Source organism: Helianthus annuus, chromosome 11 (genome assembly GCF_002127325.2).
Source record: "Helianthus annuus cultivar XRQ/B chromosome 11, HanXRQr2.0-SUNRISE, whole genome shotgun sequence".
NCBI lineage: Eukaryota > Viridiplantae > Streptophyta > Magnoliopsida > Asterales > Asteraceae > Helianthus > Helianthus annuus.
In genome coordinates this window covers 169,686,357-169,758,445 of record NC_035443.2, presented here as the reverse complement: position 1 = coordinate 169,758,445, position 72,089 = coordinate 169,686,357, and the positions used below count along the sequence as shown (strand labels likewise).

The window sequence follows — 72,089 nt, the reverse complement described above, 5'->3', positions numbered from 1 at the left end:
TCTTTGGTTCTCTACATCTTCTCACTACTAGAAAACTGGGTATTTTTGTAACAAGTAGTCGCAAAATGGTGGTGGTGGCGGCTGAGAGGTGATGGCGGCTGTGGAGGTGGAGGTGGAGGTGATGGTGGTTGTGGTGATGGTTTTCCAAAGGAGGGAGAGAGTAGAGAGAGATATGTGGCTGATATTATATACCATACTAAATTAATTCATTTTGTTGTAGTTAAGGGCATTATAGTCATTTTACACCAACTTAACTGATAAAACTAACCTCCATCCACGCTAGAGACTATCCGGGAACGAAAATTGAAAAGTTGGGAACTATAGAGGTAATTTTAGAAAGTTATGGACTAAGGCGAAAGGCCAAACCACATGGACTATCCGAGTCCATGATCTTCCTCCTCAACCTTCACATCTCTTCTTTTTTTCTACTTGTATAAATTAAAATGATAAGAAAAGGAAATGGGAAGCAAATGAAATGAAATTCGTAAAAAGAAACAAAAGAAAATGGAAACAGCCCATGATGATCAGGACGGAGACTAAGATCTCCTAAAAAAACCCAAAACCTGTTACCAAAACCCCAATGGATAGCCTTATAATTGAGTTTAATATGATGATGTAATATTCTAACTTCGGTTTCAGTTGCTTGTTGACCCGGTTTTCTAATTTTAATAGAAGTTTCACCGTTCGAAAAAATGTAGGCGGATTGTGACTTTCAGTGCGAATTTCTTAGGGTGTAAGGAGTGGTTAAACACTTTGAAATGGCAAACCAAAAAACCGACCAATCAGAGCGCGTCATGTCAATCAGTCAAAAGTATTTAAACTTTTGTGAAAAATGTTGGCAATGGTTTAAACACTTGGTGATGTGGTAAACTATTTTTTTTAAAAAAAAAGGAAAAAATTGTGATTGGTTGAGATGGGAATGGACCCCACCCACAATATCCCCTCTCTCTCTCACTACCCTCACTCTCTCATGTTCCCGATCGGCAATATGTCACCGAGCGACAAACAAACCGACGCGGCAAAGGAGTTGGCGGCGGTGTTGCCGCGCGGCAAACCACTTTGCCACTTCCCTTTGCCGCACCACACCGTATACCTTAGTGGATCTCATGATCAAAATTCTTGTTCAACACTGAAAATGACATATTGATTTTAGTAATATTTTGTTTGGATCTCATGATCAAAATTCTTGTTCAACACTGAAAATGACAGATTGACATATTCTATTGTCAACTTTTTGACTAAGAATTTTGGAAAAATAAAATATAACAGATCACAATTTCATTAAAATCTTCCCTTAAAATAAACCCTGTTTAAGGGAAAAAGGGGATTCAAGATTAGTACCTTTATTCCAACATATCAAAGCTCGTCATGTCCAAAAATTTAAAAAGTACCATTAGTCATAAAACACTTATGGCGTCTTACCATTGCCATAAACTATTTATTTCTTTTTTTTAATTTATAAAGTTAAATATTAGGTAAAAATTAAACTTCATTAAAATAAAAATATATAAGTCAAACTAAAAGAAATACCGAAATAAAAAAATATCACTTTTTTTAAAAATAGAAAAAATTACAAATCCGGTAAATAGCTCGTTGGCCAACCATATTTTCCCACAATTTCTTGTTTGAGGGCTACAAAGATTTTTTGCACTTCCGCGGTCATTACCATGACTAATGCTTACTTAACTAAAGGGCTTCCGAGTTCAAAACCAATCAACTTATCCGCACATAATAGATGATTCGACGGCGACGGTGACCTGAAACATTCACAAAGATGAATTTGTGATTTGAGTACCGAAATGGATTTCATCCCCAACTATTATACCCCGTAACCAAGCATGAATTTCCCCCGATTTAAATAAACATTTAAATAAAGTAAAAGGGGTCGTAAAGACTCACAAATTGCATTCCATGCAAATGCTAGAAATGACCAAAGTGTCCGAAAATAAATCTCCGACCTACACGTGTACTAAATTTGGTAAGACACTAGGCCTAAACATGTGTCTACTCTACAAGTCGTTCACCAAACTTGTTTAGACAAACAAAGATGTTAACCTTTTATTAAAAGCGTTAAACGTTATGACACATTGGTGGGTGGCTATCCACAAGGCGTTCCAATATATATATATATATATATATATATAGGGAGAGGATCATGAGAAAACTAGATATAAATGAGAAAACTAGAAAACTAACTAAAATCCACTAAAAGGGAGAGGGAGGGAGACTTTTAATGAAGGAGGGGGGACTTTTAATGAAGGAGGGGTAAAATTGGAACAAAAAATATATAAATTTTCAAACATTTCCCATTTCTCCATACGTTATCATTTTAAAACAAAAATGGCACCATAAGATCACAAATTTTCTTATCTTTCATTCAAGTATATTCGAGCATATTTTTTATGACATAAAAAAAGATTTATGGTGTCGTCTTGTTTTCTCCACTATTATTATAGTAGTGCACATGTGCAATGTAACATGTACTACAATTGCATTACATGCTTAAAATTAGCTTTTTGAGTCTAGTTTAGCTTTTAGGGTTAGTTTTTTTGGAGGTTTAGGATTAGGATTAGGTTTTTGGGTGTGGGGGGAGGGGGGTTTAGGTTTTTTTTTGGGGGTGGGGGGGGGTGGGGGGTTTAGGTTTTTTTCGGGTTTATGTTTAGTGTTTAGTTTTAGGTTTTTGGGGGGTGGGGGGTGGGGGGTTTAGGTTTTTGGGGGGTGGGGGTGGGGGGGTTTAGGTTTTTGGGGGGTGGGGGTGGGGGAGGGGGGTTTAGGTTTTTTTTTTGGGGGGGGGGGGGTGGGGGGTTTAGGTTTTTTTTCGGGTTTATGTTTAGGGTTTAGTTTTAGGTTTTTGGGGGGTGGGGGGTGGGGGGGTTAGGCTTTTGGTGGGAGGGTGAATTTAGGTTTTGGGGGGTGGGGGTGGGGGGGGGGGGTTTAGGTTTTTGGGGGGTGTCGGTGGGTGGTGGGTTAAGTGGTTTAGTCTTTCCGTATTAGTGCACATGTGCAGTACAACAAAAATTTTTTTTTTTTTTTTTTTTTTTTTTGAAAATTTTTTTCCATACATATAAAGTAACGATTTTTTATTAAAAAATTGTAAAAAAAAAAAAAAAATTTTTTTTGGTATTTTTTTTGGTTTTTTTTTAGGTTTTTTAGTTAGTTTTTTGGTTTTCTCATTTAAACTAGTTTTCTCATGATCCATCCCCTATATATATATATATATACATATATATATATATATAGAGTAAGGTTAACATACAAAAAGCCTTATCATACATCACGTAGGAGACAATGGTAACTGTTGGATCATGGGTATAATCACGCATGGGACCACATAATCACACATGGGACCACATAATCACGCATGGGACCACATAATCACGCATGGGACTATAATCACGCACGTTTTATGATAATAACGCACGTTATATTTTTTGTCATGTATGTTAATGTAGGTTAAGCCTTGAAGTACATTATACTTTCTCTATATATATATGGGTCAGGATTTAGAGGGAACGGTGAAAAGTGTGAGAACGGTGAGAACAATTTTGGTGGTGACATGTGGCATTGATGCTAAATTACACTAAGGGGTAATATTGTCAAAAAAAACCCACTCACATATGAACTGTGTATTCAAATAAAACGCTATAAAAACACCCAGTTCAGTAAAATGCCATGAAAATACACAGTTAAAAACGCCATAAAACACCTAGTTCAGAAAAACGCCATGAAAAAACTCAGTTTAAAACGCCATAAAACACTCAGTTCAGAAAAACGCCATGAAAATACCTAGTTAAAACGCTATAAAACACCTAGTTCAGAAAAACGCCATAAAAATACATAGTCTAAAACGCCATAAAACACGCCGTTCAAAAAAACTCCATAAAACTCAGTTAATTGTTTTCGAAAAGTATATCAATAGTATACTCGTTGGAAAGAAAAAAAAACGCTGAGTTTTATGGTGTAATTTTTTTTTCGAAAAATAATCACGTATAAACAAAGTTATTGTCGTTTAAATATGTTGGGGGAAAATGACATGTGATTAACATGTGCACCTTTGTTTGGATCTTCGCATTTTACCCTCCTGGTAGTTCCAAGACCCCTATTATTTACAAAAATGCCACCGCATCAATCTCAGCCACAAACCACTAAGATCTTGTGGCTGAGAATCGTTCTCACACTTTGAGTCGTTCTCTTGTTCCTATATATATGTATAAGGTTATTTTGGTCACTAATTTTTTTTTTATCTCTCCCGCTCTTTGTTTTTAAATCACTGTCACATTTCAACACTTTCTCTCTCATATATCCTGGATCTAGATATTAGTCAACATTTTATTTTTCACATCTTCAAGATCTAGATCTGAAGAAAAATCAAAGAGATTCTCTCATGAGACTCAAAGATAATAATAAGATTTTTATTTGTTGGCCTCAAGATTTTAATCGCCTTATTCGGAACAAATGATGAGAGACCATTTTATCATCTCCACTAAAAGGTATTTTTTTGTGGGTTTTGCTTTTTGTTTCTTTGTTCGTCATGAATCTGAATTCAATTCTCATACACGTTGATTGTTCTTGTTTGTTAAGGATATTTTACTTTTGGTTGTACTTAATATGTTACGAGGTGGTGGCGATTTGTATCAATAACGCAGGCGTCGACGCCGGTGGTGTTTCGTGATGATGGTGTTGTTTTTTTATAATAATTGTTTTTTTGTTTAACCCGTATCCACATTTGTTAAGACACCATACATTTTTTTTAATGTTTTCTTATGTGGTGTTTCTGCATAGTTTGATGTGTTGATGTTCTTTTTTACTAATGTTTTCGACTCACAATTGTTATGACATGTTTTTAAAGTTTTCACAACTCATGTTTTTAAGTTTTTCATGTTGCTGAGTGACTTTATATACTTAAAATTTTGTGTCTTATTTTTTGTTATTGTTTTCGTGATTTTTTTTTTTAGTTTTGATAATCAAAAAGCATAGACGTGTTATTTTGTGGCATAGGTTTCATGTTTGCTTCATGACTTATTTGACAATTTGTTTTTTGTTGCGAGATTTGACTTTTATTGTTATTTTTTACTAAAGTTTTTGTGTTTTTTTCATCATCCCCTCAGGTGGTGATTCTGGTGGAGTTTCAAAATGTAGACCCACATCAAACATATCTTGATTTCAGTACACCACTCAAAGAAGGTTTTTGATTCATGTCTTTTCCTATTATAACGTGTCTTCTGTGTTGGGTTCTAATTTTATTGTTTCCATCAATACGTATGTCAATGGTGCAATACAGACGATGATGACTTGCCGTTATCTCCACGTACGGATTATAAGGAAGGATAAGTACCAACAAGATATAAAGCAGGAACTCAAGTTTTGACCATGTTACACATGTTACAAACAAGTTGTAACATGTTACAAACAAGTTGCAACATGTGTAACACAATATTAATGTGTTATACATATATGTAACACATGTAACATTCGTAGCAACATGTTAATTTGACAAATATATATTTTATTTTTTTTTACAACTACATATGCAACAACCCTTTTGTTAAATAAGTAATAAATTGCTAGGTGGTATCTTTGTTTTTTGAAGTTACACACATGGCAAAAAAGAATGATGTGACCAACATTTTATAAGGTAAAATTTGCTATTATTTAGTCACTTCTTACACAAATTACTATTGTTGCGTTCGAACACTTTAAATATTTTATTCCAAAAAAAGTCACTTGTCATATGTAATGACACTTTAATAAATATGTATCACACCCCAACTGATGGCGGAAACATCAGGATGAGACGAAATAGATTGTAAGAGACATCATAACGCTATTTGTGTCAAGTATTTAATGATTTCATTTTACATTGTTTGAACTAGAAATACCACAAGTTAGAAATAAATAAAATGCGACAAGTATTAAAGTAAATAAATTTCATTTTATAATAATGGTTTATTACAAGATTGGAAACAAATTACAACAGGTTTGCAAGTATTAAAATTTAAATGCGTTTCTAGGCAATCCTACTAGATTCCTTGTATCATCACAACCTGCAATACATGTTAAAGCATAGATCGATACAAAAGTATTGGCGAGCATACAAGTTTGGGTATATGTATAAAAATGTCTTTAAACAAATTTTCCATGACAATAACTAATTATAAGCATATGAACTTAAACACGTAGGATATCAGGTATATCAAGTATGATTAAAAGTATAACACGTATGAACATATATAGAGATTATTTGTTTAAAAGTTCTAGCATGTTTGTGTATTTGATTCAAAGAACATGTATTGCATCCCAAAGATAGTAAAGCGTAAAAAGGGATCGAGTATGCTCACATTGGTTGTGTTGCGATTTCTTGTAATGACGCACAAGTAAGATTGGAATTTCCAAGAGAACGAGCAAAGAGCGATTATCCGAACCAACACGAGTCTTGGATTTCCGTCACTTTACGGGCGTCTCCGGTGGTATCCAGTTCTTCTCCGGCGACTTTCAGGTTCTCCGGTCGGTGACGGCGGCGATATCTGATGGAACCGCGGAGGTGTTAAGCGAGAGTGCAGAGAGGTGCCATGAACAAGTTGTGAGCTTGGAAACGTAAAGGGGTCTCGGCTTTATAGCCTTCATGAGTCTCGTAAGTTATGGCAATGATCTATAATTGATTCGTATAAAGGTGGAAACATGAAATCAATTACATTTCGACAAATCAGGAACCGAGAAAGGAAACCAAACCAAACCGTTACGCGTTTTGGAGTTTTGGACTATATTTGGAAACGCGGGATCATTTTATTCACCGAATAATCAGTGAGGTTCAATGCAAATCATGTTGTTCTTAAGTATGACCAGGTTTATGATTTGAAAGATATGGAAGTCCGTTAATTAAGATCAATCAATTGAAAAAGGAAGGTTGTGAAGGCTGTACGCGTAACTCGTTTTTTGGCGGCAAGCTTTAAAAAGGGAAACACTGACATAAGCGATTAAACTTAAAAAGAAATGATGTTTGAACGATGTGAAGACAATGGTGGAGTGGTTGTGTGTGCGTTATGGGAGCCAGGTGACTCGGGTTCGATTCTCACTAGGGTCACGTTTTTGTTTTGTTTTCCATTTTTAAGTTTCAAATTTTGCCAACTAACCCCTCAACTATATATAACTTAACTAACTTTGTTCCACTTTATATTACTTGAAAATCTCATTAAAACTAACTAGATTAATTTATAAAAGCAAAACTTTTAATTTTAAAGTTAATTAATTTAATTAGTTAAACAATTAAAATAAATAATTAACCATACTTATAAACGGATTAAATTAACGATAAAAACTTTCAACGATTACTTATTTCGCGAAAAATTCCCGAGTTTCAAGGATTAGGATCCAAAATTTCAAAACTGGTCGGATTTTGGGAATCCAATTTGACGGATGTTACAATATGTTAATGCCCAACTAGATGGCATTTTTGTTTTTGATGTTAGACACCTGGACAAAAGGAATGATGGGACCAACGTTTTATCGGGTAAATATTAGCTATTATTTAGTCACTTCTTACAAAACTTACACATGTTACATTCAACATCTGTTAAACATGTTAATCAAAACAAAAGTCACTTGTCATGATGGAATACATTCTACTAGGTTTAATCCAAATATGTTTACAATATTTTTGCTGCATGTATTACTCTAGTGGATAACACCTGTACCACCATGTTACCGTGTTACATATAGTTAGTTACATGAGTTACACCAGAGGCTAACACATGTATAACCAGGTTACACATGCGACCTATATGTTGTAACACGTGTAACATTACGGGTAACATATGTTGCATACAGAGTATTATATGTGTTACACCCAGTGGTTAGAGATGCATACATATTTACACACGTTACATCATGAGGATACTTGCGTTTACAATCTCTTGTCCAACACATGAGTATATACTTGTTAATGTGCTTTTAAATCCTTGCACGTCTACTTTCTAAAGATGATCAATGATGTGTGTAAAATGCAACATATAAAACACATCAATTAAGGCATAAAACTAACCCTTTTTAAGTACTAATGTTGGAAAAAGAGTGTTTTTGTCTTCCTTTTGTATTTTCAGGATGAAATGAGCTCAAAATCACAAAAGAAGCAAAAAGACCACTAATTCTACCATAAATACAAGAAAAGGAACAAAAGTAAACTGCCCGGACCCCCAACGGCACCTCCCAAGACAAAGAGAAGAGAACAGAGTCTGAACACGCCCCGTGTCCAGCGAACACGGGGGCGTGCCCAGGAAGCAGCAGAAAAGACAAACCAGTAGAAGCTTCCATTGCTCACCACGGGGCCGTGCCCAGCGGGCACGGGGGCGTGTTGAAAGTACAGCAGGCGCATTAATTGTAATTCGCAATTACAATTAATGAAGAGAGAGAATGTCAGACGGGCACGGGGCCGTGTCCAGCGGACACGGGGCCGTGTCCAGCGTTCTGTTCAGCCTATAAATAGAGGAGCTTGGTTTCATTCTCTCTCATCCCTTGGCACACCACCTCTCTCACACTTCATCCACCACCCACCACCACCATAACACCATCATCCACCACCATCATCCATTGTCCATCGTAGAGTGTGTGAGTCGTCTCGGGATCCAAGATTGATCGTAAGAGTTCTTGACAATCAAGGCCATGTTTGCCTAAGTCTCTTACATCACTTGGTGAAGACAAGTGTTTAGTATAATACTTTTTATTTTTAATCTTTTGCACTTTTTATTTGGTTTTGTATTAATGACTTTAATAACTAGTTACTTATGTTGAAGGTGATCTTTCCTTATCGTTTGTCCGTGGTGTCTTGGCGTTATTTTACTGTCTATATAAAATAAAAGATTTTCACCATTCATATCTCCACGGTCTATATGGAGGTATGTTGGCTACCTGGTCGGGGGTTAAGGGAACGGTTTGGTAAGGGTCTTGCCCTTGTTCAGCGTTTAGAGGTCCTGCTTGGGACCTGGGTCAAATTTAGTAGGATCTCCTTCAATGCCCATAGGTATTGGATGGCGGGGATCCAAACTCTTTGACCCCCTCATAAGCTAACTACTATTAATACTATAACCCGGCTATTTAGGACTGTATCCCTGCTGACTCAGACTACTTAGCCGAGGGTAACGTCACCGCCAAAAGCGGGGCCTACCATAATTTGCATTAATAACTTAATTCATTATCTTTCAATAATCCGACCCTTTAGGATTGTATCCTTGCTGACTCAAACTACTGGGTTGAGGGTAACGTCGCCTTCAAAAGAGGGGCCTACTACAATAACTAAGATAATCTCTTAAACAAGTGCAAAAGTGCGAAAATAATCAAAGGTTATACTAATACACGTGTCGGATCCAAGTGATTCATCTTGTCTATCTGTTTTTATTTTATTTTATTTTTCAGCATTTAGTTAGTTTTTATTTTTCTTAGTTTAAAACATTTTTCTAACTTTTTGATTTGGTTAGACATTGAGGATAAACCGGTATTAAAAGCTCTTGTGTCCTTGGACGACCTCGGTATCTTACCAACACTATACTACGTCCACGATGGGTGCACTTGCCCATATGTGTGTTTAGTGTTAGTAAATATCGTGTTTTATAAATTTAAAACTTGGTTAAAAGTGTAAAAAGGGCTTAATTATACATCTAAAATATATACACACTGACACGCATCAAGTTTTTGGCGCCGTTGCCGGGGACACAAGGATTTTAAGAAAGCTTAAAATCGACGGCCTAATCAGTTTTTCAAAACCTTTTCAAAACGCGCGCATTTTTCTGCATTTTAGTTTAGTTTTGCATTTACAGTAGCTTGAACACGGGGCCGTGCTCGCTGAACACGCCCCCGTGCTGCATATTTTTAGAGTAGATACCCAGATACAGAGTCTGACCACTGGGCCGTGTTCACTCAACACGCCCCCGTGCTCAACGTGACCAGTTAATTTAATTAAAACGCCCAGATACAGTCCCTGAACACGGGGCCGTGTTCACCCAACACGGGGCCGTGTCCAGCTTCTGTTTCCGTCTTATTTTTGTTTTCTGGTCCCGAGACTCAGTTGTAGTCTGTTGAGTGATTCCTATGGATCAATACTCAAGAGGTTACAACTACACCTATGATGAGGATGATTATAGAGGTAATTATTGCACTAATTGTCGTAATGCACGCTCGGTTCAATATAATACTTCATATCAACCATCCAATTCATACAACCATTATGAGGAGCCCAGGTACGAGCCATCAACTTCATACACATCCTATGAAGACCCAAGGTATGAACCTCCTCCCTCATACTCATATTTTGATGAACCAAGGTATGAGCCTTCATACTCATACTATGAAGACTCAAGATATGAGCCACCACCTTCATACTCTTATTATGAGGAACCATGGCGTGAACAACCCACCTCATATGAGTACTATGAAGAACAAAGTTTCGACCCTTATCCATCATACACTTACACTGAAGAACAATGGTGTGAACCATCTACTTCATATGAGTACTATGAGGAACCAAGGATCGAACAACCGGATTCAAACTTTGATGATCCGAATTCTTTCAATCTCACCGAAGTAACTAATCGGATAATAGAACAACTTAAAACTATCGAACGTTGCATAAAAGAATCTCGCGCACGGGAAGAGGAATCCCGCGCGAGAGAAGAGTTAAAAAGTGATAATAACGTAGAGATAGTTGAAAGTGTAAAAATGGAAGAACAAGAAAGTGAAAAACAGACACATGAGTTAAACAACGAAAATGGTGAGTCCGATAATGTTAAAATTCAAGAAGAGTCTAATTTAGAGGAAATTATTCTCTTGTCACCTACTTTCGAAAATCATTGTTTAATAACCACTCATGCCAAGTTTTTAAAAGAGTTAAACACTAATGCTAAAATCAATGACCTAGTAAGTATTAAGTTGACTAATGATCAAACCTCGCTAATAAAGGAAGATCCTTTTGAAATTAACATCACACCGGTTCCATGTTTCTTTCAAAATTCGTTTATTAGTAATATCACTATTGATAAAGATCTTTGTGTTAACATAATGCCCAACTACATTTTTGAAAAGTTAAGTATTAGTGATTTTACTCCACTTCAAATACCCATTTTTCTATCCGACCGAAAAGTAATGAAATCAATCGGTGTAGTCGAAGATATTTTGGTTCAAATAAATCAAATGGTAATCCCAACCGACTTCGTCATCTTAGATGATGCCCCCCTAGTCTTGGGAAAACCTTTTGTACAAACTCACAAAGCTTTGAAAAACCGGAAATTCAACAATCTACCTCTTCAATTAGGGGCATTCAAAAGGAGCATAGATCTTGAGCGCTCAATGAAATATCCTTTTGGCAACAATGACCCCCTAATTGAAGATGAAGCTGAACCACCCGATACAAACCACGAGGAAGACCACTTTGTCGACGAAGAGGTAGCCATAGAACAAACTTTTAAAGTTCTTGATCTAAATGAGCCACAAAATAAGGTGTCTCCTAAAGACCCACCCATCGAGCTCAAAGAACTCCCTAAGGGTTTGGAATATGCTTTTCTAGGCAAAGATGGTAGTTTACCTGTAATTATTTCGTCTAAATTAACTAGCATAGAAAAAGAAAAATTAGTTAACCTACTTAAAAAACACAAAAATGCGATCGCTTGGAAGCTTGTAGATATTAAGGGAATAAGTCCTTCCATGTGCACGCACAAAATTTTAATGAATGATGACTACAAAACGGTGATTCAACCACAACGAAGAGTGAACCCCAATGTTCAAGAAGTGGTTAAAAATGAAGTCATCAAACTACTCGACGCCGGACTAATCTACCCTATCTCCGATAGCCCGTGGGTAAGTCCCGTCCAAGTAGTCCCAAAGAAAGGAGGTATGACGGTAATAACTAACGAGAAAAATGAATTAATACCCACAAGAACCGTCACAGGATGGAGAGTCTGTATAGACTATAGGAGATTAAATGAAGCAACAAGGAAAGACCACTTTCCTTTGCCCTTCATTGATCAAATGTTAGAAAGATTATCCGGTCATAAATTTTATTGTTTCTTAGATGGTTTTTCAGGTTACTTCCAAATACCGATAGCACCAGAAGACCAAGAGAAAACAACTTTCACATGCCCCTACGGAACTTTTGCATATCGACGCATGCCATTCGGTCTATGTAATGCGCCTGCAACATTCCAACGTTGTATGGTCGCCATTTTCCATGATATGATTGAAAAAACCATGGAAGTCTTCATGGATGACTTTTCCATCTTTGGAGACTCATATGATCAATGCCTCGATAATCTTGAACGAATGCTATCCCGATGTGAGGAAACTAACCTCGCCCTTAACTGGGAAAAATGCCATTTCATGGTAACAAAGGGAATAGTACTCGGACATAAAATCTCAAGCGAAGGAATGGAAGTGGATCGAGCAAAAATTGAGACTATATCTCGATTACCTCCTCCATCCTCCGTGCGAGCAATCAGAAGTTTCCTAGGGCATGCCGGATTCTATAGAAGGTTTATCAAGGACTTTTCGAAAATTTCAAGACCTCTAACAAAATTGCTTGAAAAAGATGCACCCTTCATCTTTGACAAGGAATGCAATCAAGCATTTCTAACCCTCAAGGAAATGCTAGTCAATGCACCTATCATGGTAGCACCAGATTGGAAATTTCCTTTCGAAATCATGTGCGATGCAAGCGACTTTGCTGTTGGAGCAGTATTGGGACAAAGAAAAGAAAAACATTTCCACCCAATTTATTATGCTAGTAAAACTCTAAATGATGCACAAGAAAATTATACAACTACAGAAAAAGAGTTACTAGCGGTGGTGTTTGCTTTTGATAAATTTCGTTCTTATCTTGTTCTTTCTAAAACAATAGTTTATACAGACCATGCAGCCATCAGGTACCTCTTCAAGAAGCAAGACGCAAAACCCCGTTTGATAAGGTGGATTCTACTCCTCCAAGAATTCGACATTGAAATCAAGGACAAAAGAGGAGCAGAAAACACTGCTGCAGATCACCTCTCACGCTTAGAAGACCCAGCTTTGGAGACAACCAGGGACGAGCAAATCAACGAAAAATTTCCCACGGAGTCCCTGGAAATGATGGAAAGCAGACAAGAACCATGGTATGCCGACTACGCTAATTTCTTAGCCAGCGGTATAGTCACCAAAGGATGGCCACATCATCAAAGGAAAAAATTCTTTGCTGATGTAAAGCATTACTTTTGGGAAGACCCCTATCTTTTCAAAATGTGTGCCGATCAACTCATCCGAAGGTGTGTCCATGGTAATGAAGCACGAAGAATACTCCGTCATTGTCATGAAGGTCCATACGGAGGACATCATGGTGCCGCAAGTACCGCAAGAAAGGTATTTGATTCGGGATTCTACTGGCCAACCATTTACAAGGATGCACAAAACCTTGTAAAGACATGTGATGCCTGCCAAAGATCAGGTAATATTTCTTCCAAAAACGAAATGCCTCAAAATGGCATTCTCGTTTGTGAAATCTTTGATGTGTGGGGACTCGATTTCATGGGACCTTTCCCACCTTCAAAAGGAAACAAATATATACTTGTGGCAGTCGATTACTTGTCTAAATGGGCAGAGGCCGAGGCTCTTCCAACAAATGATGGAAGAGTAGTGGTAAAATTCCTAAAAAAGTTGTTCTCTCGTTTCGGGACACCAAAAGCATTAATAAGTGATAGAGGTACCCATTTTTGCAATCATCAACTCGAAAAAATATTAACAAGGTATGGGGTCTATCACCGGGTCTCAACAGCATATCATCCTCAAACAAATGGGCAAGCCGAAGTGACTAATCGAGGTTTAAAACGAATACTTGAGAAAACCGTAGGGATAAATAAAAAAGAATGGGCTGACAAACTAGACGACGCTTTATGGGCTTTTCGAACCGCTTATAAAACCACTATAGGCACAACCCCATATAAACTCGTCTATGGAAAAAGTTGTCACTTGCCAGTAGAAATCGCTCACAAAGCCTACTGGGCAATAAAAAACGTAAACTTAGACTTAGAAGTTGCCGGTAAGAATCGATTTTGTCAAATAAACGAATTAGAAGAACTTAGGAATTATGCATATTCTAACTCCGAAATTTATAAAGAAAGAATGAAAAATTTGCATGATAAATATATTAAATCTAATGAATTTCGGGTTGGAGACCAAGTTCTATTGTTCAATTCGCGACTTCGATTGTTTCCTGGTAAGTTAAAATCTAGGTGGTCGGGACCTTTTTCAGTCACCCATGTTTTTCCACACGGTGCAGTAGAAATTAAAACTCGAAATGGGACACCATTTAAAGTCAATGGCCAACGGCTGAAACTCTACAGAGGATCCATTGAGGATGAGGAAGAGGAAATCGCACTTCAAACGGTCAACGAATAAACTCATACCCGACATGTTACAGGTAAGTATACATTCGAAACCGGTAAAATCATCTAACCATTATTCGGAGATAAGGGGCATGCACACGAACACGTAAAAAAAAAAAAATAATAATTTTCAAAAATTTCACCCGGCACGGGGCCGTGTCCGCTGGACACGGGGCCGTGTCGAGGCAACTGTCGGGATAAAACCCTCTTTTTCTATCAGTTACACCATTCCACACGCCCCGTTTTGCCGAAAACTCTCTGGTTAGAGGCGATTTTCTGCAGATTTCGAACGTTACCACCGAACCTAACAACGTCAAGGTATGATTCTATCCTTCTTAGTAGTTAGATTAGTTACTTGCATGTAGTTAAAACATCAAAAATTGGGGGAAATCTAGGGTTCTTCATGTTCATCCGGATCGAACTCAAAATTTTTGATGAAAATTGTTAGTAGTAGTTTAGAGTAGAGTAGTAGGAAGTAAATAGACATGTATTGTTGATAGATTTGTCCGATTTCCAACTAAAAACACAAACCCTTGTTCTTGAACCGAAAAACACAAAATTGAAAGGGTAAATGGTTTGATTTTGGAAAAATGACACTTAGGGTTTCATTTTCGGGGGAAACCGCTGCTATTAGGCTAAAAATTTTCAGGTTTTCGAAACCGGGACGAAAAAATGAAAATTAGGTGTTACAGACGCCTGAACACGGGGCCGTGTCCGCTGAACACGGGGCCGTGTCCAGCCCACTGTTTGCAGTTTTCAACCTGAATTTCCATGTTTCGCACTAACTTTTGTTGTATTCTTTTCAGATGTCCAAATTTACACGGTTCAATGCCAGCGAACTTGACGCCAGGGCTCGCTACGAGGTCCTACAAACAAGGCCCGAAGAGTATCCAAGGCGGGCATGTACCGATCTTCTGACAATGGTAAACCAACTGGACCGCTTCAACAACATAGTGACGGGTCCACTGCACGTCGCATTGACTACCCGACTTCGGTCGGTCCATCAATGCACATTGGAGTTCTATAGCACGTTCATCTTCAACTCGAGACGCGAACCGTTTGATCACGAGGCGGTCGAGTTTCGATGTGGGGGTACGACCTATAGAACCTCCATGGCGCAGTTCGGATCAATCATTGGGCTGTACAAAGACGAAGAAGCGGGGAATGAAGAGAATACCGGGGGATTGCGAGACTTGGACGCAACTGAACGCCAAGCCGCATGGGCTCAAATCGGTGATGGGATCTACAACTCAAGCAGCACAAAGAGTACCAAACTGAGAGACCCGTTATATCGCTACATCCACAGGCTCCTCACGTACTCGCTGAACCAACGCCATGACAGTAGTGGCGTTGTTGGGGTTAGAGATTTGGTTGTCCTTCACTGCATCCACAACCGGAAGCCTCTCGATGTTCCTTACCTCCTACTGCGGAACATGCACTTGAACCGCCTTGCCTCTGCTCCTACACCAATCTTCTTCGGGGGATGGGTGTACCGTCTTTTCAAGCACTTCACGAACATCCCGAAGTCCTTCGAAAGGAGTCCATGGTCGGGACGGGTTGATTACCATATCTGCCGGGCCATGAACTTGCTCTATGAAGCGGAGGACGGGACGGTGAGCTTTCAGAGGACACAAGGCTACGCATGGAACCCGCAAGAGGCTCTAGTTCTTCATGCACCACCTCCACAGTACCAATACCCTCCCCAAGGCGATCCGGGTCAATCCTCCTCTCAAGGAGGCGGTTTTCCTAATTTCCAAAGTTTACATAATCTTTTGCAGGAAAACCTCATGTGCACCAGGAACACCTACAACCTCGCCAACAACACACACCTCCGGGTAGGAGCTATCGAACGCAGCGTCAACGATATACAAGATGATATCGGTAGCATCCGGGAGTACATGGCGAGGCAGGGAGGCGGAGGTGAAGACAGTGATGAAGATATGGAGTAGGAGGCTGGGAGGAGCAAGGGGCTAGCTGGTGATGAGCCCACAGGTTTGATTACCCTTCTTTTCCATCGAACAATTCATGGCCTGCGTGCCATTTGTCAAGACAATTTACTTTCCTTAACTACTTTTTATCTTTATTTTGTTTTTACTTTATGTTTGGATAATATTTGACTATGGTAAGATTAGGATGGTTTGTGCTTGGTTGGATGGTATTGAATGCTTGAACAGGTGCAATGCAAGGGTTAGAATGCTAAACATTAGCACTCGCAGCCCTAGGAGGAAGAAACCGGGAGAAAACCCTATTTTTTCTAGCTAACAGACTGTCCACACGGGGACGTGTCCAGCCGACACGCCCCCGTGTTCACCCTCTGTAAGTTTTTCGTTACTGGCAGTTCGCCACGGGGCCGTGTCCAATGGACACGGGGCCGTGTCCAGAACGCCAGTAACACGAATCTTTGTTTTCAAACACACTTTTACATATTCTAATCAACCAAAAACTTTATTTTTGGACACATTGAGGACAATGTGTAATTTAAGTGTGGGGGGGATGCTAAAACCTTGGAATTTTGTAAAATCCTAAAACAAGCCTTACACAAAACTCTATTGGAACCGCTAAACACCCCAAATTTTTTTCAAAAACTTTTTCATTTTTTTATTTTATTTTATTTACTTGTCTTAGTTTAAGTTGGGAATAACAAGTTATAAAAGGGTTATATTTTTACAAACTTACAACCGATAGCGTCGTGATAAAAAGAACTAACATAAGAAAATTATGAAACGGTATAACAAGTCTAGCTAAAATTCGATTATATATGCTTGGTCACATTAAAAACCCATTCCCACAAAAAGTGAGTTTTGAGCCTTTATTGAGCATAAAAATACACATATTTAGATTAAATGCTCATTTTTCGTTTCTTGTGTGAATAGCCGCTCGGTCTTTACAAATCTAGAACTTGCCACGACGATACATTCCCGGTCCTTACCAACTTAAACCCAAGTAAGTAAATGATGGAGGCATTAACTATTTTTCTTTCAAAACCATTATTTTTCATTTTTTTTTACCTACCCAAAATCCCCCTAGAAAACCCCTTTGAGCCTAAACCTTTCATTTCATTACCCCCAAAACAATTTTTTTTTACCCACCAAAAACCTTTTTCATTTTTTCACCTTTATTTTAGTAACAAACTCGGTTTTTCATAAACATACCCTTTACGTGACGAAAAAAAAAAAAAAAAAATGAAGTCAAAAACAAACATAAGCTACAAAAAGCTTGTTTGGAGAAATACTTCAAAAATAAATGTCACCAAAAATAAGGTATTTTACGAAAACCGACACTTGTTACGATTTTCGCCCTTTTTACTAACCACTAACCAACCACCCACCTTTAAACCCAAGCCTTCACCCCAAAAGACCTCTTGATATTTACAAAGGTAAAAAGTTAAAAAGGAGGAGGATTGATCGCTTGGCAAGCATATGGAGAATGTAAATCCGTGCCGCTCTCGAGCGATTCACTTAAATATACACCTTCGGCCGAGTGATTGAGTGATCTCCCGTGAGGTATGTGAACTTGTATATAAATGGAATTTTAATAAGGCATGCTATGCCCAAATAAGTAGTTTATCTTATGAAAAGTTCAAAATAAACCATGACGAATAAGATTGTAAATAAAATAAAAATAGAACCTATACAAACCTTGGATTCCCGACACTCTAGGACAAGTTAAAAAAAAACTTCTCTTCTACCTATTCCATTTGGGAGTGTAAGCCACATTAAAAGAGTTTTGCTTGAGGACAAGCAAAAGTTCAAGTGTGGGGGTATTTGATGTGTGTAAAATGCAACATATAAAACACATCAATTAACGCATAAAACTAACCCTTTTTAAGTACTAATGTTGGAAAAAGAGTGTTTTTGTCTTCCTTTTGTATTTTCAGGATGAAATGAGCTCAAAATCACAAAAGAAGCAAAAAGACCACTAATTCTACCATAAATACAAGAAAAGGAACAAAAGTAAACTGCCCGGACCCCCAACGGCACCTCCCAAGACAAACAGAAGAGAACAGAGTCTGAACACGCCCCGTGTCCAGCGAACACGGGGGCGTGCCCAGGAAGCAGCAGAAAAGACAAACCAGTAGAAGCTTCCATTGCTCACCACGGGGCCGTGCCCAGCGGGCACGGGGGCGTGTTGAAAGTACAGCAGGCGCATTAATTGTAATTCGCAATTACAATTAATGAAGAGAGAGAATGTCAGACGGGCACGGGGCCGTGTCCAGCGGACACGGGGCCGTGTCCAGCGTTCTGTTCAGCCTATAAATAGAGGAGCTTGGTTTCATTCTCTCTCATCCCTTGGCACACCACCTCTCTCACACTTCATCCACCACCCACCACCACCATAACACCATCATCCACCACCATCATCCATTGTCCATCGTAGAGTGTGTGAGTCGTCTCGGGATCCAAGATTGATCGTAAGAGTTCTTGACAATCAAGGCCATGTTTGCCTAAGTCTCTTACATCACTTGGTGAAGACAAGTGTTTAGTATAATACTTTTTATTTTTAATCTTTTGCACTTTTTATTTGGTTTTGTATTAATGACTTTAATAACTAGTTACTTATGTTGAAGGTGATCTTTCCTTATCGTTTGTCCGTGGTGTCTTGGCGTTATTTTACTGTCTATATAAAATAAAAGATTTTCACCATTCATATCTCCACGGTCTATATGGAGGTATGTTGGCTACCTGGTCGGGGGTTAAGGGAACGGTTTGGTAAGGGTCTTGCCCTTGTTCAGCGTTTAGAGGTCCTGCTTGGGACCTGGGTCAAATTTAGTAGGATCTCCTTCAATGCCCATAGGTATTGGATGGCGGGGATCCAAACTCTTTGACCCCCTCATAAGCTAACTACTATTAATACTATAACCCGGCTATTTAGGACTGTATCCCTGCTGACTCAGACTACTTAGCCGAGGGTAACGTCACCGCCAAAAGCGGGGCCTACCATAATTTGCATTAATAACTTAATTCATTATCTTTCAATAATCCGACCCTTTAGGATTGTATCCTTGCTGACTCAAACTACTGGGTTGAGGGTAACGTCGCCTTCAAAAGAGGGGCCTACTACAATAACTAAGATAATCTCTTAAACAAGTGCAAAAGTGCGAAAATAATCAAAGGTTATACTAATACACGTGTCAGATCCAAGTGATTCATCTTGTCTATCTGTTTTTATTTTATTTTATTTTTCAGCATTTAGTTAGTTTTTATTTTTCTTAGTTTAAAACATTTTTCTAACTTTTTGATTTGGTTAGACATTGAGGATAAACCGGTATTAAAAGCTCTTGTGTCCTTGGACGACCTCGGTATCTTACCAACACTATACTACGTCCACGATGGGTGCACTTGCCCATATGTGTGTTTAGTGTTAGTAAATATCGTGTTTTATAAATTTAAAACTTGGTTAAAAGTGTAAAAAGGGCTTAATTATACATCTAAAATATATACACACTGACACGCATCAATCAACAACACCCGCCTCGCTACTATGTTTATGAGAAGACGTAAGGCACCAAATATTGGACACCTATTGTCGACGAGCAGTTTCATCCTCTTATTGGTAAATCATACGAGATGTTATTGACATGTATAAATGGCAACCAAGCTGGGGTTCAATGTAAGATATATAAGTTAATGTAGTTTTGTTTTAGTTACATGCGCTCTGAGTTTGATGAACTTGTTGTTGTAGATGAAGATTTTTTTTGTGTCCAAGATCAAGATGCCTATCAAGAAATGAAACATAATTAGATTTTTGTTAGCTTATGCCAGTTTTGGATCATTTTTATATATTTTATTTATATAAAACACTTTGTTAGGTTTAACTTTGATTGTACTGTTGCTTTTTTATAAATTTATATAATATATTTGTCCATTTATTTTCTTAGAACACTTTTATATATTACTAGTTTATCAACTAGTGTGAGACTTTGGATGATGCAATACGATGTTACATAAGTAACTATGTATGTTTCTGCTCTAAAAAAATTGATCAGATCTTTTTTATATTAATAATCTCAACAAAAAAAAGTCAGAGAGAGAAGGTGAAAAATGTGGAGATAGAAAGTTAGACTGTGGGGTATGGTGGGTTTGGGTTGGGGCATGGGTTGGGGCATTTGTTGACACGTGGAATGGGAAAAAAATGGAAAAAAAAACTCACGCTCATGGGGTATGGTGGGGCTTGAGTTGGGAGCTTGGGTTGGGGGCATGAGTTGACACATAGCCATTGAGAGCCTGTCATGTCACCTTGCTAGCCCGCCCCACGCCCGGCTTCAAACCCACGAAAAAGGGGCCACGCCCAAACCCATGCCCACCCGTGGTGGTGGCTTGGGCTTTTTCAGCCCACCCACGCCCAAACCCCTGCCCCATACCCCGCAGTCTTAGTGAGAGAAAAAAGGTGGATAGAGAATGAGGGTGAGAGAAAAAAAGGTGAAAAGAGAATGTGAATGAAATGAAAGGTGAAGAGAGAAATTATAGATTATATCTAAAACACTCCTCAAAATATTTATCAACAAAAAAGTATTATATTTAAATTATAATCCATCTAATAATGTCAACCATTAGATCTTATTGATCAAGGGTCCTTATATAGTTTACTAAGTAACATCAGGTTTAACACTTCCCAATATCTATATGTATATACAATCCTACTTCAAATAAACTATTTCAATAAATGTAAAATGGCATTTCTTAATACCTCAAGGATTTCCCACAGGTGATGAATAATATTGATTATTACATAATCAGACTAGTGATAGTTTGATTTCTTTAGATTAGAGATCTTTGATCATTCATAAGGAATTGATCCATGGTTATACAAGTATGATCTTATTTGCAACTAAACTATCTTTAATTGATCACAGTTGATGGTTATATAAATTTTTACAGATATTTGCATTTTCGGTTTCGAGTCAGTCCTCGGGCCTAGACCTAAAAAGAACCGAAAGAAAAAACACCGCCCCGATTAAATTAATAGATATTCCAATAGTTGCATTGGAAGCGAAATACAATTAATTGGCAAAATAGACCCAAGCCCCAATACAGTGAAACACAATACCCATCTATATCTATATATAATAAAAAAGAAAGTCAATGAACAGTGAAAAAGAAAGTTGATTTATTAAGTGAAAAAGAAAGTTGATTTATTATTTATTTTTTAAATTAAAATTAGAATGGAATTAATAGTAACATCATTGATGATCAAATGGTATCGGGTATGTGTATCGGTCTCAAATTTACTAAACTGGTGTATTTTCGGTACCGGTTCTGCACAGGTATTCACCGGTCTTTACCCTCAAATGCCGGTGTCGTACCAGTACTGACCGGTACCGAACCGTACCATGCTAGGTATATTCGGTACCGGTACCCAATTTTGGGGATTTCGGTAACGGTATTTTCGGTACCGGTTGGTACCGAGCTCATCAAATCCTTTAGCAACGCAACAATGCAAGTAATTGCATCGTTTAGATTACTTTTCATACACACAGTAAGTAAACTGTATTTTGTTTGGATGAGGTTTTATATACATAACAACTTTTTTTGCTTTCTTTTTTGTCTTTTTCTGTAATGAATGAATTGTAGCATGTAAAATTAACTTGGATATTTAGGATATTGATAAGCAAATAGTATCAAATCCTGTAAACAAACTGGTATCGTATCGGTACCAAATTTACTATACCAAATCATTTTCGGTACCAATTTGGTACCCACCTTTTGTCGTTTTCAGAATCGTTACTTTCGATTCGACACCGGTCTAGCACCATACATGTATTTATTGATTTTTACCTTCAAATACCATACCGTATTGTACCGAGCATTTTCGGTGCCGGTACCTAATTTCGATGATTTTCCGGATCGGTACTTTCGCTGCCGTTACCAGTACCGAGCTCATCCATATTTTAACGTGTTAGCACCGTAATAACTGAACTGAAAACAACCGAATTTCCAACGTGTAGGACGCGTGGGTCCTATTATTATATATTAGGTTATTTAAAATTGTTTTTTTATGACGGGGTGACTATCCTTACCACGTCATTTTATTTATGATTTGATATTCGGTATCTGTTTGCCGTTGCTGACACGCCTTTTGTAGTCATTGGGTCCCGCCGCAACGCGCGAACGGAAAGTAACTAGTTGTCTTAAAATTTAAGGAATTGGGAAAGAGTTAAATTACTAGAATACCCATTGTCTTAAAATTTGAAATATGATGAGGTGTAATGTTTTGATTAGCTAAGACGGGTTCTTAGTGTTCTTATAAGTGGAGACAGTTCTCTCCTTAAACTGAATCCTATGTATACAGGGGTATGATCTGGTGAAAACGCTTAAAAGTGTGAAAAAAGTAAGAACAATTTTGGTGTTGATATGTGATATTGGTGCTAACTTACACTAAAGGTAATATTGTCAAAAAGCCCATGCATATGCCACTCACATGTGAAAGACCATGCACACCATCTTTTTAAAACTCCCGTAACTTTTTTATGCTTGATAATTTTTTTAAAATTACACCGTGTTTTATCATTTTTCCAAAGAGTATACTATTGCTATATTTTTTAAATAAAAAAAGACACGAACTGTGTGTCCAAATAAAAACGTCATAAACACACACAGTTTAATAAAACACCATGGAAATACCCAGTTGAAAAAGCCATAAAACACCCATTTTAGAAAAACACCGTGAAAAACCAGTTGAAAACGCCATTAAAAAACCTAGTTTAAAACGCTATACAAACACCTAGTTCAGAAAATGTCACCGCATCAATCTCAGACACAAACCACTAAGATCTTGTGGCTGAGAATCGTTTTCGCAGTTTTCACACTTTGGTGCGGTTTCACCTGATCTCGTCTCTCTCTCTCTCTCTATATATATATATATATATATATATATATATAGAGAGAGAGAGAGAGAGAGAGAGAGTAGGGTTCCTGCGGAAAGTGTGTTTTTCCTAGAAAGTCTAGGAAGTAATAAGAACGCGACATGTGGCATTGAAGGATTTTAACTAAAAGGGCAATTGTGTAATTTGAATATTATTTTAATTATTGATTATTTTATTAGGATAACTAACTAACCAGAAAATTATGGAAACTAAATATTCCATTTAAATCAAATTGACAGTTTCGAATTAAATCATACAAGACGTTGTGTTTTAACAGCAAGCAGATTTCTTGACGATGGGTTTTAACAGCAAGCAGATTTCTTGACGATGGGTTTTAACAGCAAGCAGATTTCTTGACGTTGTGTTTTAACAGCAAGCAGATTTCTTGACGCTGTGTTTTAACAGCAAGCAGATTGCTGGACGATTCTTGACACTGTGTTTTAACAGCAAGCAGATTGCTGGAGGATTCTTGACACTGTGTTTTAACAGCAAGCAGATTTCTTGACATTGTGTTTTAACAACAAGCAGATTTCCTTGACACTGTGTTTTAACAGCAAGCAGATTGCTGGAGGATTCTTGACACTGTGTTTTAACAGCAAGCAGATTTCTTGACATTGTGTTTTAACAGCAAAACAGATTTCCTTGACACTGTGTTTTAACAGCAAGCAGATTTCTTGACGCTGTGTTTTAACAACACGCAAATTGCTGGAGGATTCTTGACACCGTGTTTTAACAGCAAGCAGATTGCTGGATGATTCTTGACACCGTGTTTTAACAGCAAGCAGATTGCTGGAGGATTCTTGACACTGTGTTTTAACAGCAAGCAGATTGCTGGAGGATTCTTGACACCGTGTTTTAACAGCAAGCATATTTCTTGACATTGTGTTTTAACAGCAAGTAGATTGCTGGACACACTGTCAGTGTCTTCGTCTTCAACACAACCCAGTGTCTTCGTCTTCAACACACTGTCATCATCAACATTAAAATGGTAAAACACATAAACCTTAAAACACACTGCCATCATCAACATATTCAGATGTCATTTTCAAACACAATTACATCTATAGGTGCTGCCATCAAGACGTCTGTAGGTAACCCCAATTACATCTAGAGCCCACTCTAAGATGTCAAGCATTGAGGTCCATTGAATAAAAATAAGAACCCAATAATAGAATGACTGGGTGTTTCCGAACATGTTAAAAAATTATAACTAACGACCAATTTAAATCCAAACCGAAAATAAGAACAAAGATCTGAATCAGTTGTTCCGCGTAAGTCTGTGAAGTCGGTAGCGATAATGGTTAGATCTGAATCAGTAACTCTGGGACAAAAAGAACGTATGCAGGCTAAGAGAGATCGAGATGGATGAAACGAGTCGATGGAGCGTATTACGAATTTCACAAAGCATGTGAGGACCAGAATGAGCATATGACCAATCAGAGAAGAATATTTGTAGGAAATATGGCTGGTTCTTCTTTGGTTGCGGTTAGGGGGAGAGAGAGAGAGAGAGAGAGAGAGAGAGAGAGAGAGAGAGAGAGAAAGAGGGGAAATCCCATGATTTTAGGGATTGGTTATTGATATGGCAGTTTCTTGACTAATTTAAAACACTTCCAATTACCAAAATACCCTCACTATATTAAAAGTCTCTAATTATATAACTCAGATATTACGAAAATGTCATCCATTTGATCTAAGCCATTAAAAACACCAATCGGATGGCCCAGATCGCTTCCTAGACTTTCTAGGAAAAACACACCTTCCGCAGAACTCCTACTATATATATATATATATATACATATATTAAATCAAGAATACACAAACATTTTTTTTTATTTTTAATGTTAAATTACATTTTACGTCCTTTAAGTTCCAACAAAATTTTAAACGCCTCCTTTAATTAAAGAAATTACACCGGTTATGCTTTATGTTTTAATTTCGTTATAGCGGATGTCCTCTATTTTTTCTAATCTTTTTAATGAGAAAGGAAATTGCCTCTAATAAATTAGAACATCAAGAACATCCATTGTAATTTCGTTATAAGAAAGCCTGTAATCTTGCTGAAATTTAAAAGACGTAAAATGCAATTTAGCGAACAAATATAACCCCAAATTTCCATAAACGTTATAGGATTTGAACCTATTAGGCTAGAGGGTGTGGTTGGATCTCCCATGGGGCTTTATCAGTTCACCTAAGCTCCACGTCAGCGCCATGTCACCCCTGTGGCTTTATCATGCCCCCTTTAATTTGGAGGGTGTGGATGGAGCCCCCGTCATGATTACCTAATTATTTATTGAGTTAATTACACAAATGGGTCCTGTGGTTTATACCTAATTTCGCCTTTGGGTACTAACTTTTTATTTTAACAGATTTAGGTTATATGGTTTCAATTTTGTAACACCTTTGGGTACTAACACCAAAATTAGTTAATTAATGACTAAAATACCCTTGCATTTTTTTAAGTTTATCAATGTAACACATTTGGGGTACTAACACCTAATTTTATTTAAGTTTAAATCAATTTTACAAAATCTATTTATTTTTTTTATTTTCATCTTTTAATTATATCTCTTAATTAACATAAAGTCTATTTATTTATTTGTTTATATTTTCATGTTTTTTATTAAATTTCTTATTTAATATAAAAATCTACTTGTTACACCAGTATATTTTTAAATAGATTTTTAAATAAAATCTACTAGCTATATAGTTTTATGTAAATTAAATTTCTTACTAGTTTTAAATAATGTAAACCTTACTCGTTTTGAATTTTGGATATATATGATTGATAATAATAATAATAATAAATATCTTTCATGTAAAAAAAATTAAGCCATTTTTAATTTGTTTTTTGTTCATTTACATTTTACTATTTTAGAAAGATATTTAATTTACATAAAATCTACTAGTTGCACCAGTAAAATCTACTAGCTATATAGTTTTATGTAAATTAAAAATCTATTTTACAAAAAAAAAACGAGTTAAAAAGGCTTAATTTTTTTTAGTTTTATCTAAAATACCTAGCTATATAGTTTTATCTAAAATACCTAGCTATATAGTTTTATGTAAATTAAATATCTTTCTAAATAGTAAAATGTAAATGAACAAACAAACGAGTTAAAAAAAGTCTTAATTTTTTTTACATGAAAGATATTTATTATTATCAATCATTTCAATCCAAAATTGAAAATGAAAATTTAATTTACATAAAACTATATAGCTAATAGATTTTATTTAAAAAATCTATATAAAAAATATTGGTGTAACAAGTAGATTTTATATTAAATAAGAAATTTAATAAAAATATGAAAATAAAAAATAAATAAATAGAGTTTATGTTAATTAAGAGATATAATAAAATAATGAAAATAAAAAATAAATAGATTTTGTAAAATTGATTTAAACTTAAATAAAATTAGGTGTTAATACCCAAATGTGTTACATTGATAAACTTAAAAAAATGCAAGGTTATTTTAGTCATTAATTAACTAATTTTAGTGTTAGTACCCAAAGGTGTTACAAAATTAAAACCATAGAACCTAAACCTGTTAAAAAAAGAAGTTAGTACCCAAAGGCGAAATTATGTATAAACCACAGCACCCATTTGTGTAATTAACTCTTATTAATTTATGTAAATATTAAAATTTTTTAAATTAAATGACAATTTTAATAACTAGAAAATAAAAAATAAAAACACTACATAATTTCATTAAAAAAATAAAAATACTATATAACTTCATTAAAAAAATAAAAACACTACATAAAACGGCAATGTCATTGTTTGCACCAGCCATGCCAACCTTGTCTATGACATCGTCGAATAGATTCGAGGACATTAAATGGCAATGTCATTGTTCGCACCAGCCATGCCAAAGTACGCATGCCAAATCCATAAATTTTGAGAAGCAACCGCTTGTAATATTAGGGTAGGACCGTCGTGGTCACCACGATGATGTTGCCCTTTCCAAGCGGTTGGACATGTCGTCCATTCCCAGTGCGTGCAATCAAGACTACCCAACATTCCAGGAAACCCGTGTATGCGCTGATGAGCCTCGTATAAAAGTGGAACATCGGCTGCGGTTGATATCCACAAATATCGTCTCCCGTAGAGAGATTGGTGAGTTATTTAGTTTGGAATGGGTTTATATTTATATTTGAATTAAAAAAAGTTTTTTTTTATTTTTTTTATTTTCGAACGTTGCCAAACGGTCTAATTTGACCAACTTTCCTCGTTTAACACGTTTAAGACTCGTTATCATCTTGGCGGAGACTGTATAGCGCCCCTCCTTAAATCGAAGGGTGTGGATAGCGCCTCGGGGCGCTATAGAGACAATGAGCTGGCGGGGGTGACGCCCCCACACCCTCTGGCCTTACTACACTCCCTCTTGGATTAATAAATAAAAAATAAAAATGCACAAACATTGTTGAAATGTCTAAGGAAAAGAACGGTGAGGGCCAAACTCGTACGCCACTTGTCATTCACCGGTTGGCAAGTAAGTGAGTCAAACTTATGGCAGCCATTTTTGATTTCAGTTTTGAAAAAAATCTTCAATATCAATAGTTATTCGGGCTGCCAATTTCGTCATTTTCTTTGATATTTATTATATTAAGTCACGATTCACATTGGAAGGGGAAATCTTGTCACTGAGTTTTGTTTAAATTTACCATTTTAGTCCAAATGGTTTTTTTTTTTTTGCCTCTGAGTCCCTGACTTTTCTCTTTTGTTGCCATTTTGATCACATACACCAACTCCATCCAAAAACTCCATCTTTAACCAGGGTATTTTAGGGATTTTCATTTTAAATGTTTTCAATTGCCATTTTGATCCAATTCCAAAAAATCAAAAAAATTTCAAAAAATCAAAAAAATTCCAAAAAATTCTAAAAAATAATAAAAATTCTAAAAAATCATAAAAATTCTAAAAAAATCTAAAAAAATACAAAAAATCCGTTTCGGCGCGAACCATTTCGAACCCGAACCGTTTCGAGCTAAACTGTTTCGAGCTGAACCGTTTCGACGCGAACCGTTTCGACCCGTACCGTTTCGACCCGAACCGTTTCGAGCTGAGCCGTTTCGACCCGTACCGTTTCGAGCCGAACCGTTTCGAGCCGAACCGTTTCGAGCCGAACCGTTTCGAGCCGAACCGTTTCGAGCCGAATCGTTTCGACGCGAATCGTTTCGACCCGTACCGTTTCGAACCGAACCGTTTCGAGCTGAATCGTTTCGACTCGTACCGTTTTGAGCTGAACCTTTTCGACCCGTACCTTTTCGAGGCACGGTTCGCGTCGAAACGATTCAGCTCGAAACAGTTCGGGTCGAAACGGTACGGGTTGAAACGGTTCGGCTCGAAACGGTACGGGTCGAAACGGTTCAGCTCGAAACGGTACGGGTCGAAACGGTTCAGCGCGAAACGGTACGGGTCGAAACGGTTCGGTTCGAAACGGTACGGGTCGAAACGGTTCGCGTCGAAACGGTTCGCGTCGAAACGGTTCAGCTCGAAACGGTTCAGCTCGAAACGGTTCGGTTCGAAACGGTTCGGCTCGAAACGGTTCGGCTTGAAACGGTTCGGTTCAGCTCGAAACGGTTCAGCTCGAAACGGTTTGGCTCGAAACGGTACGGGTCGAAACGGTTCGCGTTGAAACGGTTCGGGTCGAAACGGTACGGGTCAAAACGATTCGCGTCGAAACGGCTCGGCTCGAAACGGTTCGGGTCGAAACGGTACAGGATCAAAATGGCAATTGAAAACATTTAAAAAGAAAATCCCCAAAATACCACTGGTTAAAGATGGAGTTTTTGGATGGAGTTAGTGTATGTGATCAAAATGGCAACAAAAGGGAAAAGTCAGGGACCCAGAGGCAAAAAAAAACTATTTGGACTAAAATGGCAAATTTGAACAAAACTCAAGGACTAAAATGGCAATTTACTCATTCACATATAATGTTTCTTTTGAAACATACGACGGAAAAACACTTGCAAAGAAAACATGTATCAAGTAAGATGCATTCTAGTATCTATGTTACTCTTTTTGGGTTTTTATTTTTGCACTTGTATCGACACCATCACACTCACTAGACCTGTTAAAGATGGGGATATTTTGGTCTCCAATGGAGAAACCTTTGCTCTTGGGTTTTTTAGCCCCCCAAACTCCACCAACAGATACGTGGGTATCTGGTATAACAAGATTTCGGAGCAAACTGTAGTTTGGGTTGCCAATAGAGACCATCCGATCACTAACTCATCCGGTATCCTATCCGTGGATCAAACGGGGAACCTTATCCTACATGAAAAAGATCAAAGTTTTTTGTTTTGGTCAACCAATGTTTCCGGAGTCGCAAATGGTGTTTCAACGGCTCAGTTGTTGGATTCGGGGAATTTGGCGTTGTTTCAAGGCCTAGTTAACAAAGAGGTTTATTCATGGCAAAGCTTTGATCACCCTTCGAACACATATCTTCCGGGTATGAAGCTCGGGTTAGATAGGAAAACGGGTTTAAACAAGGTGGTTACATCTTGGAAGTCTAGTCAGAATCCCGGTGTGGGAGATTATTCGTATAAAATGGAGTTTGTTGGGTCAGCCCAGTTGTTCTTGTTTAAAGGTATGGCTAGAATTTGGCGGGCGGGGTCATGGACCGGTCTTGGATGGAGCGGTGTACCAGGGATGACGAAAGATAATATCAGTAATGGTACTTATATAGATAACGAGGATGAGGTGACCATCGTTTACCTGATGCACAATCCGGCCATGTTGTCTAGATTTGTCCTTACCGAGTTCGGAACCTTAGAGAGGCTGACTTGGGAAGAAGTAAGTCGTAAGTGGATTGGATTCTGGTACCACCCAAAAGACCAGTGTGATGGCTATAACCATTGTGGTCCTTTCGGGTTTTGTGATCCATATGCATCACTTACTTTTGAGTGTGATTGTCTTCCTGGTTACGAGCCACGGTCACCACAGGACTGGTACATAAGGGATGGTTCGAAAGGGTGTAAGAGAAAGGTGGGAACACAAATGTGCAAGTTTGGAGACGGGTTCATTGAGTTGGCCCGTGTAAAGGTACCCGACACATCGACGGCACATGTCAACATGAGTTTGGGATTAAAAGCGTGTGCGGAGTTTTGCTTGAGGAATTGCACGTGCATGGGGTACGCAAGTGCTGATATTAGTAAAGGGGCTGATGATGGAGGTTGTATTACTTGGCATGGGGAGATGATCGATACGAGGACATTTTCAGATGGTGGCCAATTTTTTTATATACGGGTTGATGCAGCTGAATTAGGTACGCCCTTAATGCTTTTCTCTAATCTTATTTTTAATATTTATTATATGATTTATGTAGCTTATCAAATTTTTTTTACATGATACACATTTGTTGAGAAGTACTAGTGTCTTTAGAAAGAGAACAAAACAATAGGATTATTTATTGCCGTCAGCATGTTCAACGAGAAGAAAAAGAAAAACACGCGTGGAGGGGCTCTGATTTACATCCCCTACCTTCAAACATATACAACATATACGCGCCCAATCCAAGACTATGTGTTGTACCAATATCCCTCATTATTCACTCTTTTGACGTCACTAGTTAAACCTATGTTAATTTTTTTGAACTGCTAATTTCTTTTAGTCTTTATGGTCTGTGTGATTTGAACTAAGACATTGCCTTTCTCAACCCAGGTGTTTAAAGGCTTTGCCTTATCCCCATATATCACTCACTCATTTTTTATATCTATTTTTAAGTCAATTCTATATTACTAATTTAAAAAATTAGACTATATATTGTTAACTATTATTAATTAGTATGAATAACATATAGTTATATAGAACATTTAATTTTAATATGTTTTTTCATAAAAAAAAAACAAATATTAATTAAACACTATTCTACCCCTTAGAGGGTTAGTGGTGTGAGGTGTAGTGGCGCGGTGGATGTGATCATTGTAGTAATCGTGGTTTCCGTGTTGGCGATGATTGTATTGGTGGAAGCAATGTTGTAGAAGGCGCTAGGCGCTAGTCGGGCGGTGAGGTACAGCCTAAGGATTAATCGGGATTAATCTGGATTAATCGGAATGGGATTTTTGTATGTATTTTTTCAAAATTATATATATATACCTAATAATATAAAAATAATACTTCAAAATTCACATAAATACTTCAAGTTTCAGATGGTATGGTTCGATTTTGACCGATTTTGACCAATTTTGACCGCCTAGGACCGCCTAGGGCCGATTTTGACCGACTAAGATTGTCCGATTAATCCGATTTTTGACCGCCTAGGACCGATTTTGACCGCCTAGGATCGATTTTGACCGATTTTTTACCATGACCGATTAATTGACCGCCTAGCTCAAAATTAGGCAGTAGATGACCGCTTAGCGCCTAGGCGCCGATTAATCGGCCGCCTAGGCCGATTTCTGCAACCATGGGTGGAAGCATTTGTGTTGATGCACTTTGTGTATCTCGCTAGTGACGGTTCAGAAACGATCGACATTGAACGGCATTCCTCCCTCGTTCGACTCGAAGAACGAAGTTTCAAGTGACCCAAAGTCCGAGATGATAAACGAACTGAGATGTTAATCAACATGGAGCCATCATTTGGATGTAAAGTCAAGACCATCTTTTGGATTCATATAATATCCACATGCTGCCATAATTTGAACAAGAATGGTGCAATAATTTGAATATTACAAGTTGCATGCTTTCCATCGTTTGGACCCCCATATGTATGCCATCTTATGGAATATTATATCAAGAGATGTCACTATCGCTCAAGGGACATCACATGTACACTTTCATTCAAGATGGACCTTCGCATGGTACATAGTCACCTTCGCATGGAGAATGGTATAACCAACCAATAGAAAGCTATCATAAGGGGGCGGGGGTGGTGATCCCTCACTCATCAGTCACAAGATTCAATCAAATTCGTCATGTCATCAACCATTATTTCATCACTCACAACCTTTGTTTAGTGGAAATGGTTGGATTTTATAAAAAAACCCTCAAACAGTCATCTTGTCAACAGAAACAAGCCCCCAACGTTCCATTTTTTCGAAATTCAACCCGTGATAAATATCACGCGTGGTAAGTTTCACGAGTGATAAATGACGGTGGCAGCGGTGTGCTAAAGTTTTTCACGAGTGATGGGGGTTCCATCACTCACCACCCCGGGTCCCCTAAGGCCACTCGGTGCGCTACGTGGTGGTTCAATGACCACACTTTTTTACTGTGGAACACCACCGCCGTCTTTGCCCATCACGTGTGATCAGTAAAACGCGTTGTAGCCATAACGCGTTGTGGGTTGTTTACTACCGCACATGTTCGGTTGTTTTTCAATGGGAGATGTTTGTGTGGTGAGTGATGGACATTTCCACTAAAATCAATCACTAGTGATAGAATAAAACTCGATGGCGCAGCGGAACTTGATTGGATGTTATGAGTGGTGGAACTCCATCACTAGTGGAGCGCCTCTAACCCCTAAGAAGACCTTCGGTTAACACACATCACCTTCGTTTAGAACCAGTGTGTATAAATATAGGTGGAATGTCACTTGTAATTTGAGAGCTTGTATGAGCTAGTGAGAGAGTATATAAAGATAGAGAGTTTTGGTGGGTCTTATGTTTGTAATCTTTAACGAAACTCTGCTCGAATCAATACGAACCCGTTAAACATCGAAATCATTCTTGTTGATTACATCATCCGCACTTGTTGCACCATCCAAAACAAGAAATCATCATGTCCGAGATCTGACATCGAGACCTACAATTTGACCGTTGCCAAACGATGCTATTAGTGTTACAACCATAAATATTGTTTTCCTCCCTTTAAATAATTCCACCTTTTACTATTAGCATTACACCCTTAAAGATTGTTTTCCTCCCTTTAAATAATACCACATATACCATATTTTAACCACAAATTTTCTTACTTTACAACACTCTAAGGGGCTGTTTGGTAGCCTCTTAATGACCATTCAGATGCTACCTCTTAATGGTTTAAAACCTCTGAATGAATAAGAGGTAACCTCAAGTCTGAATGGTTAAGAGGTAACCTCTGAATGATAAATCATCACATGTCACATTCTTCTACCTTCTCATTGGTAAAATTCTTAATCGTTCCATTAAGAGGTAGCCTCTTAATGACCATTCAGAAGCTACCAAACAGCCCCTAAAACTTAAAGAAAGGACCAATGGAGGGTTCAAGTTCATTTTCAACCAACTCATCTATTTCGTACAATTCTTCTGGTCCTACTCTTGATTTTTTTTGCAATGGTTGCCGAAGCTGAGGAACTTGAAGATACTAGACGATCAAAGAGAATAATTGTGCATTGTGATTGGGAAGCGGCTCATGAAGTTCTAATAAATGATTTCATTTTCGAAAACACAACGTAAAAAGTTGAGAAGTTTAGAGCGAGATTCCATTTATCGAAATAGTTACTTTTAATGATTGTGGGAGATATTGAAGCTCAATTTGAATGGCTTCAAAAAGGTTTCACGAAGCTACAAAAATGCACATCTGCGATTCGTCAACTTGCAATCGGTAATGATCCAACGAATATGATGAATATTTAGCTATGTCTGCTAAGACTTCAAGTAAATCTCTTCATCTTTTTTGCAATGCGATTACTACGAAGTTATACCGTACAGAGTTTCTATGAAAAAAGACTAGACACAACATAACCCGTTTGTACACTCACATGAAGCTAGATGGTACCTTCCAGGGATGCTCGGTAGCATCAACTGTACACATTTTATTTGGAGAATCTGTCTAATGAGTTTGCGAGGCCACTTTATGAGAGGTGACCACAAAATACCGATAGTCCTGATCGAATGATTTATGTATTTGCCATGTATATTTTGATGTGCTCAGTTCAAATAATGACATTACTATTCTACATCAATCACCGTTATTCAATAACGAAATACATTGAATCGCAATTCCGTGTTCGTTTGTGGTAAAAAAAGGAGACATATAGACACGACTACTATCTTGTTGATGGTATTTACCCAAGTTGGTCTGTTTTTGTAAAAGCTTATTCATATGCAGCTAAGCACAAAGAGAAATTGTTGAAGAAGTTGCAGCAATCTGTGAGAAAAAGAAATTGAGTGAGCATTTGGTTTTTTGAAAGGCAAAGGGTGAGGGGAACACAATATCAACAGACTGTGTGATTGACCCTCCGACCTAGGTAGTCGTTCCCGATGATATTGTTTTGGAATGTCAGAATGAAGACACTCGCTTTCGACGATAATATTGTTTTGTAATTGGAATTTCTTATTTAATTTTATGTTTTTTAAAGTGTTAGTTTTTCGTTTATTTGTAATTTAAAAAAAGTCAAGTGATGGAATGTGATGGACGGATGGGTGCTACAAGTAATGTAGAGATGGTGTGACAGAATTGGATGGAATGAGATGTCAGATTTGATTGGTTGGCTGGAAGTTAGTGATAGTGTGATGGGTGCCCCTTCCCCTCTATGATTAAGAAATAAAACATAACCCTATCTTCAAACCTCCGGCTAGCAAACATCTTCACCACCTCAAGCCTTTCTCCATTTTTGGTCTTATCTGATCATGTCACACCTTCGAATACAAACAAATTTTGAACATCGGACAAGCGGGATGGGGTCTCGTTCACCCTCCCTGAAAATGCACAAGAATCGGGTTACGATGAGCTAACTATACTCTAGATAAGAAGCAATCCCACATTAGGATACTGAGATGATTGTTAAAATCTAGTAATAATGGTGGTTCACACATGAAGAAGGACGGTTACTGTAGTGATAATGATCAGTGTGATGGTGGTTACGACCGTGGTGGTTTGATGGTTGTTTTTATGATTGGTTGGGATTGTTGTGATTTTTTTTTTGTGGGGAATGAGGTGGCATTGTTGTGATTGGTTGGTTTTTTGTGATTAGTTAGAAATAATTTTGTCACGGATGTGATGAGTGGTGCAAGTGATTTAGTAATGGTGTGATTTAATTGGTGGAATGAGGTGTCATTTTATGATTAGTTGGTTTGTAATAGATGGTGTGATGAGATATATAAAGGGTGTCTGACCCCCCCTAAGAGGCTAAGACCATGTGTTATGGCTTAATTTCTTTTTCACTCCTGTCACTGCCACGTCATAAAGTAACTGCCACATCACCACACCACTTTCAGACACTTTTTTTTTTATTATTTCTTGTTATGTTTTCACTAGTTTTCACCCCACCTGAATTATTTTTTAATCAACATCCATTTATTTAGTTCTTATTTTTATATATATAAAATAGATTAATAAATAAATAAAAATACAATAGTATTAAAATAACTAAAAGAGTTAATCACACTGTTAGTCCATATGGTTTATATAAACTAACAATCTAAGGTACTAATAGTTTAAAATCACTTACTGTTGTACTAACTTTTCATTTTTTACATGTAGGGGTATTAATTACATAGTTAGTCCCTGTGGTTTACATAAACTAACAATCTAAGGTACTAATAGTTAACCAGGGAATTAACGTTAATACCCCTGCATGTTAAAAAATAGAAAGTTAGTACCATAAGAAGTGATTTTAAACTATTATTAACTTAGATTGTTACTTTGTGTAAACCACAGGGACTAACTATGTAATTAACTTTAACTAAAATATAAGTACATAAAAATAAAAATTCCTAAATTAAAAATACACTAAACTTAAAATTCCTAAAAAAATATACATTAAAACTAAAATTCCTAAAATTAAAATACATTTATAAAATAATTAATTCTTTTGTTGTAGAAATCGTTGGCTAATCTTGTTTTTTTATCTTCGACTGTTTGTTTTTCCACGTTCGATATATCATTGGTTTTCATCCCAAGCACCATAAGATCAACGACATCGGACTTTTGTTGTTTGAGTGCTGACAATTGTTTGATACTTTCGTCACGTTTATCAATTTTAGCTTGAAGATCCACTTGACTTGAATTTGAACCCACACCACAGTTTTTTTTTATTTTGCACAATCTCTCCGAACTGGGCGACTTACTTCAACCGGATCATCCAAAATATCAAAATCATCGTCCAAAGCATTTAGATTATAAAGGGATCGCGAATCCGAACCAATGTCAGTGGACGATACGTTTTTCGACCATTTGGACTGTGCCTCCTGCACGTCCTTAATCAGGGCAAGATTCCACTTGGTGCTTTTACTTAAAATTTCCCACGATTTATTCATTGTTTTATCTTGTTTGTAGATTTGAGGCTCCCTCGATAAGCAAATCTACATAATTTGAACCACTCGATCGCTTGACCACCACATTGGTTACGAGGTTGTTGTAGATGGCATCACGCCCCATGATCTCAAGAAGGGGTTTACGAACACGACTCCAGAATTCGCTTCCATTTTTATGATCCGCTGTGATACATTTATATAAGAAACATATTATACTAATAAACATAATATTAAAAAAATATAATACAATTAAAGTGTAATGTAAAAAAAAACGTAATATATAAAAAACATAATATGAATTTGAAATGCTAAATAATACTGGTAGTCGTTTCCTCTGAGTTGTCCACCCATGCACGAGGTAAACCTATCTCCTCCGTAACCATCCACAACTCTTTTCAATGGGTTCGGCGTCATTTGCCTTTTATTATATATGCTTTCTTTTTGTTGTTGTCGTCGGGAGGGAGTTGTTTGTGTTGGTTGTACGAAGTCGAGTTGAGTTTCGGGTACGGTGGATTGTGAATTTTGCGTGTTTAGTGTGTATTGATAATAAAAAAATTGTTGTTTGCGCTTGTTGTGACTTGAATGGTCCATCACAAGGCGGCCCAGACCGATAACAATCGGTGAGGACATTCTAAGGGAAGAGGTAAGTGTTGGGTTAAGAGTTTGGTGTGTTCGGGGTATTTGGTATGTTGGGCATATTTGGTGAGTGTCGGTTTTGCTTATACGGGTTGTTCAGGTCGATGTTGCTCAACCGAAACATTTTATATTTTTGTATAGATTTTATAAAAACAGAAAGAGACGAAGAGAAAAACGGGTTGAAAGTGAGGCTGTGTTTTAAAAATGCTAAGGTGAGGCCCGATTCTTAAAAATTCAATATTCTATACTAAAAAAATAAAATATTTCGAATGTGCCACGACCCAAGAAGCTCCGCCCTTGGATAACTGCCATCCACGTCCCTTCCTGCGGTATTGTTGATGCAGATTTTGTGTCCGATGCTTGTCGAATAGATTAGATTTGTATTTTATGCTGATTATGTAATAGTAAGTGAAACGGTCAAACAAATGTGTATTGACTCGCTCGTTTGAAGTGGTCAAACGAGAGGGTTATGGGTTTGACCGTGTGTGTGTGCAAGTGAAGTGGGTGTGGCTATAAATACCACCCCTTGTCTTTCATTTGCACTAGAGAGTGAAAGAGGGTGAACTCATTTGAGAGAGTTCACTGTGAGTTTTATGGTTTGGGGGGAGAGATCACCACTTGGTCTCTCCCCGGATGTATACTCCTTTGGTATTAGTTCGGTTAGCTAGTAATCGGGCCGATTTTTAATGTTATACTACCGATTAATACAAAGAAGTTGTGTTTATCCATCTCTAATCTCCCACGTCTTGAACTAATCTCACACTAATCATGGTTTTGGTCACGAAACACGATCCTACAATTGGTATCAGAGCGACTACATCCCAGCCTAGTTCTGAACATCAAAGGATATTCTCGGAAATGTCTCAAGATGAAAAGAACAACTTCTTATTTTCCCAACTTGAAGCTGCTGCAGATTATTATCCAAAGACGCTTTTAGTCTTTCATTTTCAGCTTTAAGTTGATCGGTCTCGGCTTGTTGGCGTCCTATCACAATTTGTTGTTGTTCAACAGTGGACTTCAACGTATTTATTTCCACCAGCCCTTGTAGGTCTGTTTTTCTCGGAGAATCCGATACGAAACCTAATCCTTGTTTATATCAAACACGGTGACGGGTGCGGAATCCCCGTGACGGTGCAAACCAAACACAATGTAAAACACACACGCGTAACCAAAGATTCAATATCTATTGATTAGGGATGAGTACAACCACAAACATATACAAACAATTTTTACAAACTCTCACTAAGTCTTTTTGTGCTCACTCTTACTCATGACTAAACTGATAAACAACTGAGCTATTTATACTGACCAACGGCGAAAACCCTTTGGACGAAAACCATTGTGATGAAATCAGGGATTTCGCCACACACATAGTGACGAAAACAAAGGGGATTTCGCCATTTACCATATTGACGAAATCACACAGATTTCGTCATGCATGGCTATGAGAATTCTAAATTGTTAAGTTTAGTCAAACTTGTGATGATGTCATGATGATGTGTCAGCCGGATTGGTTCGCGGCTCTCCGTGCTTCGCGTGTCGAACTCTGGGGCGCACGACGGAGGAATGTCGCTACGTCGGGCTTGAGCCGAACCTAACTGAGTCGAACCGAGTCGAGTCGAACCGAGCCGAGTCACGTCCACATAAAGTGTACTAACAAACTCCCCCTTGGACGCTACTCGTGATGGTTCGTCTTCCATGTCTTTCATGTCGGAGGATCTTAAAAGTCTTCACGTGACACAATCAGGGAGTGTATCAACAAACTCCCCCTTGAATGATGCTCGTGAATCTTTTGATCTTCTATACTTTAGATGTGGTGTTGATGAGTGATCAACTGCAACCCGATCATCTTGATCTTCTGATTGTATCAACGTCGTGTCTTCACTTTATGGCTTGTCATCTGACACGTTCTCTCCGCCTTTAGCTGATTCTGATGTCGCATCTGCACATACAAGAAAGCTAAACACGTAATGAGAACAACCGCTTGGAATATAGACAAATTAAACAACGACACATATGAGATCAAATCTCAATCAAACACCGACCGACAACAGTTTGAAAGTTTAAAAATTGATCAATTTTAATCCTTTAACTTTCAAACCTTGTTAACTTCGACAGCTTATGAAGGTGTAATTGTTTTCCGACTTACGATCAGGATTTTGGGTATGATAGACTCGAGTTCCAACATCGGTCAATCAAAAATAAACTAGAAGCAAAATCTTTTTGGCTTGTATAAAATTTATATTAAAACACACCTAAAATCTTTTTGGAATTTTTCGTTTTTCAAAAGTAAAGACGGAAAGCAATAAATAAATATATACAAAGATGCAGAAACTGAAAGCAGTAAATAAATATTTACAGACATTCTTTTTGCGAGTTTCGAGGGTAAGAGAATCATATCAGTGTACGGTCACGCCAAAACACTCTTTTTGTTCAATTAGTTAACATTTAGATAAGCATCCTATAGCGACCGGGGTTCATCCACACACGACACATTCCCGTATCAAGGTACGCACGAGAGTTCATCTTACCGGTGAGTATACCGTTTATCATCTGTTTGACTGTATAAAAGATGTGAGAAACTCACTTATTTTGATTTGAAAACAAGCCCTATGTGATAGAATCACTTATTGATGAGGAACTTGATTTTCAGATGCATGAGGTTACAGGAGCAAGTCCGTGAACAGGTCAGTACATAGTACAGCAGAGGGACGAACTTGACTCCCGGATAAATGTGATATATTATCACTTATTTTGTTTGGACATGTGATTGTTGATCACGTATGTATAGTATCATGGAAGATCTTAGACTTCGTCTCCGTTAATTTTCGGTAAAAGATACAACCATGATACCCAGATGATAAGACAACATAAAGACCGAATATCTCAGAACCTCGGCAATCTCTCAAACGAAATTTCGGTACCAAGACCATATGCCAATGTGCGGTTCCCACCTAGTCTTCAGTCAATGTAAGATTTATATCACCCTACACACTTTAAAATGATTGTGAGCCTACCGATACATCTTATATAGAGCTGCTTAACATTTTTCATTTTAATTCAGTTCAAAGAGGTTTGGACAGACCACTGGTGTACTATCATTTTCTCCTTTTCTCGCCAGGAAACTCATTTTTGTTTTTCCAATGTTTTTGGGTTTTTGACATTTTTCGATGTTTTTAAATTTTCAAATTTTGGATTTACTCCCCCTAAAATCAACAAACTATGATAAATTAAAAAGACACAAAGATAATAACAAAAAGGATTTCCCGATGTCGGTTAACTCATGTTTTACCTCAATTGTACCAATTGTAGGATCGTGTTTCGTGACCGAAACCGTGATTAGTGTGAGATTAGTTCAAGACGTGAGATATTAGAGATGGATAAACACAACTTCTTTGTATTAATCGGTAGTATAACATTAAAAATCGGCCCGATTACTAGCTAACCGAACTAATACCAAAGGAGTATACATCCGGGGAGAGACCAAGTGGTGATCTCTCCCCCCAAACCATAAAGCTCACAGTGAACTCTCTCAAATGAGTTCACCCTCTTTCACTCTCTCTCTAGTGCAAATGAAAGACAAGGGGTGGTATTTATAGCCACACACACTTCACTTGCACACACACACGTTCAAACCCATAACCCTCTCGTTTGACCACTTCAAATGAGCGGGTCAATACACATTTGTTTGACCGTTTCACTAACTATTACATAATCAACATAAAATACAAATCTAATCTATTCGACAAGCATCGGACACAAAATCTGCATCAACAAATTCCCCCTTGTCCGTTGCTGTCGAATGCTGAAAATGCAACTGCAATCTATCATCAGTCAAGTATTTATCTTCTCTGTGTTAACAAATTCCCCCTTGACCGATGATCCAGGTAAGTACTATCTTGACGCTCCTTGTATAATATTTCCCCCTCAAAGTATGCGTATTCGTGTTGGGTGTTGTGCAATTTCCTTACAAGGCTTAATTGACCGATCTTCCGCTGATCTTCCAATACTCCAACCGGCATTTGATAAGGGTTCCAATCTTTAAGAACTACATCAAGTCTTGATCTGTCATAACATAAACTCTACCACCTGTGATTGCGTTTAGAAATTTACCGAATAAATTCAACATATGAAAACTTTTATCCCCCCATTTCTTTGGTCAGATCTCTAAACCTTAACAGATTCTCTCCACTTCAAAGAAACTGTCGTTAATTTCACAGAACAAATTCTCTCCACTGAGTAAAATTTATATTCAAATGTTCACCAATTCCCTCCACTGAGCGGAACTGTCGTCAATCTTCACTGAATGTTCTCGGTTGTTCGAAAAATCACGAAAACGACTTTCTTCTTTGCATATTCTAGTTGAATAAGAACGTCCCTTAGTACCCCATAGGATCTGACTTGTATCCCTCCAAAGACTTTGTGAACTCGTTAGGACCGGTATTGACATTCTAGGTTCATTCATTCATTACCAAATGCGAGAATATGACAATAAACAAAAAGATTTCTTCGTTGCATATTCTAGTTGATAAAGAAATTTCGCCTAGTACCCCGTAGGATTTGACTTGTATCTCTCCAAAGACTTTGTGAACTCGTTAGGACCGGTATTGATATTCCAGGTTCATACGTTCGTTTTCAAATGCGAGAATATGACAATAAACAAAATGCTTTCGAACATTTGCGACTAACCGTAACAATCATAAACATTGACGTGCGGAAGTGAACATACCATTTTGGTTTTTGGCCCATAGTAGTCAAGTCACCAAAATTTGACGTTTGCATCGGTAACCGTGACTACCCCACAATTTTTCAAAAATCAATTGTTTTCATCAAGCTTCATCATCCCGCGCCCTCCCAAAACCCGTACGAATTTTGACGTTGACATTCAGAAGCGCGGTTCAAATCATTTTCGCGAATACCCGACCCCATGTGCAACCCACGAATAGAGACGGATCCACGACTCCATGTCTCATAATTTTCAACAACCAAGAATAATAGGCCCAGTAAAGTGTATCATCATGCTGGTCCAAAATGTATTCTAATGCCTTAACCATGTTTGTATTTTGTAAACATGCTCTAGCAAAAAAATAAAAAATAAATGTAGTACCTTCTACATCACGGCCCAATCAAGAAATATTTCTCTGGTTGTCTCGATACAAAATAAAACCCCAAAAAAAATTTGTGCAGTCATCTTCTCCCTCATCTTCGATACAAAGACCATCCAAAAATCCATCTTCAAGGAAATCACGCAATGGCTACGGGAATCACGGATAAACAAGGCCGTTACTTTCTCAACACCGGTGTATAAGACATTGATTAAAGAATTCTGGGATACTGCTCAGATACTGGAAGTTGATGGAAAGGAAGTGATTCAAGGGCAGGTTGATAAGCTGAATGTGGATGTATCTCCAGAAATTCTTAATGCTGTTTTGGAACTTCAAGACGTCGCTGATGCACCATTCTCTCTACGAATCATGTGCACGCGCGGATGTCTGCTCAGGATGAAATGTGTTGCTGAGATTTTTGTTGGGCAAATCAACAAAGCTTCATTGCCTATGCGGTACAAGTTCTTGTTGCATGTACTTATTCAATGTTTAGGCAAAAACCATGCAGGTTATGATAAGGTTATGATATGGCCGGAAACGATATCATCGGTCTGATGGTCGCGTTTGTTTTGAATAAGCCATTCAGCATCTCATAGTTCTTATTCGCAAACATGAAGGACAACCTACGAAGAACTGGATCTCGGACGTCCGGCAAGAAATTCTGGATGTATCCGAGATTCATGCAAATGATCATAAATGCTCAACACCCCGAACTTCCCAAAGCTGACACCGACATTCTCAAGATTGAAAATATGTTGGATCATTCTTTTAACTTATTCAAAGGTCACTCTGCTAAGAAATATAAAGAGTCTGATCCTCCTCGGAAGATGTTTGGTGCACTCCTAAACAAAGAATACGTGGCTCCTGCTAATGACAAATGGCGTCACGACGACAGCCAGTCAGATGATGAACCCAAGTTAGAAAAGATGAAGAAAGAAAAGTTCAAGCGCAAGCATTTTTCATCTGATTCGTCTGATAGTGATGATGATGAAGAAGGTGGTGATGGTGATGGTGGTGATGCTGGAACGACAGCAGCTAGTGCACCTGGCGCTAGTAGTGCTGGTGGAGATGAACAAGCAGATTCGGATTATGTTCCGTCGGATACTGAGACTGAATGTGTGCAGAAAAAGAAAACGGCTGTCCTTCGTAAGAAGAAAGCTAAAAAGAACATTGGTACTTCCTCGTCTGCTCAGCAATCTGTTCCTTCTAAGCCTATACAGGAAGCTGCAATTGATCCAAACTTTGGATTCACAACCGAAGAAGCTTCAACAATGGTGCCGTCTCCTCCGAGATCTACAGAACCACCAACTTCAGCTACTCAACCACCTCCTGTGGTTACATCGGGTCCTGAAACTCCAACAGTAACTCCTCAAGTTGCTCCACAAAGATAAATGGCTTCTGCAATCAGAGTGACTACATCTCAGCCTAGTTCTGAACGTCAAAGGATATTCTCGGAAATGTCTCAAGATGAAAAGAACAACTTCTTATTTTCTCAACTTGAAGCTGCTGCAGATCGTATTCAAAGGCAAACCGATTTCATTAGGATCACCAAGAATGATCAACTCAGTCAACTGGTGGAAATAAATACGTTGAAGTCCACTGTTGAACAACAACAAATTGTGATAGGACGCCAACAAGCCGAGATCGATCAACTTAAAGCTGAAAATGAAAGACTAAAAGCGTCTTTGGATAATAATCTCTAAATCGTCAAAAATCGTGTTGCTGTTTTGTGGGATGAACGATGCAAGAAACAGGAAGTGTTGAAGAAGCATGATCATGATTCTGAAGGTCAAGGGAATCCAGATCCCTCAGCTGCAGCTCAACAACCTCCAGCCTCTACATCTACACGCATTGTAGCTTACCAGCCTCCACGAGTCAAATCTGCTCAAGGAACATCGAGTAGTGCACAAGCTGAAATGCAAATGTTCGAAAGCACTTCCTACATGGAAAGTGATATGGCTGGTACTTCTAATGTTATTAGCTCTTCTGATATTGCCTTACAGGTTGTACATCCTGTATCTGGAGAACTTTTAGAAGAAGGGAAGTTGGTGGAAGACTTATCATATGAACAGAAACTAGCTTTGGAAGAAATGAAAACAGTTGCTGATGCTGTGATTGATCAAATGCCAATTGAACCAGAAACAGATGACACCAATAATTTGGAAGAAATAGTTTTTGAAGGCGAATCGAGTAAATCAACTTATGTGCGTGCTGACCGAACGGAATTTGATCCGTTCGATGAAGAATGGCGGAAAGAGAATCTTGACGATATCAACGAGCAATTTAATAAACGTGATTCTTCAGACGATACGACAGACACATTCCAAGAATGGAGAAAAAGCTTTTTGTCGAAGATCGAGAAACCAACTCCTCCAGAAGTGCGAGTTGATTACATGCAGTACCTAAAAGAAAAGCCGCATGGAAAGATACTCAGCTGGATGTTCGTGCAGGATATTCACTGTATGGCCATCAAGCGCGATCACGACATCCAATATTTCAATTCGTTGCTGAGTAGTACATCTCTGCCATTCTATGACGTTACTGCCTTAACGAAGTTGAAACTGATCAATCGCTCAAACTATGATGGAGCAACGTTGTTCGAAAAGAGATTGAGGTTCAATCGTCGAAACGGGTGGAAAGATGAACTATACAAACCGCAGTTTCCGATCTATCAGCAGATCAAGTATACGCTAGATCCAGAGACCAACACGGGTCGATACAAGTTAATCTATCAGCCACCGAAAGTCATGGATAAAATTCCGCGATGCCGATGAAACAAAATTTCTTGGAGAATATTCGGTTATGGTGTTACGACTCGGATACACATGAAGCGGTGATTGTATTTAAGGATCAGGAGAACTTCCGCATGCTAGATCCGATGTGGATTGTCAACATGTCTGCGGCCGACATCAACAAACTGTTTCGGCATGATATCTTCTATGAAGACGAGTACGCTCAACAAGCCTTAATGTTCCAACGCGTTGCTTGTTTCTGCTTTTATCGTGGTATTCATGCCGGAAGCACCTGGTCCGCAAAACACTGAAGATTGAAGACTCAAGAACAAAGACCAAGCAACAGACAATGGGGAGTTTGTTAGTGCAGTTTTGTGTCTGTAACTTGTCTTGTTTCGTTGTATGTTAAACAGTCTTTTGTTATCGAGTCTGTACGTTCCGTCATGTCTCCCTAGTCGGATATCCTCCTATCCTACTTGGTATGACGTCTTGTCTTTGTATTTGTATGTTAACCTAATGCTAGTGTGCATTATGTTTAGAGGTTGTGTAATCATGCTCTTCTGTTCATGCCTTAGAATATATTCTGGCCATGTTGGTTTTGACGAAATCAGGTGATTTCATCAACAATCATATCAACGAAATCCCTTCGTGATTTCGTCATACATGTGTGGCGAAATCACTGATTTCGTCACTCATGATTTCGTCCAAAGGGTTTTCGTCCAAGGGTCAGTATATATACTAAGCATGTTTCACAGTTTAGTTTATGAGAGCATAGAGAGAAACTGAGAGTTTATCGTCAAGCATTGTGTGTATGTGTTTGCAGTTTGTTCTCATCCTGTTAATCTAAGTGAATCTTTGATTATCTGTTCGTGTTATCCGCTTTACATTGTTTGGTTTCAACCTTTACGGGGATTCCGCACCCGTGATAGTGTTTGTGATAAACAAGGATAGGTTACGTATCGGATCCTCCGAGAAAAACAGACCTACAAGTATTCCACGCCCTTTCGCATAAGCGAATATGCCACGTCATTGGGGTGTTACTCCATAGTGGACGGTCTAAGGAGCTGTGGGTTGGTTTCACACAAAAATCAACCAGGTGATTTTGAGTCTCACAATTTAACTGTCTAGCATTAGTAATTGGTAATAATAATATTTAAATAAATACAGTTAACAATACTTGGGGGACTCTCAAATCCAAACCAGAGGGTCTAACTTTTAAATATCTAATATTTATACTAAAAGATATTTTTGAAATTTTGGTAAAAGTACACTACGATACGAAAAATCAGGGGAGCCTCGGGCTTCCCTGGCTCCAAAAAGCTCCGCCCTTGGATTACCTCCATCGACACCCCTTTTCGCGGTATTCCATGCCCCTTCACGTCAGAGAATATGCCATGTCATCGGGGCATAGTGGACAGTGTAAGGAGCTGTGGGTAGGTTTTACACAAAAATCAACAATATGATTTTGAGTCTCTCAATTCAACTGTCTAACATTTATAATAGGTAATAATAATATGGAAAAATTACAAGTTTTGTCCTTTATCTTTATACCATTTTTCAAGCGGTGTCCTTTTTAACGAATGTTGACAGACGGTGTCCTTTACTAGGTATTTTGTTGCAAGTTTAGTCCTTTACATCCAACCCAGTTAAAAAACCCTGTTAATTGTTGACAGGCGGTGTCCTTTACTAGGTATTTTGTTGCAAGTTTAGTCCTTTACCTAGGTATTTTGTTGCAAGTTTAGTCCTTTACCTAGGTATTTTGTTGCAAGTTTAGTCCTTTACACCCAACAATTAACATGGTTTTTTAACTGGGTTGGGTGTAAAGGACTAAACTTGCAACAAAATACCTAGTAAAGGACACCGCCTGTCAACATTCGTTAAAAAGGACACCGCCTGAAAAAAGGACACCGCCTAATAATATTTAAATAGATATATTTAACAATACTTCCAACATAAGAATTTCATCAAACACAGGAAGTGTTAACCTCATTATTACCAATTATTATGTTCTAAAAGAGGTTTAGATCTATTAATGTTTGACAAGGTTGTCCAAGCGACTTAATATAATATCTTTTATGATAACTTAGACGTAATGAGTTCATGTCATATTTGATATTTCTGGTTTACTACCGTGGATGCATTAATGATTGACAGGATCTTTTTGTTTATTGTTTGTTTGTTTTACATAAAGAGTTGCCGCTAATTAGGATGCTTGATCTTTTATCAGTTGGAATAATCTTTCATGTCATTTGTATTTCAGCAAACTACTCATCAAAAACGCTAAACAGATCGCATAGAAATCTATTTCTGGTCATCGGGATGACAATAACTGCAGCTGGGTTGCTATTGTGTATATTTATTTATTGTTACTTAAGGAAGAAAAAAGGTATGTCGTTCATTTAGAATTAATTGATTAACACTACAAGAAAACTCACGGTTTCTGACATACGTTTTCAAACATGCGTTGCAAGCATGGATTTCAGACGCATCTGCGATAAAAAAAAAATTACGGCAAAAAAACCCTCGTAAGAAATCGTCTACAACACATTTCACGCAATTTTTGCCGCATTTTCTTGAAAAATAAGACTCGGAAATTCCTATGCATTTCCTATAGTGTTTTCCTCAACGTATTTTTATATTTATTATAGAGTTAACTTTATTATTAAAACTATTACTTCGGAGAAAACTTATTTTATTTTTATTTATTCCTATAACTATTGATTGTTATTGTTATCATGACCTTTTTAGTTTAACCCTTATCATGACCTTTTTAGTTTAACCCATGTGTACGTCGCAAATTTTATGACGCAAATGTTGTTGTCAAAAACTCCAATTTTATTATTATAGAAAAATAATAGAGTTTTAATTCGTTTAACTACATTAACTTTTTCATTATACTTTTTATCTAAAAAATATATATAATAGAGAGTAAATTCATTATCTATATTTGATGCTAATTAGCTCTAAACTAAATGTTGTGAGTTTATAAAACCAAGAAATGATAGTAAGATAATTGTTTGTGAGTAAGACGAAGATTCAAAATGTGGGCAAATTTATAAAAGATTTTTTTTTTTTTTTTTTGAGAAAAAATATAGTTTCTTAGTTAAATTATATAGAATGTTATAGTGGTCCTAGAGCATATTATAGAGGCCTTGATGTGAATACTAACATATGTAAAACTTCCGCTAGTGGCTCCTATAAATCTATTATATAATGTAAAATTTGTGATTAAGTAATGTTAATACTAAAAAAAAAAAAAATCATAATTCCTACAAATTGTTTTGTTCATTTATTCTGTAAACTATATCTCCTTATTAGTTTTGTTCATTTAATTGATTTCCTGCAAGGGCTTTTTATTTTTATTTTGTTTAGTTAACTGTGTAAAATAAAGAACACTGGTTTAGTTTGATCAATAAAAAATCGGGTTGAATTAAAGTATGCGGTCTAAAACCCAGGTAACATGAATCAAGTTCTTCTAGAATTTGAACAAATTGGGATGAAACTATACTAACAAAAAAGTCCATAATTGTTTGATTTTTTTTCTTTTTTTTTTTTGGTTTTGGTTATTGACAAGCTAGGCTCGTCGAGAATCATGATAGTTTTCATGATCACTTTAATTATTTGCTACAGCCAAACGAAACAAAGTTGGGTTCAATTTCGAAAGTAGCTTGAAATCCTTAAAAAGTTCTTTGACAGAGAAGGATATTGGCGGAAATGTTGATTTACAAGTGTTTAATTTAAGCACAATAACTAAAGCAACCGATAGTTTTTCTTGTTCAAACAAGCTTGGAGAAGGTGGCTTTGGAACCGTTTATAAGGTATAGTATTGTCATTCTAGGTGGTCTTTGAGTTTTAATATAATGATTGTCACTTAATAGATAATGTGTCACTCAGGGTAAGCTACTAAATGGCGAAGAAATTGCTGTCAAAAGATTATCGCAAAGTTCAGGTCAAGGGATGCAAGAATTCAAGAACGAAGTGACGTTAATCGCGAAACTCCAACACAGGAACCTGGTCCGACTTTTGGGATATTGTTTTCATAAGAAAGAAAAGATGTTAGTTTACGAATACTTACCAAACAAAGGCTTGGATTCTTACATCTTTGGTTTGTTCTCTAACCTACAATCAAGTTCTTAAAATCCAACTAATTAATTTTCTAAGTTCTACCAATTCTGAAATATATTAAATGGAATGGTGTCAAACCTAGATCAAGAAAAGGCATTTCTTTTGGACTGGAAGAAACGGTTCCAGATCATTCAAGGAATTGTTCGTGGGCTACTATATCTTCATCATGATTCTAGGTTGAGGATCATCCATAGGGATCTAAAAGCAAGCAATGTTTTGCTAGATACAAATTTAAACCCTAAAATTGCGGATTTTGGAATGGCAAAAATATTTGGAGGGGATGAAGACGAAGGTAAAACACGTAGAGTTGTCGGAACATAGTATGTATAGTCCTCCACTCTAATGCACAACTAGTTTTACTAGTTTTTTCATCTATCTTACGATAACATTATATGACTGTAGCGGCTATATGTCTCCTGAGTATGCAATGCAAGGCCTTTTCTCTGTAAAATCTGATGTATTTAGCTTTGGAGTTCTAGTTCTGGAAATAGTTAGTGGTAAGAAAAACAACAGCTACTTTAAGGAGAACTCAGTTCATTTGATTGGGCATGTAAGTAACTTCATTTTGCCTTACAAACATGCATATAATCATTTCCTTAGTTGATTATTTATCTTACCCAAGAAACTTTGTATAAATAACATCAATTTCAGGTTTGGGACTTATGGAAACAAGAAAACGCGTTGATGGTAGTTGACTCCTCATTAGGAGACACAGTCAATGCGGATGAAGTTCTTTTATGCATCCATGTCGGGATGTTGTGTGTTCAAGAATTGGCTGCTGACCGACCTACTATGACTGACGTAGCTTTTATGTTGAGTAATCATGACACAATTCTTCCTTCTCCTAACCAACCAGCATTCATCTTTAAACAAGTAGAGTGTGGTAGGGACTGTGATGTTGGCTCTGGAAATGATGAAGCCATCACCATCCTTCATGCTCGGTAGCTTCTTGGTATCTCATAATTAATCTCTCGGAAAGGCATCTATAAAACCGAGTGGCACACAAAATAATTCGATCATTGTAAGTAGTAGATTTTTCAACAGTTTTAACAATATGTATGCCATACTAGTTATTCCAGATTATGACTCACTACTCCAAGAATGTCATGAGGTGAACAAACAAATTTGTATGATCCATACGGTCAAACGCTACTACCATCACTGTCTATAAATATTGATGTATTTGATAGTAACTTTAGACTTGCACTAGTAAACCTTTTAAGATTTTTACATAAGGAAACAATACAATTCACTTGTACATTATTTCTACAAAGATCCAAGTGGTGTTCTCCTGGTTCTTGAGCTTGTTGGTTAGTTCTTCACCACGCTACTACCACCTGCCTCACCACCAAAAACAGCCCCAACACCTCCACCAAAACCACCACCTAGACCCGTATGCACCATCTCCACGACAGTTTTGGAGTTTATATTAGATTATAAACTTAATTATGTATGTTTATTATGTACTTAGGATAATTAAACTTATATTATATATATATGTAGCGAATAAGAGAAGGGGTACGACGGTTGATGAATACCGTTTCAAACGGCAGTTATTCCCGCCAAAGAATAACCACCATACCAACCGACACCTCTTCGTGTATATATAGACATTTGCCAGCAACTATTCCGGTACCAACATATTTCATAATATCCATTCTGTTTCTTTGCATTCTGTTTGTTTGTTTGTGTGTGTGTTTACTATCGTACACAAGATCAAGGTTAATATGGAATCCACTTCCAATCCTTGTGAATCCAATTCTGATGTTCATGATTATCGGACAAGTGTTAATCCTCCGCTGCCAACAAGTGGTATTAGAGCCACGGTGAAGAAAGATGGTGTAATTCAACCAACATCAACGTTAATGCCCTGTGAACACTGCACAATTGAGAAGATGGAAAAAACAAAGGAAGGAATCAATCTACAAGCGATGTTACTACTGCCATGAACCCGGACATCGAATTATTTCGTGCAAGATGAAGGAAAACGATGAAGCAATCCAATTAATTCGTCAAGCCATTAACACCGGAATACAGAGACAAGAAGTCGAAGATGATTTCCGACAAGAGTTAATTGTTACTGGTACAGAAGGCGGTTTATGGTCAGAAATATGGTATGTAAGTACTTCTTTTAAACACCATTTTGCGGGAAATCCGGATGTTTTTAAACGTATAAAACATATGATTGGAGTAGAGACCAAAACAGGAGAAAATAATTTCTTGTTCATAAGTGGTATAGGGGCGGTAGATGTTAAATCTGGGAATGAATCATTACGAATCCAAAGTGTGTTTTACACCCCTGAATTGGATCGAAATGTTTTAAGTATGGATCAACTTGTTTTACAAGGTTATACCGTAAAGATAACCGGAGATAAATGTAGGATATATCCCATGTTTAGTCCCCCCATTTCGAACATTAAGAATGAAAATACTAGGTTAACAAAAGAAGATGAATTAGGGATGAAAGAAAAACAAAGGGTAAACATGATGAATATAAATCAGACTATTTAAACTCTTATTTTGAAAGTCTGAATTTGTCGTCTGATTTCTTCAAGCGATGGAATTTTATGATTTTCAAGACTGCAACGCACTATTAGATATGCTGGAAGATGTGGAATATGTTTTTAAGTACAAGTAAATTAGAGATTAAGTTTGAAGAAATGATAGAATGGTTCATAAAGATTAAGCTGGGAATCTCTACAAGACCAATTCCACCGTATTTTGCTGATAACAAGAAGATAGATCTGCTTGAATTGTATGCGGTTGTGAAACGAGAAGGTGGGCACAAGAATGTCACTTCCAACAATCTATGGGTAGTGGTAGCCAAAGACATGGGCTATGATTATAGTGACGGTGAGTTAATGAGAATCACGTATGCTATGTACCTAGATGTTTTAGTGTACTACTATAAATTCAAATCAACACAGCAGAAGGTTATGGAAAAGGAAACAATGAAAAGTGATGAGGATGTTAGCGGAAGTCGGTGTTACCTTGATCATTATGATCCAGCAGCAAAGCAGCAAATCGGAGAGAAAGAACAAGAAGTGAAGGTTGTATCCCTGAAGAAGAAGAAGGTGACCATTATGCATTATTCGTAGGAAATGATTGGCACGGGATGAAGAAGCTGCAGAAAAGGCGTCAGCTTGATTTCAAGCAAGCGGTGAAGGCTGTGGATGAAGCTAACAGAAGTGTTCTTATGCATTCTCTAAAACATAATCAAGTTTAGGGGAGTGTATTAGATTATAAACATAATTATGTATGTTTATTATGTACTTAGTATAATTAAACTTATATTACATATATATATATATATATATATATATATATATATATATATATATATAGGATAAGGATCATTACAGAACACTAATTATTGCGAGAACAAAAAGAACAACTCTAAATCACTAAATTTTGGGATTTAAGGTTCATATTTTTTGAATTTTATGTTTCTTACATTCATATGTGTATTATATATACATAAAAAAATCATATATTTTTCCCTAAACATAGTCTACATATATGTAGGTAATTTAGCCTACACATAACCTACATGTGTGTAGGTTATTTAAAAACTGAAAATTTTTCATTTTTTGTTTTAAATTCTAGTTCGAGAAACAATAAATCTTACATTTATAACATTTTCATTTACTTTTTAGGTTTTTAGGATTGAAAAGATGAATGATTCACTTTGTTCTGCGTGTTCTCGTGATATTTAGTGTTCTGCATAGAACCTTCCCCTATATATATATGTATATATATATGTAGCGAATAAGAGAAGGGGTACGACGGTTGATGAATACTGTTTCAAACGTTAGTTATTCCCGCCAAAGAATAACCACCATACCAACCGATACCTCATCGTGTATATATAGACATTTGCCGGCAACTATTCCGGTACCAAGATATTTCATAATATCCATTCTGTTTCTTTGCATTCTGTCTGTTTGTGTGTGTGTTTATTATCGTACACAAGATCAAGGTTAATTTGGAATCCACTTCCAATCCTTGTTAATCCAATTCTGATGTTCATGATTATCGGACAAGTGTTAATCCTCCACTGCCAACAGTTTAGTGGTTCATTTAAATGCCATTGAGGTTGTCGTTGTTTCTCCATGTTCCACGCACAACAATTAGAGCTTCTTTGTGCATAACGATCCAAAAATTGAATGGGCATCGGAAAGACGCGAGTGGTGCCCACCGTGACGCCCCATTGCTACAACTCCGAACGCCGTAGGAAGGCTTGAATGGCGACCACCATGGAGATTTACCAAGCACCATCCGAAACTCGTCCTTGAGGACAAGGTGCGTTTAAGCGGGAGGGATTGATGTGTGCCTCACAAGCCACGACTCCTTCCACAACTCACAAGCCCACGCAACTACACATCACCCCCGCGTTGCCATGCATTACCTTTTCTTTGTTGCAATTTCTTTTCATTTACCTTTCTTTATTTATGCATTAATTGTGATTGTGGGTTAGTGGCATGTTTTATTAATGTGTCGTGTAAGCCTATAAAGGCATGTTTCTAAATTGCAAAATTAAGAAGGAAATATGTTAAATTAAGTCTTGTTTCTCTCTAAAGCTCTTCCAAGCTCTTATCTATTTTCTTTGGATCAATTAATTAACGATTTGGTTCATAACAAAGATGCATAACTCAGATAAAGATGGGATTCTCAACTTATGTATAAAAATGGGTGTTTTAGGCAGCATACACAGAATGCGGTGGTTGCTACTAAAGATGACAGTTGTGACTCGGTGGTGACAAATGATCATCACTGTAGGTCCCGATTCTCGAAGGATCGATACGAAACCAAATCACTTGTTTATCACAAACACGGTCACGAGTGCAGAATCCCCGTGACGATGCCAAAGCAAACACAGATACTGATAACAAACACAAGATAACCAATGAATCACACTAAATTGATTAGATGAGAACAAGGTTCAAACAGATACACACAATGTTTTGAAATAAACTTTCACTGTGGGTTATGTTCTCATAGTTTCAGTGTGAAACTATGAGGTGTTTATATAGGCAGCTGAACACAAGATATGACGAAACTTGAAAGGGGGCTGACAAAACTTCAAAGGTTGACGAAACTCCTAGAGTTTTGTCATTTAGCATGGTGAAACTCCTTAGAGTTTCATCACAAAGGGAGTTTCGTCACTTATGGAGTTTCATCACACAGGGAGTTTCATCATGAGGGAGTTTCATCATGGTGAAACTTAGAGTTTCATCATGGTGAAACTTAGAGTTTCATCATGGTGAAACTTAGAGTTTCATCATGGTGAAACTTAGAGTTTCATCATGGGAGTTTCCCCATGGATATCTTTGATGAAACTTGGGAGTTTCGTCATATATGAGCTCGACGAAGCTTGGAGTTTCGTCGAGGGCTGCCAAACAGGATATGCTGCAAACAGTTAACAGTTTGCTGCAGACCGATATAAACACATAAACATACATAAACCAAGTATGCAACATGCATTGTTCATTTATACATTACATAACAACTTAGACAAACTTGTCGGACCCAAGTAGGATAGGAGGATATCCGACTTGCTCTTCATTTCGTAATAGTGTCGAACCGAACGTGCCGCGTCCACACAAAATGTATCAACAAACTCCCCCTTGGATGCTGCTGTGATGGTTCGTCTTCCATGTCTTTTATGTCGGAGGATCTTCAAAGTCTTCACGCGTCGTAAGTAGAAAGTGTATCAACAAACTCCCCATTTCATTTAGGAAGTGCGTTAACAAACTCCCCCTTAGAATGAACTCTCCATTGAGTTATGCTCGTGAATCTTTCGATTGTTAATTCTTCAGATCCTTGTGGTGTTGATGAAGGGTCATCGGCAACTCGATCATCTTTATCCTTTGAGTGCCTTCACGTCGTGTCTTCATTCAAGAGCTCGTCTTCTATCACGTTCTCTTCGCCTTTAGCTGGATTGAATGTAACATCTGCACATGCAAGAAAGCTAAACGCGTAATGAGAACAAACACTTGGAATATAGTTAACATAAACAAACGACACTTATGTAATCAATTCTCAATCAAACACCGACCGACAACAGTTTGAAAGTTTAGAAAATGTTCAGTTTTAATCCTTTAACTTTCAGAATCTGTCAACTTCGACCGTTTATGAAGATGCAAATGTTTTCCGGCTTATGATCAGGATTTTGGGTAGGATAGACTCGGGTTCCAACATCGGTCAATCTAAAATAAACCAGAAGTAAAATCTTTTTGGCTTTTATAAAGTTTATATTGAAACACACCTAAAATCTTTTTGGAATTTTTCATGTTTTCAAAAGTAAAGACGGAAAGAAATAAGTAAATATATACAAAGATGCAGAAACTGAAAGCAGTAAATAAATATTTACAGACAATCTTTTTGCGAGTTTCGAGGGTAAGAGAATCATATCAGTGTACGATCATGTCAAAGCGCTCTTGTTGTTCAGTTAGTTAACATTTAGATAAGCATCCTATAACAATTATCGGTATTGTTGTATATTTAATCAATCACACAACACGCATATTGATCAAAATCGTCGAACATTGCGACTTACTCTATTTTATACTATGCATCCATATATATTACAGTACAACTGAAATTGAAATTACACTAGTATTAGGCATCCATAGCTATTGTCTAGATTTTTTTTTTCAAACATACACATATATTATATATTATTATTTTATTATTATTATTATCACCATCACTGATATAGGTTCATCCAGAACTCCATATTACGCTCGTCATACTTCCAGACGAGTCGTTCTCCGATCTGTCTCATCCTGTCACTACCTTCCAAAATCTCCTCACCAAAGCTTCGGAGTTCTTGCACATTCTCTACACTCATTGGGGGTGCAGGGGCTGGTAATGGGTTTGGGAACTGGGGCATGGGTTCCTGGTGAGGATAAGGATTCTCTAGAATTTCCCTAATGTATTGGTCATTACCATAGTAGGGATCTAGAGGGCCCAAATCTGGGTAGGCTGCTAGGTTTGGCATGGGTTCGTCTTCTGGTATTGGGTAGCGTTGCTGGTAATCCCTATGGTCGTCAAACCACGGGTCATAGTTTGGGTCTAAGGGATTGGGTGCTGGTACTCTAGGTATCTCATCTGGGTTGAAATCCGACATTGGGATTTGATTTTGATTGTTTTCAATTTCCATTGGCCGTGGGGGAAACAGTGGTAAGGGCTGGGGTGCTATGAGTTGCTCCATGTTAGGGTCTATAGCTGTGGTTGCTAGGATATGGAAATTTGCTAGACTCTTATTGAGCATATCCTGGGTGTGAGCATCTGTTTCTCTCTTGGCGGCTGCTACAGTACGCTGTTGTTGTAACTTTTTCATTCTCTTCCTACGTTCATGCGCTCCTCGACTGAACCATCTTCATTGTCATCTGAATACCCTGAGAGGGCAGGCTGTGAAGAGGTGCCTTCGCTCCTCAGTGAGTTGGACAACTGACGGTGGGCGCAGGAAAGGTCCTTGGTCGCTCATACTGTAAACTAACAAATACTCAAATAACACACAACAATAAAATACAAATATGCACGTAGTTCTGTAATTTATTTCCTAACATTTTAGATAAATTTTGGTGTCAGCAGAACACTTCTATGGATGAATTAGTGGCTTAGCTCTGATACCACCTTCTGTCGCAACCTCCGTCCCCTAATTACCCGCAAACGGGCGGCCGCGACCATTTTCGGTGGTATCGGTGTTTATCATTTTGGCAGCGGAAATAACATCAGGGCCATAGTTAGGAAATATTTGATCAGAGTAAAATACCACGCTATTAATTTATTAAACACATGGGAAATTCCCAACATTTTATTTAATAAAAACATCTCTTTATTTTAGGTAACTTTATAGCCACTTTTCCAAGCCTTCAGTGCTGTCCAGCTAACTTCTATTTGGCTTTCACATTTTGTTACGTGAAACGCGTTTAAAAACATTTTGTCAATGGTAAATACTGGTGAGTGAATCCCAATTTAATCAAGATATGTAAAACCATTGTACAGTATTGAGGGCGGTCGCGCAATTACATTTGTTTCCATCTACTTTAATTACCACCCATGGTACTGTCAACCCGACTTGTGGTCATGTTACTACTCACAATGTAGTAACAAATTTTGTATAAAAAACCCCAACATACCGACGATAATTGTAGAATACAAATACTCAAACACTGTTTAATGTAATGTTAATCATATGAGGTTTTGTAAAAACAATTTGTAAAAAGGAGATTACTCACATTGCTGTTTTAGGGTTTTCTTTAAGGATTTCCTGGTGATTATCTATAAATTACACAAATGCACACGCGTTAGTATAATAACCCAATATTTACATTAGTAATACCCTCCCCGAGACGACATTCCAACGAGGCAGCGTATCTAATACGTAACCGGGGTTATGATACTTACAACGAGGCAGGGCTTCGCTAATTAGGGGGGTATACTACCCGAATATAGCTTCTACACTTATGAAATTCGAGAGAGAAAGAGATTGTGAACGATTTCGAATGATCGACCGATTGCATCTATTTATAGTGTTTGTCGGATACTTCGCCTCGCCCCGCGAAGGTTGTAGCCAAGGGCTACGTGGCCCGCGACGTAGGCTGGGTAGGCCCTAGCCTGGCCCAGTCACTGTCACTGATCTAGCTTCGACACACGTCTGACACGTAGCAGCACCGGGATGCGCCCTAGTGACGAGCTGTCGCGCCCCGCGTAAGATCCCTAAGGGGTCTTCGCGGCCCGCGAGCGACACTATTTTCTTGTTTTTATTTTATTTTTAATTATATAAGGTAATTTGGGCTTGGTTTTCGTATACAGGGTATGTTTTAAGACATATAGGGACAATGTAAACATATTATGGGTGTTGAAAAATTATTTAGGAGGGTTTTTATAAGTGGTGGTAACATAACAAACACAAACACTAAGGGTGCAACGACAAATCCTAATGCCTTTATTGTGACATCTGTGCTTGTGATATCATTTTACAAACTCTGAACAATACAATATTAATAAAACAGTGTGTTTTGAATCCAATGTTTGTCATTTATGTTTGGTTTTGTGCCCATGTTGATTTTTGATCGATTTTGAACTCTATATCGTTTTCTGGAAAGTTATACGCAAACTGATGCGTAAACACGATCAGTTTAATGCGACAAACACTCCGGAACATCATCATAAACTTAACATACCTTAAATAACCTTTACATAACTTAGAAATAAGTTTTAAAGGCTTTGGTATGGCAAAAACAAGTTTATTCGCTCTCAGGGACTATTTGCGTCAACTTGCGAAAGTCTGCCGTTTCGTAAGGCAACGTACAGTCCGGAACTTGATCATAAGTTAAACATACCATAAATAACCTAAACATGGCTTAGAAATAAGCTTTGATAGGTTCGGTGTGCGAAAACATGCTTACATGATCTTACAGGGACTAAAAGTGTCAAAAACGACGTAAGTTTGCATTTTCGCGCATATCTTACGTTCTGGACACATCTGGACATCCAAAATTTTTGTACACACTAAAATATTTTTATTTTAGTGATCGGCATGCAAAAATTCCATTCGTCGCTTAATTTGGTTCGTTTTCGCATCCGTTTGAGTTCCGTCGTAATTAACCGAACAACGCGATCGTACGACCAAACGAACCGACATCCGAGATGTTTTCGAGCATATTTCAGGTCCCCTACACTTTAACGACCTTGTGGATCCTTGAAAATGACTTTACGAAGGTTAAAAACGTCAAAAACAAGCTTAAACACGTGCAGGGACCATTTCTGTCATTTTCGAAACTTTGCTGAATCAGACACATGGTAGCGTAGCGCGACCATCCCCTGCCTATTTCGTCGCGCTACGCGACGATCACATCTGGGCAGAAAGTTTGTTTTCAGCATCAGTTTGTAAATTCAGGGGCCAATCTTGCAATTTCTTTGTGTGGTAGCCAAGTTACCACCTCTCCAAGGCTTTGCACCTGCTCCTAACACTTGTATGGTTGTGATTCATTGCTTAATGGCTAAACAAACCACTTGTCATGATCTTGTTGATCACCAACAAGTATAAATAGTTGGCCAAACTCCTCAATTCTTTGCTCATTCCTCTCATTTCTCATCTCTTATCTGATTTGGGAGCTTTCTAATCTGCTTGGAACTTTATTCTTTGTAGAAAAGATAGCTAGGACCCTTTGTAAGTCTTCTTTCAAGCTTGTTCTTTATGTTTAAGCAGAAAGTCAAACAGTTTGGCCAACAGTTTGACTTTCGGTTTTGACCATCAATTGGTCAAGTCAAAGTTCAATTGAACTTTGAAACGTGATTGTAATCACGATAGTTATAATCCTTCGCGGTTATAGCTGCTGATTTCCACGTTAGCTAGTTGTAGTGTCGAGTCAAAGTTTCGGTCAACATGCGTTTTAGCACGCATTTTGCAACGAAACTACTTTAGGGTATCAAAACACTTTGTTTTGATACCAAATCAGTAGGTTAGACATGTTTTGACATGTCTAACTCGACACTATTAGTTTGTGCTTGTTTAGGGTCGTAAGTTAAGCGGTATAAACAACCGCTTACACTTTCGAACCCGACCCGTTTGGTCGATCTTTAGGATCCAACCAAGTTTAGTTAATGATCATAGTTTCATAGGGAATAACCACTGAGGTTATAACCTTATGATCACCTAGGATTGGTTAGTCATATGCTTGTTAGCTTGTATGCCCATAGGAAATGACCAAAATGCCCTTTTGAAGCATAAATCCGTATTTTGACTATGTGAACATAATTTTGACATGTAATCTGATTTAGTAACATGTTTAGGGATAATTGGGCATGTAAGACTTGACATAGCACATAGTTAACCATCCGATCATAGTTTTACGCTAACGACGCCTTATAGTAGCTTATGTTACCATAATGTGTCGAAACGGGTCAAAAGCACTTAGGTAGGCCTTCCAATCAGAATGTTGGGACTAATAAATCATACCATATGAGTTCAATTACTCATTTGATTTATAGAACCTCATTCTATCCTATCTCCCGATTTAGGAGCCGATTATTAACATAGTTACCTATACTAGGTGCCGGTTGATTCCGTGACCCTTGGAGCTTAAATTGGTCTTATTCTCAAGACTAATTAGCAATCCCAAGTGAGTACATAGTTCCCCTCTTTTACCGTTTTCAAATACTTTGGGGGTGATACACATGTACATACATGTTACTTTCGTGCATTTCATGCTTTTATGACATAAACATGCTAGTTTCACCTAGTACACTTATAGTACATGCTTTCAATTGTGTTTTGCTATGTATGTCAAGCATGCTAGCACATTGATTTATTACACATTTGTTGCATATGTTTACTTAGCATATGGAACACATTGTTTTACATGACATTTCTGCTATGTATGTTTACTGAGCATGCTAGCACATTTTTTTACATGAACATTTCTACTAGGCATGTTTACTTAGCATTCCTAGTACATGGTTTTCACATGCTACATTGGTTATGACATTTGGTATGTTAAATCGGGACAATAATACATTCATTAACATTGATCACGCCGCTCGGACTTATGTAATGGTACCATAGGAATTGACAACTCCCGTTTCCGACTTCCTGGGTTTGTTTGGAAGTTGGGGATGACAGAATCCGACTACATAACTTTAGATGAACCTTTAATTCGTTTAAGGGTTTGTCGCCACAGTCTCAAGGCTTGAATGTATGCGATTAACATTACTGCATAAATGTTTGTAATCATAAAGCATTGTTTTTCTGCAAAGCATAACATTTGATTTAAACTTAGGTTTATTCAAAAACATGTTTTGTACATTTTCTATGGGGTTGAGTAACTTCTAGTTATTCACCATACATGACATTTGTTTTCACATTAGACATCATTACATAGTTAAGTAGAGGATTTCCTACTTGCTATGCATTTCATTGGTTTTACATGATACACATGACATTGTACATGGTTTACACATACACATATTGACATGGAACAAGACATTTTGGTTGGTTATTGATAAGTGACTTATGTAACGGGGCTATGTGTTATATGATAAAAGCATGGTGGATACGCCGCTGGTACTTCCTGTATATAAGTGCTTTTATCGTATTATACATCGTTGCGTTATATAAACCACTTGGGCAACACATGAAACATTTCATACATAAACATGACATTGTTTTACAAATTACATATTTTATACAAATTCACTTTTACTTGGTTATTCATTTAACCATGCATTATCATTTCATCATCATTTGATTTTCATTGATTTTCACATGGTTTTACAAAGGAAAACATTTTACAAGGTTCATGACTACATTTTATTAAACTCTCCTTTCAAATACAAGTCATGAATCTGCATAAACAAAACCTATGTATCTCACAGGCATTTTTATGCTAACGTACCTATTTTTACATGTGTTTCAGGTGCTAATGCATGATGATGCTTGTGCTTCACTTAGGCGGACTCGGGCCTTAGTGACTTAAAAGACAGTTATTATGTTAGTTTAGTGTGAACTCAAAGACAATGTAACTTAAATTTTAATAATACATAACTTTAATTGCCATGGTTGTTGAAACAATAATTCTGTCGCCACTCACCTCCCCGGCGTTTCCGCCGCGGTTTGTTGTTTTACGCGGCCGGGGTGTGACATTTATCATATACGTGCACATGTCAAATCCACAATCTAAGCATGTATCAAATCACACAAGTTCCAACACAAAATAACATGTGGCCTGCACTCAACAAACGAATTCATAATATAAATCAGTCTATCAATTCTACAGGCTCAGGATCTCACCAAGAAAGGGTAAAAAGGGATACCGACATGTAGCATATGCAATTTAAAACATGTTACCCCTAGATAGACATCTCTTTTCAACTCATTTTCTAAACCTATGCCAGACATACTCTCATGAAACTTAAAGGGAAAACCATGACAAGGGACTAATTTAGTCTACTACCGGTAAGAAATCCATTAGTGATTGAAACCTTAAGTTTTCATGTCCAATAAGTTTACTTGAGGTGATGAAAAATTTTTAAAATTTTCAAAATTTCCAATTTTTTCATTTTTCATCGATTTCAACCAGTTTTCAGTCGCTTCAAACTTTTATCCACAAATCCCTTCCCGGGTTTCCACATCCCCACACTTGGGATACATTGTCCCCAATGTATGGTGCTTTTGAAACTAACTAGAAAATCCAACCAAACAAACCATAACGGCTAACTCCTAAAACAAATAACTAAACACATGCCCTTAACACAATAAAGTTTTAACACCACCAACACACAAAACACACAAAAAAATAGGATAGAGGAACACATGCACCTTATCCGAAAACATGTGAGTGTCTATAGCGGTGAACTGTTGCACTCTAATAAGAATAGACGCCTTCCATGGATTCTTTGATCTAGCACCGGGGATGTTGCCAAACATCCCCACACTGCATCATTGTGTCCGTGAAGATGGAATTGTATAAACCTGTCAAAACACAACACCAACGAACCTAAAACGAAATACAAAACTCTATATCCTCGGGATGCCTCCCGAGAGCGCTAAGTTTAATGGTCTTCAGCCAGACCGTACCTGATGTTCACGGTGGTTCAGACGCACGCTTACCTCCCCACTTGTTTCCATACATCTCCATCCAGTCTTTCGGGAGAGTCATAACTTCACTTCGGTCTGGGTTATGATCCAGTTGATCACCCCATCTACACCCACCATCAGGTGGTTTCCTCTCATCAGCTCTCTTTCTCTCACTTGCCTTATCCGCCTGATTTCTAACATTTGTTAACTCAGACCTGCAAAATTACCTCCACTCGAACCCATCTCATTAGTAGCACCTGTGGAACTTACATCATGCAGAAGATCATAAGCAATATATTTTAAAAATACATTGAAATACAGGTTACGATTCTTGTAACTTAGAATTACCATCCCGTTCCTGCAGTCGATTTGTGCATTTGCTGTATACAGGAACGGGCGACCCAAAATTACCTATGGTTATGTGTAGGTCGGTGCGGGTGCATAATCAACCACCATAAAATCGACCGAGTAATAGAACTCGCCGAGCTGGATCACCACATCCTTTACAACCCCTCGGGTTGCTTCAAACTCGCATCCGCAAACATGGCCATACTATCACAAGCTTGTAGGGGACCAAAATCATACTGGTCGTACAAGCTACCGGGAAGAACGCTCACTCCCGCTCCATAATCCACCAGTTCCTTGTGGATTTTGAACTTGCCAACCTTGATTGAAACAACCGGTTTCCCCAAATCAATTCCATTTTCTTCAGCAGCTGCATCACTTAAACCTGCAATTACCTGAGAAGCAGATGAATCATTATTATAACATTTAATTTTAGGAACTGGATTTACCCCACTGATCGTAGTGTTCTTCATATTCTTGGGGTTTATCTGAGTGTGACTTTGCAGCTTCCCATTCTGCCGCTTCAGTTCTGCTACTTCACTAGCAACTTGCCCCATCTGAGTGGTCAATGATTAGATGGCCTTGCCTCTAATCTCGTCCTTCTAAACCCGCACATCATCCATTTAACCTCTCTTTTGCAGCTCCTATTGTATAGCCTTCAGCATATCCATCATCTCGCTATTCACCTGACCATTACCCTGCTGGTAGTTTCTTTGATAACCCGAATTATTACCCCCTTGATAATTATTTTGATTTCGAGGCTGGTAATATTGGTTGTTTCCTTGGGAACCCGAATATCTGTTCCCACTACCCTGCATCATATTCACCTCATCCTGATTACCGATAATGTTAGGGCACTGATCAGCAATGTGCCCTATATCCCCACAATGACCGCACAACGGATATGGTCCCCTGGTCTCAGGTAACTGGTCTGCAGCTTTCACTACTGAACAGCGGTTGCTTCTTGACAATTGAGCTTTTCTCTTTGATGTGTTCGCATTCATCTCCAAATACTCCCAATCAATATGCACATAGTTAGTACCGAACGTATCGTTTGAGATGGAGCAAAGATCCTGAGCATCTCCATCCGTTAGACCTTCATGAAATGCATTTAATAGTTCCCACAACTGAATTCCATGATGCGGGCAATTCTTTAACATCATCTTGAATCGGTTAAATGCTTCATGGATTAACTCACCAACCTGCTGTTGAAAATTCCGAATGCCTTTCCTAGCATTGTTGGTTCGTTGAGGTCTATAAAACTCATCTAGGAAGAGCTGCTGTATATCGGGCCATGTAAAGATTGAAGTAGATGGTAATGAGTGGAACCACTGCTGAGCTTTATCTTTAAGTGTGAATTGTAAAAGAACCAATTTCACATCATCCCCTGTGAAACCCTGACCCCCGATAGTATTACATCGCGCATCATACACGGCGATATGCAGTTATGGCTCTTGTTGTGCTAAGCCATGATACTTGGGCAAGTTGGATATAGACTGAGCACGAACTTCAAACGGCCGCCCTCCTTGTAATTGCGGGATCACAACCGGCGATGGGTTGGTAGCTATGGCGGGCTTAAAGTGGCTCTCAACACCGCGAACCGGTCCCCGATTATACCATTGTGGAATGCCTTCCGATTGGTTAACCGGTGGGATTAAATTCCGAGGAAGAGGCCTTGCCTGACCCGGCATTTGTTGCACCGGTGGTGGCAATGGAATGTCTAATGGTCTTCCCAGAACAGGCTGTTGATTAACTGGGTTTGGTTGCTGAAACTGCTGTGGATACCCAACTGTGTCTGGGTTCACTCTTTCCACAAACCCATATCCTGTGCCATACCTCCCTACACTTCCCCTGTTGAACCCTCGTGTATTCCTCTGATTGCCCCCGTAATTCTCATAATCGTCATACCCATCCTCAAACTCTTCTGAGATATTCCCTTGCTCGAACATAGAAAACTGTTGTTGGGGAACTGAGTAGTACGGTGAAGGTTGGGTCGGTGGAGGAATTGAGGTGGGTGCATTGGTAGGCTGTACTTGGTTCGGGTTCTCATAAGCAACAATTCTCACGTAGGGTGAACAACGTTGAATAGTAGAGGTTTGAGTGAAGATTGGGTGTTGGGAAGAAGTTGATTGGTTTGGGAAGGTTGGTAAGTTATCTAGGTTTGGAGACGGTGGTGGTGGCATTGGGGGTAGTGGAGTAGTAGTGACTTGGGTGGATTGTGGTGGAGCTGGTATGGTGGTGTTTGGTGATGGTTGTGTAGGAGTCGGTGTGAATTATTGGACTTCGGTTTCCCTCTCGAGGCTTCTTGAATGTTCCATTGAGTCGAGGTTCGTATTTGGCATTTGCACTGTTTGGTTTGCTCGTTGCACAACTCGGGTGTGATGAATAGTTCTTTCAATCTCTGGGTCGAATGCAAGTGGTGACTCTTTTCCGGAATTTCTCGTGTGATGCATACACGTACAAGAGCACCTGCATAAACACAGACAAGAAACCTCGCGTAAATCCGAACAAAACAAAAATGAACACTAATTTAAGAATACTTAAAACAAAACACTTTGCGCACGACTCCCCGGCAACGGCGCCATTTTGATGTCTGTCGTAACGAACATGCAAAAACCAACTAACTCTATAGCTAGGGTAAGTCAGGTATCAATCGAGAGGTGTCTAGTGGAAAGTGTCGTGAATTAAGAATTTATCCTAAGTGCAAAAACGGAAAAACTTGGTTGTTTGAGAGTTTGATTAAACTACGAATTACTAAAACGGGGTCGTGATCAATAGGAGAAACAATGGTTCCACCGGATTTTAGATTCAAAGCCAATTCAATTACGTGTTTGATTGTTTACAATTACATAGACATGATTGTATAACTTGATTAATTGATTGTGATAAAAGAGGACTAAGTACTCCGATTGATTAACAACAAGAGTTTATCACACGATTATTAATTGAAGATTACCAAACCTAATTCCTATCTAATATATCCCAATTACTAGAACTCTCGGGAATTGAAAGAACCAAAACTAGGTTTAAAGCAAAATCAACCGTTTACAAATCAATCAAGTCAAATCAACCGGTAAGAAGCATCGAATGCTTAGATTACCAGATTTAAACAATAATCCAAACACATAAATCGAGTTGCTTTCAAGAATCCTCCACCTAGAGGAAACCACTAAGGTTCTAGCCGCTCATCTCAGTTGTATGATCTTCACACTCTTGAAAGATGATTGAAACCATGATCTTGATCTTTGATTTGGTGATAGGAATGATGATGATCATGTGGAAAAACTTGGATCTTGGAAGCCCTTGATGCTCTAAATTCGTCCTTGGTGACTCGATAATGATTGCCTCCGTTAACAAACCCTAATATACCTCATAAGACCTAACCGCGCGTTTTTTACATCTCCAGACCGTAAACTACGTTTGAGGAACCGTAGCTTACGGTTCCAAATATCTGTTCCAAACTGACACTAACCGTAATGTACGGCCTGGGAACCATAGGTTACGGTTCCTAAGTTCTGTTCACTTTCTTGCCAAAACATGCCAACCATAAGCTACGTTTAATGAACCGTAGCCTACGGTCGCGAATCATATCCCCATTTCACCTTTATAAATAACTTTTATTTAATGACCAATCACCCCCTAGACTTCGTTCTTTCTCTTTTCCTGCACTCTCAAGCCATGTCATCAGCCGAACACGTTTTGCATCCAAACCAAAAGCTGCAATGGCCATTCTAACGCGTTCCACTTCATCTGTAACCACTTTAACTTCACCGATTTACGTGCTTAACCTGCAAAACAACAATATTGTTATAAATAATTAATGATATTATGATTATCAATTCCTAATATAGTTCAACTTGTTCTCCAAGCTTTTTCCCCTTATAAATACTCAATGTATTCTAATGTAAAAGATACACCATCAATAATAAACATCTCTTTCTCTCCCAATTATCTCTTCTCATCTTATTGCTATTAGGCTTGTTTATAACACGTTATCAGCACGAATTGCTTTTGGAGTTGGATCGCACCATCATAAGGTAAGTCGCTATCGTCTAATTAACCTTTCATTGTTATTTACCTTTACAAACGTAAACCATATTATAAGTCATATAATTTTGGTTTATGTTAGAGATTTGTTTTGTTTTTTCTATTAAATCTCTAAAAAAAAAACTCATATCGTAACTCATAATATTTGGTTAAAACAAGCTGCATATTTATTATTCAATAAAATAATGAATTACGCATTAGAACGTGACTGCGGCTATTATTATATATTTTGTTGGAAATTGTTTTTTTTTCTCTGTGCATGCGTCAGCACATATCTATCTATCTATATATCATTAACCTCCTTCAATCTAATAAGCCTATATGTATATTTATGATCCATATATACGAAAACTAATGGTTTAGAATTAGAAATTTAATATTAATTGGAAGTACTAAAGTTAACGTAAACTTAATTAATTGATACTTCCAATGGTCTATATCATCTATATCACAAAAACAATTGTGGACTTCCTTCTACAGTATGCTTCATAGTGCTATTTTCTAACTACCACAATAGTTGTAATCAATCTTGTTTCAATATGTTTTTTTTTCTAAATTAAGTTTTATATATTAATTCATATGTTTTGTTATAATATAGTTCATCATGACAAATCTTGCAAAGCTTGAGTTCATGGCCCTAGACATTACTAGGAAAAACTATTTGTCATGGGTATTGGATCCTGAAATACATTTGAATGCCAATAATTTGGGTGAAACAATTAAAGAAGGAAATAAATCAACTACCCAAGATAAGGCAAAAGCCATGATCTTTTTACGCCATCATATTCATGAGGCTTTGAAAAGTGAGTATCTCACTATCAAGGATCCACTTGTCCTTTGGACCAATCTGAAAGAAAGGTATGACCACCAGAAAACGGTAATATTACCGAGAGCTCGTTACGAGTGGATCAATTTAAGATTGCAAGACTTTAAGTCTATAAGCGAGTACAACTCGGCAATGTTTAGAATCACATCACAATTGATTCTATGTGGTGAAAATATTACTGATAAGGAAATGTTGGAAAGAACATTCTTAACCTTTCACCCCTCAAATGTGATACTACAACAACAATATCGTGAAAGGGGTTTCACCAAATATAGTGAATTAATATCATGTTTGCTTGTGGCCGAGCAAAACAATGAGCTCTTAATGAAAAATCACGAAACTCGTCCGGTTGGAGCAACCCCAATCCCTGAAGCTAATGTGGCAACATATAATGGCCAAAGTGAAAGTTACGGACGTGGTCGAGGTTATCATCGTGGTCGTGGTCGTGGTCGTGGTCGTGGTCGTGGTCATGGCCGTGGTCATGGTCATGGTCGTGGACGTGGCCGAGGAAATTATCATAGTGTCCAATTTAAAAACAAAGGGACCCACCAAAAGTGGCATAATAATGAAAATAAATCCAATGATGAAAAAAAATAAAAAGAAGGTGGGATCTTCATCGAATGCATGTTACCGATGTGGAAGTAACAATCATTGGTCGAAGACTTGTCGCACGGCCAAACACTTGGTGGAACTTTATCAACAATCCATCAAAGATAAAGCAAAAGGAATAGAGACAAATTTTACATATGAGGTTGCAAATGTTGATGGTCATAAAGACCATAATGATACAACTAATCTGGATTATGATGATTTCCTTATTGAGCCAACTAACTTGGATTCTGGTGATATTGCTGTATATGTTCCAATCGCTCCACCACAACGCACGCAGATGGGGCCTCAATGGAGGTTAGGAATATATGTTGGGTATGAATCACCATCGATCATTAAGTATTTAGAACCTACAACGGGTGATTTATTTACAGCTCGATTTAGTGATTGTCATTTTGTTGAATCAACATTCCCAACATTAGGGGGAGACAAAAAGCAGCTGGATAATAGTATTATTTGGAATGAATTATCATTATCTCATCTTGATCCTCGAACTAAACAATGTGAACAAGAAGTTCAAAGGATAATTCATTTACCAGGATTAGCAAATCAATTACCAGACGCATTCACTGACCCACAGAGAGTGACTAAGTCACATATACCAGCTGTTAATGCTCCAGTTAAAATAGGTGTCCCACAAGGACAACCACTTGTTGGTAATGAGTCTACTGCACGCCTAAAACGTGGTAGACCAATCGGTTCTAAAGATAAAAATCCTTGAAAGAAAAAGGGGGCAAATAATGTAGATGGTCAAGTCGAGGTAACAATAACGCAAGAAAATGAGTCTCCAGATGAGACACTAGACATGATGGTTCTAGAAGAACCTCAGGTACCTGAAAACGAAGAGATCTCAATTAATTATATTATGTCTAGAAATGTATAGAACCGAAGCGAAATCGACGTTGATGATAGTTTTTCATATAATGTAGCGCTACAAGTAATGGAAAACAATGAGGATCAAGAACCAAAATCAGTTGAGGAATGTAAACAAAGAAATGATTGGCCAAAATGGAAAGAAGCGATAGAGGCAGAATTGAATTCCCTAAATAAACGAGAAGCTTTTGGACCAGTGGCCCATACACCTGAAGGTGTAAAGCCTGTTGGATATAAATGGGTCTTTGTGCGAAAACGTAATGAGAAAAATGAAATTTACGATACAAGGCAAGATTAGTAGCACAAGGATTTTCGCAAAGACCTGGAATTGATTATGAGGAGACATATTCTCCAGTGGTGGATGCGACAACTTTTCGTTATCTTATTAGTCTGGTAATACAAGAAGGGATTGATTTGCGTCTAATGGATGTTGTGACAGCCTACCTCTATGGCTCACTTGATACTGATATTTACATGAAACTTCCTGAAGGATTTAAATTGCCAAACTCATGTAAATCTAGTTCTCGAGAACATCTTTCAATCAAACTAAACAAATCATTATATGGGCTAAAACAATCAGCGCGTATGTGGTATAATCGCCTTAGTGAGTATTTGTCGAAAGAAGGCTATAAAAATGATTCTGTATGCCCGTGTATTTTTATAAAAAGGTCAGGATCTGAATACGTTATAATTGCCATATATGTTGATGACATGAATATAATTGGAACTCCAGGGGAGCTTCAAAAGGCAATTGAATACTTGAAAAGAGAATTTGAAATGAAAGACCTTGGGAAGATAAAGTTTTGTCTTGGATTACAAATTGAACACCTTAAGGGTGGAATCCTTGTGCATCAAGAAACTTACATAGAGAAACTACTAAAAAGATTTTATATGGAAAAATCACATCCATTGAGTACCCCAATGGTTGTAAGGCCGCTTGATGTGGAAAAAGACCCATTCCGACCTCCTAAAGATGGAGAGGAAATCCTTGGTCCAGAAGTACCATATTTAAGTGCAATTGGTGCATTAATGTTTCTTGCTAGCCATACACGACCTGATATATCATTTTCTTTAAATTTATTGGCAAGATATAGTTCATGCCCAACAAAGAGGCATTGGAATGGGGTAAAACAAATATTTAGATACCTTCAAGGTACAAAAGATATGGGTTTGTATTTTACAAATAAATCGAAAACAGGTTTAGTTGGTTTTGCAGATGCTGGGTATTTGTCTGATCCTCACACTGGGCGATCTCAAACTGGATACTTATTTACAAATGGAGGTACCGCAATTTCATGGCGTTCGGTAAAGCAGACAATCACAGCCACATCATCTAATCATGCAGAAATATTGGCGATACATGAAGCTAGTCGAGAATGCATTTGGTTAAGAACTGTAATACAACACATTCGTGGATCTTGTGGTATTTCTTCGGGAGATGAGGGACCGACAATCTTACATGAAGACAACGCAGCATGCATTGCTCAACTTAAGGAAGGATACATCAAAGGTGATAGAACAAAGCACATTTTGCCAAAGTTCTTTTTCACACATGATCTACAAAAGAATGGAGATATTATTGTCCAACAAATTCGTTCCAGCGAAAATTTAGCAGACTTGTTCACTAAATCATTGCTGACCTCAACATTCAAGAAGTTAGTTCATGGGATCGGGATGCGTCGACTCAAGGAGCTTAAGTGATCATCATCAGGGGGAGATAATACGCGCTGCACTCTTTTTCCCTTAGTCAAGGTTTTGTCCCATTGGGTTTTCCTGACAAGGTTTTTAATGAGGCAGCATTAAGCGTATGGAATTGATAATCAAGGGGGAGTGTTATAAATAATTAATGATATTATGATTATCAAGTCCTAATATAGTTCAACTTGTTCTCCAAGCTTTTTCCCCTTATAAATACTCAATGTATTCTAATGTAAAAGATACACCATCAATAATAAACATCTCTTTCTCTCCCAATTATCTCTTCTCATCTTATTGCTATTAGGCCTGTTTATAACAAATATCTGGTAGTTATCTATTCCATGTGAGTAAACACATAAAACACATATAAATCTCACAATTTAGGCATATTTAAACTCGGTTTTCACCCTCTCCATCATAAGCCACATAGCAAATAAAGTCACATAATACGTAAGGTCACGTAGCATAAACTTCACAGGGTTTGTACGTATTTCACATAGTATAGAATTTCACAGAATTTATTGTGTTATCCAAGAACCATGTAGGAAAACCCGAAGCGTCACATTATCCCCAAGTTTAAAGAAATTTCGTCCCGAAATTTAGCGCGCAGCCACTGACAAGCTAGTGTGTTTAAATTTTTTCGTGGGGTATCACATCATCCCCCTGTTTGTTTGGAATTTTTTCCCGAAATTCAGTTGTAGCCTTAGTGCTGGAAGTGTTGTTTGTAAACAACCGGGAATACCTGCGCATCATCTGGTCTTTCTTTTCCCAGGTAAACTCTGGGCCACGACCCGAGTTCCAACGAACTCAAACAATAGGTATCTTGCTATGCTTGAGGGCATCGATTTCTCGAGCCATGATCTCATCCGGTTCCTCAACGAAGTGTAGTTGATCGTCGATTGTGAGTTCCTTAAAAGGAACGATAAGAGTTTCGTCTAACAGACACTTCTCCATATTCGACACGTGAAATACGTTGTGCACCACACTCAGCTCTTCAGGCAGGTTTAGTTTATATGCTACCTTACCGATTCTCTCGGCAATTTCAAAAGATCCAACATAACGCGGGTTAAGAT

General features: G+C 37.8%; 1 protein-coding gene, 1 long non-coding RNA gene and 1 other non-coding gene across 3 annotated transcripts; all 3 read left to right on the top strand.

Annotated features, from left to right (window-relative positions):
• Positions 1–4,258: 4,258 nt before the first annotated feature.
• LOC110903569 lies at positions 4,259–5,522 on the top strand. The gene is made up of 2 exons (XR_002572069.2): positions 4,259–4,490; positions 5,109–5,522. It is a non-coding gene; the product is annotated as an uncharacterized LOC110903569 (long non-coding RNA).
• Positions 5,523–29,232: 23,710 nt separating this feature from the next.
• On the top strand, positions 29,233–50,183 carry LOC110919453 (G-type lectin S-receptor-like serine/threonine-protein kinase RKS1). Its single transcript, XM_022163718.2, has 7 exons — positions 29,233–30,521; positions 47,166–47,291; positions 48,536–48,723; positions 48,800–49,010; positions 49,113–49,350; positions 49,433–49,580; positions 49,682–50,183. The coding sequence occupies exons 1-7, from the start codon at positions 29,234–29,236 to the stop codon at positions 49,973–49,975; spliced, it is 2,493 nt and encodes an 830-aa protein (XP_022019410.2). The 5' UTR covers position 29,233; the 3' UTR covers positions 49,976–50,183.
• A 13,911-nt stretch (positions 50,184–64,094) lies between these two features.
• Positions 64,095–64,201, top strand: LOC118484524. Its single transcript, XR_004873634.1, has one exon. It is a non-coding gene; the product is annotated as a small nucleolar RNA R71 (small nucleolar RNA).
• Positions 64,202–72,089: the final 7,888 nt, after the last annotated feature.

What these genes read in the sequence shown, in the direction of transcription:
- LOC110919453 (XM_022163718.2), top strand. Translation starts at nt 29,234, where the DNA reads ATGTATCAAGTAAGATGCATTCTAGTATCTATGTTACTCTTTTTGGGT. An exon ending in GGTTGATGCAGCTGAATTAG is followed by an intron (nt 30,522 to 47,165) that starts GTACGCCCTTAA and finishes TTTGTATTTCAG; the next exon opens with CAAACTACTCATCAAAAACG. An exon ending in TTACTTAAGGAAGAAAAAAG is followed by an intron (nt 47,292 to 48,535) that starts GTATGTCGTTCA and finishes TATTTGCTACAG; the next exon opens with CCAAACGAAACAAAGTTGGG.